This window comes from Nelumbo lutea, chromosome 2, assembly GCF_056320005.1.
Source record: "Nelumbo lutea isolate HS-2025 chromosome 2, American lotus-T2T, whole genome shotgun sequence".
NCBI classification, from domain to species: Eukaryota; Viridiplantae; Streptophyta; class Magnoliopsida; order Proteales; family Nelumbonaceae; genus Nelumbo; species Nelumbo lutea.
This window is the reverse complement of record NC_142685.1, coordinates 49,813,674-49,882,490: the sequence shown is the minus strand read 5'-3', so window position 1 is coordinate 49,882,490 and position 68,817 is coordinate 49,813,674. Positions and strand designations below refer to the sequence as shown.

The 68,817-nt window shown below is 40.7% G+C and overlaps 3 protein-coding genes and 1 non-coding gene across 6 annotated transcripts in view; 3 read left to right on the top strand and 1 right to left on the bottom strand.

Annotated features, from left to right (window-relative positions):
* Positions 1-15,725: 15,725 nt before the first annotated feature.
* On the top strand, positions 15,726-26,997 carry LOC148870559 (PGR5-like A protein). 2 transcript variants are annotated; one of them, XM_088970084.1, is made up of 8 exons: positions 15,726-16,308; positions 16,863-16,925; positions 17,031-17,117; positions 17,756-17,993; positions 24,546-24,619; positions 24,759-24,857; positions 25,986-26,071; positions 26,350-26,997. In XM_088970084.1, exons 1-8 carry the CDS (start codon positions 15,895-15,897, stop codon positions 26,351-26,353), a joined length of 1,065 nt encoding a protein of 354 aa, XP_088826210.1. In that variant the 5' UTR covers positions 15,726-15,894; the 3' UTR covers positions 26,354-26,997. The 2 variants fall into 2 exon arrangements, with proteins under 2 accessions (XP_088826210.1, XP_088826209.1); XM_088970083.1 differs by having other exon boundaries at positions 26,344-26,997.
* Positions 26,998-31,183: 4,186 nt separating this feature from the next.
* Positions 31,184-38,538, bottom strand: LOC148870558 (uncharacterized). The gene is made up of 4 exons (XM_088970082.1): positions 37,934-38,538; positions 37,232-37,335; positions 31,513-31,642; positions 31,184-31,413 (listed from the first exon to the last, which is right to left on the bottom strand). The coding sequence occupies exons 1-4, from the start codon at positions 38,048-38,050 to the stop codon at positions 31,375-31,377; spliced, it is 390 nt and encodes a 129-aa protein (XP_088826208.1). The 5' UTR covers positions 38,051-38,538; the 3' UTR covers positions 31,184-31,374.
* A 5,192-nt stretch (positions 38,539-43,730) lies between these two features.
* LOC148870557 (U1 spliceosomal RNA) lies at positions 43,731-43,890 on the top strand. Its single transcript, XR_016108498.1, has one exon. It is a non-coding gene; the product is annotated as a U1 spliceosomal RNA (small nuclear RNA).
* A 23,175-nt stretch (positions 43,891-67,065) lies between these two features.
* The window catches only part of LOC148870556 (RHOMBOID-like protein 1), a 10,160-nt gene continuing 8,408 nt past the window's right edge, over positions 67,066-68,817 (top strand). The window contains exons 1-2 of one of the 2 annotated variants that reach the window (XM_088970885.1): positions 67,066-67,469; positions 67,548-67,871. In XM_088970885.1, the coding sequence (XP_088827011.1) occupies positions 67,558-67,871 (314 nt within the window). In that variant the 5' untranslated portion in view covers positions 67,066-67,469; positions 67,548-67,557. Of the gene's footprint in view, positions 67,474-67,547; positions 67,872-68,817 lie in introns of both variants that reach the window. The other variant, XM_088970886.1, reaches the window with a different exon arrangement.

The window sequence follows — 68,817 nt, the reverse complement described above, 5'->3', positions numbered from 1 at the left end:
TCAATGTTTGTAACACCTTCCCTCCCCATTAAATCCCGCTTTTCCTTTTAAACCCTTTTTGACTCTCTCTAAAAAAAATAGGGGTGTAAATTAGATTGATTGGTTGGGTTAGGTTAAAGGCCAACCTAAATATGAACCCTACCTTAGGCCTAAACTAATGTCATAACCCAAATTTGTCCACCAATACATGGGGTGAAGCAATTTCTTCTTATATAAAAGTCTAAGGAAACCATTGCTCCTTTCCATGGGTTATTAGGTTTTTTTCCTCTATTTTTTTTATTCATTTAATGTAGATTTATTTCATGGATTGTTCTGGTTCAACAATAAAATGTAGTAATAAAAAGAAAGCACTTAATGTGAACCATTGGTTGTCTTTGTCATTCAATTTTGTATTTTTTTTTTAACTTAGTTATTTATCTCTTGCTAAGTATCTTATTTGGCTTTATAGGGCTACACAACTAGGGGTTAACCCATCCCCCAACCTTAGTGGCAATGGGATTTGACTTGAGTATCTACTACAACAAGACAAATAACCTATCAATTAAGCCGCCTTTAGTTGGTTCTCAAGCTAGGAATAAGTTTGAAATGAATAATTGAAAAAAGGAAAGAAAATTTCTACTATTTTATATGTAAAGAGCTATGAATATATAAAAACTTTCACGAATAATTGTTACCTGATTTTTTTCTCTTGGATTTTTCCTTAGAAAAGTGCATTTAAAAAAAGTTGCATGTGCATCGAATGGGTCATTGTTCCTTTCTCATACATGTGCATACTTATTTTTAAATTAAATCATTAAAATTATAACAAGTCAAAATTAAAACCCATATAGGTCTTCATTGTCTCTCATAAAATCCATATTTACTCTCTAATAAGTCAATTCTTAAATCTCTCTCTCTCTCTCTCTCTCTCTCTCTCTCTCTAATAAAGTAAAATTGTAAATTAGATAGATTGGACTAGGTTAAGGAATAACCCTACCTACAAGTCTTTAGTTATCTTTGTGAGCCTTTGGTTATCTTTGTTAGTTTAATTTTAAAATTATTTTTTCCTTCTTTTTTTTTAACTTAATTATTCATCTCATGCAAAACACATTTTTTTGGCATTATAAGGTTACACAATGGAGGGGTATCCCATCCCCGAAACCCTTAACCCCAACCCTAATAGTAGCGGGATTTTATCCCATGCCACCAGCAATTGGTTTTCATGCTAAGTAGTCATAATATATTTAAGCTATATAAAAAGAAATAAATTCGAAGCTCAAAAATGGTGATGCCGTGATTGTCTTTCATAGCACATAAATGGTGATGCCACATGGCATGCCATTGACGTGGTTATATCACATAGCATCTCTAAAAAGTAACAACTTTTTCTATGGCATATAGTTTTAGCTTGGCACTACAATAGTGGAATCAAAGCCTCTATGTATTGTGATAACCCCATTTTGATTAAAGAAAAAAAAAAGGAATATAACTGAAATAAAAAAGAAAAGTAAAATAGATAGCAATAAATTTCTTTAATTGTCTATTCTTATTCTTATTTTTGTTCTTTATTTTCTGTTATATATTTTTATTTCAATCATTATATATTTCTTGTTATTTTTTATTTTTATTTTCTCTTATTTCAAATTTCCATTTTGTTTATTTCTTTTCTTTTAATTATTTTGGCTGAACAGACATTAAGGTCAAACATCATTTTGGTCTAAATAAGTTAAAATGTCCAAAGTAAAGGGAGCATTTTATGCAAACTATAGACTAGGTCTTAGCAATCACTTAAAGGGGTGAGTGACTTAATAAATGACCCTAAAAAATATAAAACATAAGAGTCAAGTGTACCTTTTTTATTTGGGAGATACCAATCATATAATACACATGTGCTTTGCTTAAAAAAAGGGGAAATTTTCCAATTAATGCACTGTACTTTGAGACTAGTGCCACTTTGTTCCTAAACTTTCAAAATGTGTTAATCTAGTATCTACTATTAATCAATCGTTAAGTGACATACGAAAAGACAAAAATGCCCTTCAGGTGTCATCTAATTTTCTTTATCAATCATCCAAATGCCCAAACATGACAAAGGACGATGCTTGTAGAACCATGGATGGGGATTATACTCATGAGATTAATCCCATGGATGGGGATCCCCATCCTCTAATTTTCTTTATCATATCTACTCTGTTACGATTATATTCACGAGATTGAGTAGGGGTGGATTTGAGCCAAGCCGAATAGTATGAGGCTCGAGCTTGGCTCAAGTCAAAAGCTCGTAAGCTCGACTTGAGCTTGATTTGAAAAAAAAATATTTAATAAAAATAAAAAATTATATATAAAAACATTTTTATTTGATATTTAAAAATTAAGAATTATAATAATTAGTTATATTATATATAAAATAAAAATATTATATTTATAATATTTTTATTATATATATATATATTATTTTCTATAATTTTCTATTTTATTTTATATATATGTAGCTATTTGAGCTTAGCCCAATTAATAAATGAGCCTGTAAGTTGGGCTCGAGCGCGGTTGAGACCGAGCCAAGCCGAACTTTTCACAAATTGAGCTCGAGTAGCTCGTGAAGAACTTGACTCGTGACCACCCCTATGATTGAGATGATGAGAAGATTAATCCCTTCCTCTTGATTTCAAGAATTTTGATGAAAAATGGTCCAAAATCAATACTTTTATATCAACCAAACAAACACACATGCGAGGAAAGAGAGACAAAATCAAGTAACAAATAGGAAAAACCCATTACCATCGGCTTCCATTTTAGCACATTGGAGATCTTTAGGATTGGTTTTGTTTACCAAATTCTAAACACTAGCACGTCCCGAAGGAATGCTCTCCTCTTCCATTCTTTCCACCAATGACTATTACCCCAAAATCAATTGTTTTAGAATCCACCAAAGTAGCTCAACTGCTCAACTTCTACAAATCAAACAAGAATACTTCTTCATGGACAACTACACCATTCCCCTTGAACGAAAGGATAAAAAACTGCCTCTTTTAATCTCAATTATCTGTAGAACAAAATGCCTAATGCAAAGAAGAAAGTCCCAACCTTAGGCTAATTTACCGCCACTTAGACATGATTAGTGAACAAGTAAAGTAGTAGAAACATAGATTCTTCTAGCACAAAAGAAGACCGGTAATAGATGAACTCAACGTTTCAAACTCAATTCCATAATATGGGGAAAAGAGGAAGATTCAATTCTTATATGCTCAAAACTCAATTCCCCTATGCCATCGGTTTCAAGCCCTAAAACCTCACTATGATTAAATCCACATAAATGCCCTAAAAAATCAGAGATTTAATATCACCCAAATCAAATTAAAGCAATTCTGATGCAGCGCGATCTGGGCACTCCTAACTGGCGGACGTTTAGCTCCTAATTGGCGACGTACGGTACCTGAGAAGAAGAAGGTGAAGGATTCCCAGGGAGCTCGCCCGATGGGAATACTCCGATGCTTAAGTTAGAATACTTGGGAGAGGTGTAAGGGATGCAAAGAGAGCTAAGAGTGCAGATAGCGCTAGATCAGTAAGATTCGAGATTGATTCAAGATACCTTTGCCCCCTCGACACTGGGGCCTTTAAATGCAGATGTTCTTGTCAAATCGGGCATAATCGCTCCTGGCCCTTTGTCGCAGTCATTATTTGCCAGGGCTGCGTAGGTAACTGTTGCAGAGTACTTGCCAATCAAATGAGAGACACGACCTGGAAAGGACAGACACGCCACCCCCTGTCGAGGGACGTGGGAGTAGTTTGCTGGGCTGGTAGGGACTGCGCCGTTAGTCAGGAGACATGATGCAGTCTGACAGGTACGGTCTCGTCAGATAAGAAGCTTCCTGAGAATGCCGCGTCGCTTCACAGTGAGCTGCTTTGTAGCGAGCTATCCCATATCGAGTTGCCTTGTAGCGAGCTCCTGGATGTGTCTCGAGGTGATTCCGCTTGAGGTTGCCTTTGAGGCAGTCTTCTTGCTTAAGTATTGTAGCGAGCTGATTCTCTCAGCTCACGAGCTGGGATAGACTTGTCTTAGAGTATTCCCTTTCTACATACTGGGGTCCATGAGCTCGCATTGTAGCAAGCTCATTCCGTGGCGAGTTGTAATGTTGCCAGCTGTCCTGTGAGGACCCTAGCGAGCTTGTTACTCAGTTGTAGCCAGGTTGTCATGCTGAGTCATGTCCATGTGTCGCCTTCTTTGGAGGTCGGGTCAAATCACACTCCATCAATTGCCCCCCACTCCTCGAGCTAAGGATTCTACATTGGCGCGAGGAGTTCATGGAGTGCGACGGGTGGATTTGACCCAAAATTCAAACTTGATTGACCAATCGCATTAAATACACACGCAGATGTCAAGCAATTTCTGGACTTTTCGAATGCCAAAAAGTGCACCAAAACGGATCTCACCTCCGGAAGTCGTGTAGCCAACATTACCTCAATCATGGAAGACGTGTAGCCAGTCACATTTTGGTTTCAGAAGACGAGCGGTCAGCTTGACTGCGAACCATCAGATTTGCCTTAATCCAAACCGTTGGTTTGTGGGTACAGTGGGTATAAATAGGAGGGCCCCATGCCTCATTTCTTTCACGCCAACTTGCCTTGCTTTCGGATTTGAGGTCACGCCTTCACCTAGCTACTCGAGCTCTTCTCCTGTTCACACCATCTTTTCTGTTCAACTTTTCCCTAGTGATTCTTATCACTTTGTCAGCATGTCTGGGTATCTATACAACGTCTTTCCCCGGGGCGGTAACCAAGATGATGCCCCTTCGAGCTCAAGGGGAGCTTGGAGGCAGGCTCTGGAGGCTCGGGAGGCCTCCAGCGAGATGGCTTCCACCTCCCAAGGCAGGGAGCCAGATAGCTTTGGTCCTTCCTCCATGTCGATGGAGAGACTTAGGACCTTGGTCCTTCAATTCAACCTTCCCAGAAACTTCATCTATAGTCTCCCATCCGATGACTATCCCTGGGAACACGATCACGATGAGATCATGATCTTCCAAGAACAGCTCATCGCTGGCCTCCATCCTTTGATAGTGGAGGTATTATACCACTTTAACGTTACTATAGACTAGCTTTACCCCAACTCAATCCGAAATGTAGTTGGGATAATTTCTTTATTTTATGAATATTGTCTTCCCCTTGACCTTGACATCTTCTCCACCATTCTTTCTATCAAGAATGCTTCTCCCGGAGTGCCTCCAGAAAGGCGTTCCTATTATTTTTCTCCCCGTCCCAGCTTCAAGCTCCTGCACAAGCTGCCGAATAGGATCCCGGCCTGGAAGCGAGACTATTTTGTAGTTTGCAACCCCGAAGGGTGGCCCTTCCCAACTCACTTGGACCCCAAAGTTTGGGAAACGCTGCAGTCCTGGGCAGCGGTTGGCTTCCATTGGTCGGACTACTTGACCGAGTACAAGCTCGCGCAGGCCGACTTGAGCCCTGGTAGGTTGTCTTTTAGGTCGCGCAATGCCTTGTAAATTTTTTTTTGTACTGGACTAATGCCTTGTGATTTTTGAAAGCCGACATGTCTGGTGTAGACGCACGCCGCCTTCTGTTCAGCAACCAGAAGCGTAGGGCAAAGAGGTCGCGCCCTGATCGAGATTCCACCTCCGGGAGCGCTGAGCTTGAGGCTGCTGATCCAGCCTTCGTTCCACCACCACTTGAGGTCCCACCGGTCCCGTTCGAGGGAGTAGCCACGGAAGGTGGCATAGAAGAGCACGAGGTCCCGATGCAAGGGCTGTTCCCTCCGCCTGAGCAGTCCCACCCCTTCGCCTTCCCACGGTTCTCTACCGGAAAGTGGGAAAGCGTCACCGACTTCACCATAACTTCACGAAGGAGCCGAAAGGTGGTCTCCCACGAGGAGGTCGCCAGCTGGGGAGGGATGGACCCCAAGCAGCTCGCTAGGCTAGCCTCCGATCACTGCATGGTGGTAAGTGGCTGCTTTTTTCTTCTTTTCCTTTCTTCTCCTTCTTTTTTCTTTTTTAACCTCGGCCTTTTGTTGGCAGGTGAAATCCGCCATCCACGCCATGGCCCTCTAGACCAACATTCACTCCGGCGACGCTCTCGCTCAGAGGTCAACCGTGCAGAAGCTCCAGGGCGAGCTCAATCGGGCCCGAGGTGAAGTTCTTTAGGCTCAAAAGGGGAGCGAGGCCCAGGAACTGCTCGTTCGAGACCAGGAGGCACAGATTGCCTGGCTATCTGAGGAGAGCGCTCGCTACCGGGAGGAGTCATCGAGGGTGGTAGCGGAGAGGGAGCTTCTTCGCCAGCAGGTCTGGGACTTGGAGTCCACACTTCAGAATAGGACTCATAACTTCAACACCATGGTGGAGGCTAAGTGAGCTAAGGCAGTGTGGGACTTCAAGGACTCCCAAGAGTACCACGACCTCCAGGTGGAGTACGGCTCGAGCTCCTACCATTCTGGATTTAAACTCTGCCGCTGGCTGGTCTGGAAGAAGTTCTTTGGGCCCAACCTTGAGGGTATAACGATGAAGGGTCTGAATCGAAAGACGACGAACTTGGTGGAGGAGGAGGAGCCTGACTCTCTGGAGGATGACGAGGACGTGGAGGCAGTGGATCCTTGAGGCTGGTTGCTGCTCTTCTTTTTCTTTCTTCTAAATGGATTTTGGTGGTTCCCGAGTGTGAACCCGGTTTTAAATATTTCTCTCTTGTTTTTTTATGAACTATCTCGGGCGGTTGGGCCCTATTTTTTATTTGTTTTCTATTGAACTTCTCCTGGGCTGTTAGGCCCGATTTTTTGTTTATAAAAGTTAGTAATGAAATGTTTTATCTTTTTTTGCTAAGTATTGTGTGCTCTTTACTTTCTGCCAAAGCGACTTTATCACTCGAGTTGTTAGAGCTAGACACACGAAGTAGGATCTTTCGGTAGTTGTTACCCCGAGTTGTTCCTCCATACTTGGGGTAGTTTTATGGTATACCCATAGGTGGTTTTCATAGTAAGCTCGAGCTGTATGTACCTAGGTTAAGTTGACATGGGTTGTCCCTTATCGGGTTCAACTAGTATACCAAGGCGAGCTATACTTCATAGGGTTCATGCCCGAGTTGCCTATGCCTTCGGTATTAATAGTTAGCCTTTACCGATGAAACGGTTAGGTCTTACACAGTGCTGAGGTCTTGGTTAGCTCAGCGTTTTAGCCCCTAGGCTGAGGGAGTGACTTATATTCCACTCTTGGAGTTCACCCATGTCATGGAGGCGACTGGGTCTTATCGTGCTGAGGTCTTCGTTAGCTTGGCATTTTGGCCCTTAGGCTCTGGGAGTGACTCGTGGTCTACTCAGTAGTTCACCCATGCCATAGAGGCGACTGGGTCTTATCGCTCCGAGGTCATTGTTAGCTCAGTATTTTGGCCCCTAGGCTTTGGGAGTGACTTGTGGTCTACTCGGTAGTTTATAGGTAATATTGCCTTAAGTTGATAATATTCCATGCCTGAGGTACTTGCTTCCCTTCTAGGGTTTCGAGCTCGTATGTTCCTTCCCCGAGCACCCGCTTTAGTCGATAGGGTCCTTTCCAATTTGGCCCGAGCTTACCAAAACTGGGCTCAGGCACCATAACTTTACGAAGGACCAGGTCGCCGACGCGGAGGTTTCGCTTCTAGACCATGGCGTTATAGTACCGAGCTACTCTCTGCTGGTAGGTTACGGTCATAATATATGCGAGGTCCCGTGCTTCGTCAAGCAGGTCGAGGTTGGTGCATAGCTCGTCTTCATTTGCCTTGTCATCATACGCTTCTAGTCGTAGCGAGGGAACCTTGATCTCGGCTTGGATAACTGCTTCAGTACCATAGGTGAGGTTGAAGGGAGTCTCACCTATAGTGGTCTTTACTGTGGTCTGATAAGCCCATAGAACACTGGGTAGCTCGTCTGCCCATAGTCCTTTAGCTCGATCCAGGCGTACCTTCAGTTGGCGGAGGATAGCTCTGTTCATGACTTCCACTTGGCCGTTTGCTTGAGGGTGTACGACTGAGGTAAAGTTGTGTCGAATTCCCATGTCTTGGCACCAGTTTTGGAATTTAATATCCTCGAACTACTTACCGTTGTCAAAGATCAATACCCGAGGTAACCTGAAATGACACACAATATCCTTGAACTGCTGTGATTGTTACGAGAGGTTCAACTTCTACCCACTTAGTGAAATAATAAACTGCTACCACTAAGAACCTCCTCTGCCTGTCGCTGGTGGAAACGGTCCGAGTATATCGATCCCCCACTGTGCGAAAGGCCACGGGCTAGTGAGATACTTCAGGTCGGCAGCAAGTTGATGGTGGATATTGGCATGCTTCTGGCACTTGTCACACTTTTTGACAAGCTCGATCACATCTGCTTTCATTGTTGGCTAGTAGTACCCCTGTCGTAGCGCTTTTTGGGCGAGGGCCCTGCCCCCAAAGTGTTTGCCGCACAGGCCCTCATGAGTGTCACGGAGCACGAGCTCGACTTCGGAAGGTCGCAAGCAGCGCAGGTAGGGGAGCGCGTAGGATCTTCGGTACAGCCATTCGTCTATTATGAGGTATTTGTCCACTTGGCTCTCTACTCTTCTGGCGGCATTGCAGTCTGTAGGGAGTGTCCCGTGTATTAGGAAGCTCACGAGCGGATCAATCCAGCTCAGCTCTGCTTGAACGACAGGAGCGACCTCCTCTGCACCCCTGAGAATGCTAGGTCGGGGCAGGTTCTCTATGTACACGGTTCTCATTGTATTATCACTGGTGCTGTCTAACCGGGACAAGGCGTCGGCCTCAGCATTCTCCGATCTCGCGATTTGCTTGATGAAGTGTGACTGGAAATTAAGTATGGCCTCTCTTACTTTGGCTAAGTAGGCGATTATGGTTGATTCACAAGCTTCGTATTCGCCTATGACTTGATTAACCACGAGCTGGGAATCACTACAGATGACGATATGCTTAGCTTTCACTTCCTTGTCTAGAGCCAGCCCGGCTAGTAATGCCTCATACTCCGCTTCACTGTTGGATGCTGTGAAATCGAAGCGTAGTGCATACTCCAGTTTTATGCCGCTTGGGCCGTACAAAACGATTCTAGCTCCGCTGCCCTGTTGGTTCGAGGAGCCATCTACGCGAAGGATCCAGGGCTCCTCGTCCCAGTTCGCGGTTGGCCTAACTAGGAGAGATGCCGCATTGGTTACTACCTCACAGTGCTCAAACTCAACCGGCTTGGGAGCTTCGGGCTCGCCCGAGCTGGGGGCCTCGTGCTTGACCGGCCTAGGGACTTCGAAGCTGAAAGTGCATTCCGCGACGAAGTTTGCTAAGGCTTGGGCCTTGATAGCAGTTTGCGGCTTGTATTGGAAGTCATACTCGCTAGGCTCAACGGCCCACTTTGTCAGTCTACCGGAGACCTCAGACTTGAGTAGAACTTGCCTCAGAGGTTTGATGGTGAGGACGATGACAGTGTGAGCTTGGAAGTACGGACAGAGCTTCCAGGCTGCAATAACTAGTGCATAGGCCAACTTTTCTATCTCTGGATATCTCGTCTTTGCTCCCTGCAATACTTTACTAACATAGTAGATAGGTCGTTGGACCCGATCTACCTCTTTTATTAGTACCGAGCTGACCACCTCGTCACTTGCCGAGAGGTACAACTCTAAAACATCGCCCTCCTCGGGTTGGGTTAAGACCGGTATACTAGTGAGGTACCTTTTGAGCTCGCCAAATGCGAGCTGGCACTCTTCGGTCCATTCAAAACCTTTGCTTTTGATTGCCTTAAAGAAAGACAGGCAGCGATTTGTCGACTTGGACATGAAACGGCTCAGAGCAGCTATTCGGCCATTCAGCCTCTGAACCTCCTTCAGTTTTCGGGGGGGTCTCATGTCTAGGATGGCCTTTATTTTATCCGGGTTGGCCTCAATGCCGTGCCGATTAACGATGTAGCCCAGGAATTTACCCAAGGTAACACCGAAGATACACTTACTAGTTCAATTTCATGTTACATTTACGCAAAATTTCGAACACTGAATGCAAGTCTTGTATTAAATCATGCAAAAATTGGGTCTTGACGACCATGTCGTCTACATAACATTCTATTTTTCTGCCAATCAATGGCTCAAACAATTTATTCACAAGTCTCTGAAAGGTTGCCCCAACATTTTTCAACCCAAAGGGCATGACCTTGTAATAGTACAGGCCGAGCTCGGTTATGAAGGCAGTCTTTTCTTCATCAATTGGGTCCATCCTGATCTGGTTGTAGCCCGAATAGGCATCTAGGAAGTTCAGCAACTCGTGCCCTGAGGTCGCGTCCACCAGACGGTCGATCCTGGGGAGTGGGAAGCAGTTCTTTGGGCAAGCTCAATTCAGGTCAGTGTAGTCGACGCACATGCACCATTTACCGTTAACCTTTTTTACCAGAACGGGGTTTGCCACCTAGCTCAAGTAATGGACTTCCCTGATAAAGTTGGCTGTGAGGAGCTTCCCGACCTCCTCGTCGACTGCCCTCCATCGCTCTAGGGCTAAGTTGCGTTTCTTCTGCGAGGAGCTTGTGAGTTTTGATGCTGGGGTCTATGCCGGGCATCTTTGCCGTTGACCATGCAAAAACATCTAATTTTTCAAGTAAGAAGCATACCAGTTGAGATCGCAGGGGTTCCTCAATAAAAGCATCGATATGAAGTGTCTGAGTTGGATCCTCCGTCGATGCCGGGATGGAGACAGTCTCTTCTGTGAGTGTAGCTCGCTCCTCGCACTGCTCCGTAGGTCGCTCCAGTTCGAGGTCGTCGACCACCTTGGCTTTCCCTTTGAGGGCGGCGACGTAGCACTTGCGAGACTCAAGCTAGTCACCTCACGCTATCCTGATTCCGAAATCCATGGGGAATTTCATTGCCAAGTAGTAAGTGGAGACCACTGCACGTAGGGCATGGGTGATCGTCTGACCTACTATGGCGTTGTATGGGGAGGGGGTTGCAACCATTAAGAAGTTGTGGTTGAGCCTCACAATGCTAAGCTAGGTGCCGACTTCCACAGGTATTGTAATCCTTCCTAGGGGTCTGACTTCCTCTTCGCTGAAGCCTACCAGGGGAGTGTTCGTGGGCTTCAGGTCGCTTTCTTGAAGCTGGAGCTGGTTAAATGCTGCTTTGAAGAGGATATATACTGAGCTGCCAGAGTCGAGGAGGACACGCCTGACTTCAAAATCATTAATCTTTATCTTTATGACGAGCGCATCATCATGGGCGTAGTGGACCCCGCGCGCATCATCCTCTGTGAAGAAGATCGGATCTTTTGTCCTTGGCCGCTTCGGTGGGTTCTATTCTTCCTTGGCGGCCTCGCGAGCTGATGTCCGAGCCGCAGTTGTGGTACAGCCGGCGAAAATCGAACCTCCAACGATTACGTGGATGGTCCCTTGAACTGGTCTCTCTTCTGGGGGCTGCCTCTGCGGTTGCTTTGCCTGCCTACTGGATTCGGGAGCATCTCTATTCTGCTCCCCCTGTCGACCTACTTTACTATTATTATTATTGTACAAACATTTTCAAGTATCCGCGACAGATGAGCTTCTCTATCTCGTCAGGGAGGTTTTTACAATTTTTGGTACTATGACCGTGGTCTTTATGGAAACTACAATACAAATTTTTATTCCTTACACTAGGCGTCCTTGATTGCCATAAGGATCTCAGCCCGCTTTGTGTTCAGGGGCGTGTAGTCCGTTCTTTTAGCTACTGGAGCTCCGAAAGGCTGACTTGGCCTTGCCCCCCGAGCTAGGTCCTTTTTCTTTTTATCGTCCCCTTGAATGAAGGACTCACCTTCCCTTTTTCTCTTCTCGGGCGCACATGCGTTCTTCTGGTTGATTTCCTCCTTTGTCCCTATAAACTGATCTGCGAGCTTGAGGAACTCGATCACAGTTTTGGGTTGATTAACAACCACACACCACTTGAATTCTTTATGGGTGATGCCTCGATTGGCCGCGGTGAGATGAACTGCGGGGTCTAGATCGGGTATTTGCAAACAAGCATCGTTGAACCGCTTGATATAACTCTGAATGGACTCCCCTTCCTTCCGGACTATGCCAAGGAGGCTTTCTTGAGTTCTTGGGCACCTCTTGCTAGTGACAAAGTGGGAGGTGAAGACTTGCACGAACTGCGCCCAAATTCTTATCAATCCGGGTGCAAGGTTTCGGTACCATATGCGGGCCACCCCTTTGAAGATGGTGGAGAAAGCCATGCACATACAGGATTCAGTAGCCCTTGCCAGGTGCATTTGGGACTGGAAGGCGTCCACATGTTCGTTCGGATCGAAGGATCCGTCGTACTTATCCAAGGGAAGAAGCTTGAAGTCCTTTGGCATAGGGACCGCAAGAAGTTCTGATGACAGAGGGGAAGGGGCTGAAAGGAGAGGAGTAGCTTTTACTTCATTTGAGCTTATCTCCTCCTTATCCTTGAGCTTGGGCAGGACGCGGGTAGTAGTTCGGCGAGCTCGTCGGTGTCTTCGCTGCTGCTTTGTCGGCTCGGCGTTGGTGCTACTGGCTTCAGTATTATCGAGCTTGATGGGCTCAGACTACTGATGATAGCTATGAACCGAAGGGCCCTGCTTGTAATCTGCGGCTAGGACCTCGAATTGATTTTCTGCGAGCGGGAGATCGAACTGAGAGTGCTGAGGTGATGCGGGCCTGACCAGCTGGGAAGCCCCTGACTTGCCTGTAGGCTGCGAGGCAGGGGTGACTGGTCTCTCCTTCCTGTCGTGGGATGAGGCTTGGCTTTTGGAAGGATTCTGGGTTTGAGAGGCTTCTCTCCGGTGGGAAGGCTTGGCTTGCTTCACGGCCGGATGCTGAGGGGGAAGCGACTGTTAGGCCTGAGGCAGTGAAGGGTACTGCTGTTGGTACTAGTACTAAGAAACTTGATGCAACACTTGCTACTGGTAGAGTTGAAACTGCTGGAACTGTTGCATTTGAGCTTGCATAGCTCGCATGCATTGCACCAGGTCTTCAAGCTGGTTTTGGTTGGTCATTGGGGGGACAACAGAAGGTTCAGTGAAGGTTGTTCCAACCGTGGAAGGGAGCGGAGCGTTCACAGGTGCCATTGTCTGAGGCACATTCAGGCTGGGAACTCCGTCCACAGAGAGGGGGACGGTGAACTGTCCAATGCAGACAGTCGGGAGCTGAGGTCGCTCCCCAGAAGCGTTCTGGTTGGCACCTCGTCCGACATTGCTAGAGGAAGCCATGGATGCTGAAGTCTTACTAAAAGTTGCAAAGTTTGGAGGAAGGCTTTTTGAAGCGTTCCCATAGACGACACCAAATGATGCAGCGTGATCCTGGCACTCCTACCTGGCTACGGACGGTACCTGAGAAAAAGAAGGTGAAGGATTCCCGGGGAGTTCGCCTGGTGGAAATACTTCGATGCTTAAGTTAGAATATTTGGGAGAGCTGTAAGGGATGCAAAGAGAGCTAAGAGTGCAAATAGCGCTAGATCAGTAAGATTCTTGTCAAATCGGGCATAACCACCACTGGCCCTCTATCGCAGTCGTTATTTGCCAAGGCTGCGCAGGTAACTGTTGTAGAGTATTGCCCAATCGGATGAGAGAAATGACCCGGAAAGGACAGACACGCCACCACCTGTCGAGGGACGTGAGTGCAGTCTGTTGGGATGGCAGGGACTGCACCGCCAATCAGGAGACGTGATCCAGTCTGGCGGGTACGGTCTTGTCAGATAAGAAGCTTCTTGAGAACGCCGCGTCGCTTAATGGTGAGCTGCCCTGTAGCGAGTTATCCCATAGCAAGCTGCCTTGCAGCGAGCTCCTGGATGTGTTTCGAGGTGATTCCACTTGAGGTTGCCTGGGGCAATCTTCTTGCTTAAGTATTGGAGCGAGCTGATTCTCTCAGTTCAGAGCTGGGATAGACTTGACTTAGAGTATTCCCTTTCTACATACTGGGGTCCATGAGCTCGCGCTGTAGCGAGCTCATTCCGTGGCGAGCTGTCCTGCGAGGACCTTAGCGAGCTCGTTATTCAATTGTAGTCAGGCTGTCATGCTGAGCTGTTGCTTATGCTGAGTCACGTTCACGCGTCACCTTCTTCGGAGGTTGGGTCAAATCACCCTCCATCAAATTCCATTTAAGTAGATATAGAATAGTTCACATCTGCCCCCTAGAGAATGCACCCCAAAAACGCCCCACATGCACATCTCAGTGTGCATTGAGAACATCTCTCGTACTTGTCATTGGGAGATGTTCCCAATACACGATTGCGATGTGATGTGGGATTTTTTGGAGTGCATTCTGTTTGAGGCAGATTTGAATTGGATAAAGAACCCATAAAAGAGAACCAAAAAAAAAAAAAGAGAAAAAAATACATATTTTGCTTCAAGGAAAAAAGCAAAACCAATAAAAAAGAGAAAATATGAAATAGGATGCAATAAATTGGCACAAAAGAGAGAAAACAAGAGACAAGGTTCAACAAGGAAGGGAGGAAAGAGCTGGTAGTCTAGACTTTGATCCCTAACTCATTGTTTTGCAACTTTGTTTCATCTTTTTGAGGAAGATGATGAACAGTGTTTTATTTTGAAAGATAATTTTAATATTTTCAAAAATCTTAAATTGCACGTGATGCCATGTGATACACATAATTGATGATCTTTTAAGAATAAACTAGCGAAGGGGGCCCTGTGTTGCAGGGGCTCGCTCAAAAACTATCAGGTTCGAGCTCGACTCGAATTAGAGACTTGTGCTCGAGCTTGACTTGAGTCAAAAGGTAGGAAGTTTGAGCTCAGCTACCTCTGAGGTGCCAAACTGAGGTCTCCCTCTGCTACTGTAGCGTCGAGCTGAGGTTTCCTTAGAAGGCGAGGTGTCGAGCTAAGGTCTCCCTTAGTTAGGGGTGATCATGGGCCGGGCCGGGCCAATGTCTTTCATATATAAAACATTATGTATCAATAATATTTTATATTAAATGACATAACATGCATATAAACTTTTATTGTATATATTATATAATATAAAATATTACATATAATATAAATTATACATGTCATGTTATAATATTTATATATAAAATATATAATATAATGTAAAATAACATGTATACATATGTATACATTATACACAAAATGTGTAAGTTTAAATATATGCAGGTTGGGCCAGGCTTGAAGTATTAAGCCCAAGCTCGACCCTAAAATTTGTGGGCCTGATATGAGCACAGGCCCGGACTGAGCTTAAACACAAAACCCAAGCCCAAGCCTGGAATTTTTCGGGCCGTGCTGAAATAATCACCCCTACCCTTAGTTGACAAGGTGCCGAGCTGAGGTCTCCCTCAGTGGTCAAGGTATCGTCTAGCTCGAGCTCGATTCGAATTAGAGACTTGAGCTTGAGCTCAGAAGTTCAAGCTCGGCTCAGCTCGAACTCGACTACCTTCGATTATAGGTCCCCTAGTTGAAGAGAGAGTGGCATTCTTGTAATTTATAGGGAGAGAGAGATGACATTCTTATAATTTATAAGAAAAAGAGAGAATATCATTCTTGTAATTTGAAAGAAAAAACAAAAGAGAGAGAATTTATAGGAGAGAATGACATTCCTTAGGACTTAAGTACATATTTCAGCTTAATATATTTATATAGATAGATAGTATAGACACATTTTGAGAAAATTCGGATACCGAATCATTTCATTTTAAAGTTGAGGGATCAAAGTAGCATAGGCGCAAAATAAAGGGTATTAATCGAAAATTTTCCAAAAAAATACACATTTGCGAAATGCCAATGTCATCAAAATATATATAAGAAAAGATTTGCCACAAAATCCTGGATGCAGGACTCAGGACCGAGATTTTTTCTCAACAATGATTGCAATTATTCTGATCTAGTGGTTGGTACTTGATACTTGATAGTATACAACACGAACACATACAACGGGAGCTGCAGGGCCGGTCAGTCAATTCCGTCACGTCTCAAAACCAGAAGTAGAAGAGTAACATGAGATCGTCATTTATAATGATGGTTCGTTATTACACGCCAAGAGAACAAAATGAGTGGCTCAAAGTTATAAATAAACACACACCTTGTGGCTATAAGTTTAACTGTCATGATTGCCTGCTCCGCGACATCCCCACCACCACAGCTTGGTTCATGGTCGGCACAAGCACCTTCTCCCCGCCCTCGACCGGGTCGACTCTTGCTGAACTCACCAGGAACAACACTTTGCCTTCTCTGCTCCATAGAACGATTGCTCCTTTTCCACTCAAAATCTCAACCAAGAGTAATCGCGTTTCTGCCCGCAGCTTACGCAACTCCAATTCGGAACTGGCCCTCGTTGAGGGACCTTCATGTATTTTCGTTGGACCTATCGAGACGGCAAGTCAAGAAACCCTAGAGGCTCTTTATCGTCAGGTATGATTTGATTCTGTTTTCGATTACTAACTGCAATTTCGAAGCTCAATTTCTCGATGAACGATATCTTGACCCTCTACTGTTTTTTTTTTTTTAAATCTATTTTTTTTGCCCTCTTGTTCCTGTCTACTCTAGTTGATTTGGACGCAGATTTGATGTTGAGTCTGATTTGTTCATGCGTGTTAAAAAGAGGAAAATTATAAAAGAGAAGGTGTTCTCATCCTATTTGTATAATCGCGTCTTACGATAAGAACCCAAATTGGTTTAAATTTGATGACTATATACTAAGGAAATACTGAAGCTATAGATTACTAAATCTAATCAATCTTAACTTATTCAGTATGATCCATAGGTCAGATCCTTAAGCATTGATATTATTTATCTCACTCATCTTGTTACAATACTTAGCATTCCATGACATTATGAAGTTTGTTCAATCAGTTTTGTCATGCTAGTGATTTTTATATTCAATATGGCATTACTTGACCTGCAACCAATCCGTTTATGATTAATCCTTTATTATAGAAGAAGCTAACTGTTTCTTATTGTTCTAGGCACGAGATGCTTATTACAGTGGGAAACCTTTGATTGTTGACGACATGTTTGATAAAGTAGAGGTGACTTTAAATATTATCTTTATCCCATGTAACTAGATATACATAATACATGGTGTCGTGGCTTACATGTTCAAATATTTGATTTTGTGAGAATATTCTGAACAGCTTAAACTGCGGTGGTATGGTTCAAAGTCTGTTATCAAGTATCCTCGATGCAGCCTTAGGCGACAATCAACATATGCAGATGCTGAGGTGATAATATATAGAGTAATGTTTTGTTTTTGCAGAATTCTAGATGAATTCACCCTTGACATTGGTCATATATATGAGGTTGCATCTCACTGTTCCTCATAGTTAATATAGATAATGACTCTTGGTGGGGCATATCCTATAAAGAAGAACAACTTGACACGTTTTAAGGTTGTCCATGGACCTATTCTGAGTTGGTTATTTGTTTATTTATACTTCTTTGGCCACCAAAATCTTATCCTTAGATCAAAGGGTAGGGTTCTCTATTTTGATATTTGGTCTATGCCTCAACCAATAAGCCGCCAAATGCAGTTGCTGATTTAAATTGATGAACAATCACATAGAGGTCATTGCTTGATCCAATGGTAAAACCTTTTGCTGACAAGAACATGAGTTTGATTATGAGAGTGGCCAATTTGTGCAAAAAAATGCTGAAGGCTAGATCTGTATCCAGTCTACCCCTCCCAAAACCCTGGACGGCTGGGACAATCATTGGGAAAACCTTCATTGATAAGCAATCACATATATAAAAGGGGTGGATAATTCTTTTCTTTTCTTTTTTCTTTTTTATTTTTTTTGAGTTGCTGCATGGGAGTACCATTTTCTCAACCAGAAGATTTAATGACTTGTGTGTAGGGCAGGAAGACCCTTCACAGGTTTTGGCATTAGCAAGTGTATGGATCCTGTTACTTGCATTTGGCAGCTTGGCTTTTCTTCTACCGACAATCTACACCGTTGGTCTGGCTTATCATGATGCATTAAACTCGAGATTTTCCCTGATTAGAGAAGCTCCTTCATTGGAATTTCTTGCAATGCTGAATGGCATTCTATTCATGGCATTGGGGTCTTTGATTGGTTATCCAGTTGCATCAGCTTCTGGTAATAATTTTCACTTGATGTCCTCTCAGCTATTAGTATTTATCTCTGGAAAGTGCAACATGAGTTCTGTTTCATGTTTAATCCATGATGATGATCTTAGTCAAATATCAATATCAGACTATTTTTGAGAGGTGTCAGCTAAATCCTGAGAATGATAACTAGATACGCATACATGCGTAAACACAATATACTACATGAACACTTTTAGATGTATATTAGCACCTTTAAACGTTGAATGGTATGTTTAAGCAAATTATAATATAAAAAATCTATATATGTTAGAAATGCAATTAATTTTGGCAATGTATGAGTCTTGAGAAATGACATTGAGCTCAAAGTATTAGATATAAAACATGATTTTAGCATATTATATGAGATACATATACCTGTTTTTGTGTCTGGGATTTTAGTCTGTGGAGAATTTAACCCTGTATCATGTATCCTTGTCTGTGCCCATGTCAATATCTGTATTTGGGCATTGTGGTAGAAGATAAAAAAAATGATACATCATGTAATGTGTACATATGAATAATAAAAGGATGCCATGTTGTATTTGTCAAATAGTAAATGCCAAAATCCCTAGGAACTACTGTGATTCTTTTCTTTGTTATCATTATTTGAAGTACATTAGTTCTTGATATATGCACAATGTTCAAAATATTGATATTGGGTGGTTCAGGTGAGTCAAAATTACAATATGTATCGAAATTTTGAACCTTATATATATGCAATTAATCATGAACCCGTGCATTAACTTTATATATTGTATACTAGAAAAATACAGTCATGAAGTGGGAGATAATTGTAGTAGAATCTATTATGTCCTTGTCATCATTTCATTTTAAGATATCCATGAAATCATGAACTATAATTGGTTGTTTATGATATAAAGGTTTATTATTCAGTCAAGTTTTATGCTCCATGTAGGTATAAAATCAGTTGCAATTGGTTTTTAAGTTAGTCATTGAAGTGATTCTAGACAATGTTTGAATGCATATGCTGTTATGATTTTGTCAAATTTATGGCACTGTGAATAGTCTTATTGTTTTTAGCCATATAGAACATCATGAATCCATTGGGCCTCATTCTTTGTGTTTTTTTTGTATTGTTGCAAAAATTTCTGTAAATATGTGAACTCATGAAAACCAAATCAACTGGGCATGTATTCACTGGGTGATTTGGTTTATCCTTTGACTTATAGCATGTTTGGGTCTTTTAAAAGGCCACAAGCAACTGTTATGATTATGTGAACTCATTGCTCTACATGTTAGGCTACTTTCATATTTTTTGATATTCCTAGCAAGGTAGTGGTTCTTAGAGGTAGTCTCCATTTTATCCTATGATAGCAGGTAGTTCATGTATCACTTGGGGTACCAACAACAAGCATAAATTGTTAGGCTACCTTGACATTTCTTGATTGTCACAGTAAGGTAATAGATATTAGATATTAAAGTAGTCTCTATTTTTTCATATGTTAGTAGGTTATTTTTGTATGTTTGGGGTAGGAAAATGGCATGCACTCATTGGGTGATTTGATTTGTCATTTGATTATTAGCATTGTTTATGTTTTATTGTAGGGTTGCAAGAAAGTGTTGTGACCATGTGAACTCCTTTAAACCAAATTACCTACACATGCACCCATTTAGTGATTTGGTTTTTCCATTTGATTGATAGCATGCTTATATTTCATTGGAGGGTGGCATGAAAATGTTGTGGTCATGTGAACTCATCGTTCAAGCCAGTCTGGTATTTCTAAATTGTCATAGTAAAGTAGTCTACCCTAGAGGCAATTTCTAATTTTTCATATGTTAGTTGTTAGTGTGTCATTGGGGGTAGCACCAACAAGATGCACTTATCGGATAATTTGGTTCTTCATTTTGTATTTTATTAGAAGGTTGCAAGTAAGTGTTGTGACTATGTGAACACATCGAAACCAAATAACCCAGGCAAACACCCATTAGGTGATTTGGTTTTTCATTTGTTTGATAGTATGTTGTGTTTTATTGGAGGCAAGGTTCAAAATATTGTTATGTATCAGGGCCTTCCCGATACGCCCCTACAGGGGGTGTATTGGGTTAGGCCATGGTTTAGAGGGTAGCTGGGACTTAAACTGATCCCTCAAATAAGGGAGTGGACCCTAGAGACATACCTTCCAAGGCATCAAGATGAGGCTGGGTGACAAAGGGGTGCCTTATCACCTAGTTGCCTAGGCAATGGCTTTTTTGAATAAAAAACATGAGTCCTAGGACAATTACCAAGGTTCCATACCAAGCAGCAACCGTCTTTCACCACTAATTGTTTGTAATCTTCATAAAAAATGTATAAACTTCATTTAAACATAAAAATCAACATATTCATGAAAAAAGGAAAAAAGAAAAGAAAACTCAAAAAATAAAGGGGTTGAGCCTCTATTTTTGACCTAGGAAAGGAAGAAAGGAAAAGAAAGGATGAAAATGATCAATATGTGTTGATTGGACAAAATTTTGAGTTCTTCCATGCTTATCAGTTCAGGCTTTGAAGCCTTTGAGGGTTGAAGACACTATACATGTTAATTGGACCCTAACAAAAATAATAAAAAGAAACTAGTAATTTACCTCAAACTATTTTTTTTTTTTGAAAAATGATAACTATTATTGCAAAACAAAGGGGAAGGATGTACAAAAGCTTTAGCAAGGTTGTCTCCATGGTTTTGAAGTCACCAAGGTGAGGCTAGGCAATAGGGGGTGCACTATTGCCTAGTTGCCTAGATAATGTGTTGAATTATAGACAATCAACTTAATAATTATCCATATTTTTCACAAGAAAAGTATAAACTTCTTTCTAAAGTATTGGCAATCAACATATCCATGAGAAGAAAAAGAAGAAAGAAAAAAAATCCGAAAATATAGGGTCCAAAACCCCTATTTTTGTTATAGGAAAAGAAGAAAAGAAAAGGTGGAAGAAGATAATGTGTTGATTAGACAAAATTTTAAGTTCTTCCTTACTTATTGATTCAGGTTTGAAGTCTTTGAGGGTTCAATACAGCAGTCATTGATAAAAAAAGTGGTTAGCAATGTTTGTGTTGATTAAACCTTAACAAATAAGAAAATAATAAAAAGAACTTAATATATAAGCACACAAAATGAATAATTTTAGTTTAATAATGTCTATTTTATAATTACAATCTCAAAAAATTAAGAATATAAAAGTATTTTATTACACAACATACAAAACTGCATGACGATTAGGTGATGACGATTAGGTGAGGTGAGCCTCCAAGGGTGCCTTGTCACCTATGTGCCTGCATAGGCGTTGCCTTGACAACTATGGTTGTCTCATTGTCTGCATATTATTAAGCTCTCAAAATGTTCTTTGAAGATTTAACGTTTTCTTAAAATGAAATAAAAGAGATCTCAGCAAGAGTCATTTGTGGTATCATCACGAGTCAAACCGAAGAATTTAGTTTGAATAATGTTTGTTTTAATATTATAATGCCAAAAGTTAAGAATATGAAATTATGCAAGTGTGCCCTATAAAAAAATATCTTAGCGGTTAAGTAAGGCAACCCTCCATGAACGCCTTATCGCTTAGGCATTGCCTTGACAACTTTGACAAGAGGTAGTAGCAGGTTTTTCTTGTATTTTTTTTTTCAGGTAACAACAAGAGACGTGAACTCAGTGGGGGGTTTAGTTTTTTATTTGATTGGGGCATGCTTGTTTTCTATTAGTAAGTCACAGGGAAGTGTTGTGACGATGTGAAATCATCACTCTACATGTTAAGCTACCTTTTATTACCTAATTGTCATAATTATCCTTGAGATGGTCTCTATTTTTTCATAGGGCAAGTGGTTATTTTTGTAACATTCGGTGTAACAATAGTAGATATGCCTTCACTGGGTTATTTGGTTTTTCATTTGATTGATAGAAGCATGTCCGTGTTTTATTGGATGGTTGCAATAAATTGTTTGACTATGTGAGCTCATCAAAACAATCACCCACACATGCATTCACTAGGTGATGTTGGTTTATCTTTTATTTATAGGATGCCCACGGTTTTTTAGAGGCCATAAGAAAGTATTATGATTCTATGAACTTGTTGCTCCACACATTACCTTCGTATATCTTGATATTCCTAATAAGGTAGTGGACCCTAGATCTTTATTTTTTCATATAAAAGCAGTTGGTTTATATATCATCTGGGGTAGCAACAACAGGCATACCCTCATTGGGTGATTTGGTATTTCATTTGATTGATAGAATGTCTGTGACCATGTGAACTAGTTGAAACCAAATCATCCAGCCGTGCACTCACAAGGTGTTTTTTTTTTTTTTTTTTTGAAATTTGATTATTAGCATGTTACCAACTTATTGGAGGGTCACAAGGAAGTGTTGTGGTGTGTCCATGTGAACTCATCAAAATCAAATCACCCAAGCATGCATTCACTAGATGATTTGATTTTTCTTTTGATAGATAGCAGGTTAGTGTTTTATTGGAGTCACAAGAATGTATTGTGACCATATGAACACATCATAGTACATACTAGGCTACCTAGGCAATTCTTGTTTATCATAGCAAGGTGGTAGACCTTGGAGGTAGTGTCTATTTTTTCATATGTTAGCAGGTTATTTTTTGTATCATTTAGGGTAGGAAAAAGGCATACACACTCATTGAGGGATTTGATTGTTACCATTTTTGTGTTTTATTGTGGGGTTGCAAGAAAATGTTGTGACCATGTGAACTCATCAAAACCAAATCACCCAGGCATGTGCTCATTGGGTGATTTGGTTTTTCATTTTTTTTATCAATAACTGCATATTTCATTAATAAATAGAGACAAACTACAAAAGAGGAGAGATAAAATCTCTTAACCCTCCATAAAAACTAAAGTTAAGTTGAGCCCAAAAAAACTGATTTCTTCCCACCCCTTGTTTTGCTAATGCATCAAACATTTAGCAGTTCTTTCAACTCAATTTAATTTCACATGCATGCCTCGTGTCAGCCATTTAAATTTCTTTCTTTTACTGTTGTAGTTCCAAAGTCCGGTTCCTTCCTTTTGCAGCCAGACCACCACCAGCTTTGAGTCCCCTTCTATAACGAGCTTACTAATGCTCATGTCCTTTGCACACCTTCCAACATGGCCAAAATCTCAGCCCTCAAAGGTATCCCCTTCACTTATTGGCCCTGAAAATAGACCAATAATTCTGCCCTCATTCCTGAAAACACCACCATACTTGATTGATAGCAAGCATACTTGTGTTTTAAATTGTCATTAGTAAGGTGCCATGATCGTTTGAATTAACCACTCAACTTCTTAGCCTACCTTGGTATTTCTAAATTGTCACAGTAAGGTAATAAACCGTAGAAACAATCTCAATTTTTCAATATGCTAGTGGGTTGTTAGTGTATTACTTAGGGTAGCAACAATAGGATGCACTCACTAGATAGATAATTTGGTTTTTTGTTTGATTAATAGCATGTCTGTGTGCGCCTTGCTATTTTATTAGAGGGTCACAAGTAAGTGTTGTGGCCATTTGAAAAACATCAAGCCAAATCAGCTAGGCAAATACTCACTAGGTGATTTAGTTTTTCTTTTGGTTGATAGCATATCGTGTTTTATTGAAGGGTCAAAAGAAAGTGTTGTGATTATGTGAACTCATTGTTCCACATGTTAAGCTATCTTTGTATTTCTTGATTGTCAAAGACCCTAGAGGCATAGTTTTCAAGGTGTCAAGGCGAGACTAGGTTTTTTCTTTTTTTTTTTTTTTGAATAAAATCCATCTTTCACAATTAATTATCATCTAGTCACCTAGGTGATAAGCTTTTTGAATAAAACCCATGAATCCTAGGGTAATTCCTTTGGTTCCATAGCAAGCGGCATCTGCCTTTTGCAAGTAATTGTCTTTAATCTTCATGAAAAATGTATAATCCTCATTTGAAACATAGAAAATCAACATATTGATGAAAAAATGGAAGAAAGAAAAGAAATTTCATAAAATAGAGGGGGCTGAGCCTCTATTTTTGTCTTAGGAAAAGAAGAAGAAGATGATGATGATGATGATGAAACTAATGAATATGTGTTGATTGGATAAAATTTTGAGTTCCTCCATGCTTATCAGTTCAAGTTTTGAAATCTTTGTAGGGTTCAATGTAGTATACATGTTGATCGAACCCTAAGAAATGAGAAAAATAATAAAAAGAAACTAGTATTTTAACTTAAAATGAATAATTTAGTTTAATGATGTCTATTTTATTATTGCAATCTCAAAAAATTAAGAATATGAAAGTATCCAAGAACACCATGTAAAAAATATCTTTCTGATTAAGCAAGGGTACCCTCCATGAGCACCTTATTGCCTAGGCAACACCTTGACAACTATGGATACTAGTATTCTTTAATCAATACTTGGAAACTCAGCTACTCCAACTTGGTAATCTTGTAGTGAGGTGTTTTTGCTCTTACCAAGTTGAGTTAAAAACAAACAAAGGAGATTGTGAACAAAGGAGGTGATGATTGGGGCAGGGTAACATTATGATCTGAAACAATATCGTTTACTTGAGTGCAACTTGTTGCAGTTGGAGCACTTCAGGGCCTCTGGAAAAATGACTTGGTGGCTTTAAAGGGAGCATGCCCAAATTGTGGGGAGGAGGTTGGTTGTGATAAAGCATAGATTTTACTCATTTCAGAAATTTCCAAAGTTTTATGAAAATATTCTAGTCTGTCTTCTTCAACAAAAAAGTAAGTATCTCGAGCCACTCCCTTTAAACACTAACTATATTTCCTTGCAGGTCTTTGCATTTGTGAAGGAAGATCAATCCAATCGAGCTCCTCATAAGGCAGATTGTCATGTATGTGAGTCCTCTCTAGAGTTCCGCACCAAGGTTGAGGTAAATATTCCCTATGTTCTTTTCTTATAGTCAATGCACATGCTGATTATAAGAAGTATGCATAATTTACATGTAGAGCACTCTGTTTTATATAATCTATATTTTAGTTGACATTAAAAATGAAAAGGAAATATTATCTATGGATTAGGTAAGAAAGCAATGGTTTCCCAAGTTAACTTCTTCCAAGTCAGTATGTTCCTAGCAATTGGTTGTTGACAAAAGAAAAAATGTAGTTAAGTTAGTTGATTTGGGAAAACATCCCAAACAACATGCACAGGCCTAAATGGAAAAAAAATAATAACAATTATAAAAGACTTATCTCTTTCTTTTGGAAATGATCCTTGATGGAAAAGATCCATAGTCTTTTTGTTGGATGGATATATACTCTTCAGCTTGCTTATCAAAAAAAAAAAAAAAAGATCCAAAGTCTTAATACTGGCTGTAGAAGCTGTGCAATTTTCATGGTTTCTAAATGGAGTGAGATCTTTCGGCCAATATAGACATTATGCAACTGATATAAATGATTCTGATTCTTTTTTTTTTCCTGAGTGGAGGCATAAAATTCTGCACGAAATGCTTTACCATGCTATCAACCAAGAGAAGATATTCCGCACTTTCATTGTTTTATGGTGCCTATTGCCCTGGATGTAGAACTTGGTCTATTCAGTTATTCAATCACAAGTCACAACTTTGAGGAAATTATGCCCCATTATCTCCCATTGGAAGGGTCTTAAATGCAGGATACTCAAACTTACCTTTTAATGAGTAGACAAATGTGAAATTAGGGTAAGAAGTTTAAGATCAAGGAAGATGCTCCTAACGTTTTTTTTTTTTTTTGAAGATACATAAAGAAAAAAATGTATTGCTGAAGGTAAAAGCAAATACAAGTTAAATAGGTGACAAAAGGTTACTCCCATAAAAAAACTGCAACAATACAGAAGAAGTGGAGGGAATAAATATCTGTTGAAAATTTTATTTCTGCTCCATGTCATCTTAGATAATGTTGTAGGTTTTCAATAGAAATAGCTAATTTTTCCCTTGCAATTTATGGGTAAACATCGAATATCTGCTCACACGAGTACCATTCCTACATTCCTTACATGTGAATGGGATTGGGATTTTATGCAGCAATCTATTTCTAGACATGGCAGACGATGGGTTTACGGTCGCGTTTACTTGGTCCGACAAGGAGGTTCAAATCGTGGTCAAAGATGGTAAATGATTTGATGGCACAGCCATTATTCACTTGACGTGCTATTCTCAATGATCATCATGTATAGTTGCGTCATTCTTTCATCTTGGTTGCCATGAGACTGCAATCTTAACAGACAAATAAACGTTGAGTTTTAGTCATTCAGCAATTTTCCATTGGGGTTCTACAGTAGAACATTTGCTCGAGGACATGAGCCAAGTCTTTTATTTTTTGTACCAATGGAATATTGCTTTCGCTGATAGATTAATTGGTTTACTGGGTATTACTTGTTAGGAGCAGGTGAGCCAGTCATTCGTTTAGTACCGATCCAATTAACGGCTTCCATTCCAATGGACTGTTTAGAACAGGCAACATCATTATTAGCTTGGCACAAATTAAAATGCTTTAAGAGTTTTCTCGAATGCAAGGGGAAGATGTCAATTTGCAAGCTGATGAAATTTCAATGGTCGGGCCATCGGGGTGTGTATTGATGCTATAACCATGAACTTGGCATCACCCCCAAGATCGAGCATCATGGATGCATGGTTGACCTACTTGGACGTCCAAGTTTTGGTTGAACGTGACTCATGAATTCATTCAAGGTATGCTTCTTGTGCCACATGCGGGGTCTGAGGTGCCCCCCTCCCCTAATTGGTGCTTTCAAGATTAATGACAACGTCCTGGTCGGCCAAGAAAGGAGGGGGAGGGGGGTTGGTGAAATTCACTTAGTTTGGGGCATAGGAGAAAATCCATTCTCCACCCAATGAAATTTATGAGATAAAGATGAGATTCTGATTTCTAAGCAAGCAATCAAGGATAGCGGGTCATGTAGCATGTAAAGTAGTGAAGGACTGAAGGGTATTCTTTGATGTGCTTGATATGGAAAGGGAACAAAAGAGATTAGGCTATATGAATATATTCTTCCATGGGATCTCCCTTCTTCCACAACGAGAAGTTGGCAAATGGCCAGGAGCCTGTCAATGTCTTCGTGGCTTTACGCATGGATACATCAATACAAAAGCATTTTATAAGAGCCCATAAAAATACAAAAATCTCTCAAAGTTTTTGACAATCATAAAAACCTTCCCTATGGTTTATTTCACTTTAACAAAAACCTCTCCTGGATTTTTAAATAAATTAACAAAAACCTCCCTTCCATCAATTACCGAGATGGAAAACATTAAACCAAAGAATCAAAAATTTTGAAATGCCTATTTTGCCCATTTGCAAATTAGTTTGCATCAAGGTTCAAAGTATCGATACGTGTTGGCCCGTATCGTGCTGGTGGGGGGGTGTCGGGATTTTGACTGGTTCAAGGGGTGGAGGAGCCTTAAACAGGCCCCCCTTAACCGGTTTTGAAAAAAATAAAAAAAGCAAAAAAACACTATCAATATCACTCGATACAGCCCTACCGGTATATCGGGCATGTCGATATTTTGAACCTTGGTTTGCATCTATTTTTACTAAAATACCCCTATCGACCTCTTTACTTGGCCTCTTTTCTTATCCCACTTTATCCAGTCTTATAGTTTCTCTTACTATGTTTTCATTTCATTTACAAACAAAGCAAAATACGAGTTGCTTAAAGGGCCAAGTTCTTAGTAAACAAAGAGGAAGCAGTAGTAGCATCAAAGAAGATATGAAAGAAAGCAATCAAGAAAGAAAGAAACGCTTCGATTCCAGTTCCTGGTGAAATTGATGAACATAGAAGGGGGAAAGGGAATGGTTGTATGTTTTTTAGCAGGGCTACTCCGTTCGCACCACTGTTCGATTGGATCCAAGTATTTTCTTCTTTTTTGGGTAAATTACAAAGACCCCCCATACTATAGGGTTTGTGACAAAGACCCCCTTCCGTTGAAATCCGTTGTTGCAATATTTTTTAATCCCCATACTACCCTTGTAGAGAAAAACATTGTTCATCTTCCTCGACCTCGTGATACACAAACAGCGGCGGTAGCTGTTGCGGTGGCGGCAGACTTCCAAAATCCTCCCTCCCTCTCTCTCTCTCTCTCTCTCCCCTGGTCTCTCTTCTTTCCCTTCCCCTTTCTCTCCTCTCCTTTCTTCCCGATTTCCTCTATTTTCCATTCCTTGTAGATGGAGAGAGAAAAAGAGAGAGAGTTACTATTTTTCGTACCTCTCCAACATCCTATCTTTCTGCTCTTGGGTGAATTTCGTCCAAAACCTCTTCTTTGATAGAGGCAATGGTTGCGGAGACTGTGTTGCTCCCCCAGGTGCATTGGACTGGTAGGCATTGAGGTCCTCGCTTGACGACTCAGTTGCTCCGCCACCAATTCCACCACGGCCTTAGAAGGCTATCATCATGGGAGGAATTGATCCCGTTGACGGACTGGTAGGTAACCCTAGTTGGACTATAGTTGGGCATGATTGTATGTTTTTTTTTTTTTGGTATAACACTATAAAGATGTAGTTTTGTGAATTAGATATGACAAATTACGCCTTTGAATCCGGCCTATGCCCAACAAACATGTGGTGATAAAAATCTACCTCAGATTATGTGAAAACTAGCTCAAAACCCAGTTTTCTGCATACTTGGGCCGGCTCAAAACCAGGTAGCATCTATAAAATGCGCCTTCCAATCAGACCCATGTCCAATAATTCGGTTTCTTTACAGTTCAATCAGCGACTTTGGCAACCATCGCCACTCTGATTTACTAAATGGAAAGGCGACCAGCCGAAGAAAGCAAATAAGTCATCTATATTTCAGGCTTTCAACTTTTGAGACGAAATGGTACCACCGGAAAGCTCTGCAAATTCTTTCCATTAAAAAATTATGAAAGGAGACTCAGGCCGCCGATGATCTCTTGGGTGCGATTCACGTCTTTCCATTAAAAAATCACGAAAGGAGAACCTAAAGAGAAACTGTCCCCAGTTTTGTTAGATTCTCTGTTATTTCTCGTCAGCTCTCTGTAACATCATTGCCTAACGACCGAATCTATTCACAGCTCTACACTAAAATTAAATGATCCTTCCTATTAGCAAGGTCGTCGGCATGTCATGGTGTGATATAGTCAGTGACTCAGTGCCTCCGATCACGCCACCTTCCATGCCTACTACGGTCCCAGTGCCCAGTGTACCAGTGTCTTGACCAGTCAGGTGGTCTACTAGAATTGTGACCATAAACCCTTCTGGGCTCAGAAAAATTCCGTCCGCACAGGTACTCTGGGGACCTCACTGGACTCTTCTCCGGGCTCCACATTTCAAGTTCCGGGTCACCGGCAAATTCGTTTGTCTCCCAACGTAGACCAAGAGACATCAAGGGAGGCTGCACGACAAACGCATCATAATTGCTTTGGTTAGCGTGAAAAGGGGATTGATACAGAACCCTATTCACCCATTCTGAGTCATCGAGGACCTCAATACGTACCAATCCAATGCACCTGGAGGAGCAATATAGCCTCTGCAACCATTGTCTCAATCAAAGAAGAGGTTTCAGACGAAATTCACCCATGAGATGTTGGAGAGGAAGGAAAACAGTTTCTTTCTCTCTCTCTCTATTTTCAAGGAACAGAAAACAGAGGAAATCGGAAAGAAGAAGGGGGAGGAGAGAAAGGGGAAGGGGAAGATGAGAGAGGGAGGACTTCGGAAGTCCGCCACCGCTGCAACAGCTACCACCATTGCTGTTCGTGTGTCATGAAGTGGGGGAAGATGGAAGTGTTTTTCTCTACAAGGGTAATATGGGAATTAAAAAGTATTGCGACAGCGGATTTCAACATAAGGCAAAGGGGATTTTTATCTCTAGGTCATAATACAGAGGGATCTTTGTCACAAAACAAAGTACAGGGGGGGTCTTTGTCATAGACCCCATAGTACGGGGGGTCTTTGTAATTTACCCTCTTTTTTTCGTACTTTTCTTCCTGTTGTTACAAATTATGATATTTACAGGTTCCGTCTCCATCTTGAGCTTCCTTTCAACTCAACATCAGATCATGTTCAAGAAACACATTGACTCTGTTTTGGGCATCTGTTAATTCCTCAAGGGTAACCTACTAACCCCTTTTAATTCTTTTTCAAAACCAAAGTTCGAGGAAGATGTAAATCATCTTAAAATCCTACCGGGTGCATCAAAGAAGCTCCAAATCCTTGATGCCGATCTCAACAGTGGAGTCTTTCACTCCACTGGACACTGCTTAAAACATCAGTAGAGGAAACACTAGGCATTCTCAAGACGTTCTAAATTGCAAGATGGTGAAAAGAGTCATTTACACTTCCTCTGTCTCAACTGCTTTTGCCATCAACAAGGACATCCGGGAAATTGATGAAAAAGTGTGGACAGATGTGGATTTTTTCAGGGCATTTAATCTTCCGGGCACTGCATATGCCATTTCTAAGACCTTCATAGAAAGGGAAGTTCTTCAATTTGCTATGAACATGGATCAGATGTTACAGTGCATCTTTTGGGGTAAAATATGCATTTGGAAAGATTTGATTCTTTGGCTTAACGTTTTCTGTGTTGGTGATTGACGTAAAAGAGATTTTTGTTAATTTATTTAAAAATCTAGGGGAGGTTTTTATTAAAATGAAACTATAAGGAGATTTTTATGATTGTCAGAGTATTTTACCCAAAAATTTATTAGTGATATCAATATGCACCGATACCCAACTTTGGCCTTTGGGTGTTGGGCGTATGTCCTGGATTGCAAGGTTCAAAGTATCTTATATCTATACTCTCGATACCTCTAAAACAATCAATACACTTTTTTTTTCAGTTAATGGGTATATTAGGAGGGGTTCTAACATTTAAACGAATAAACACATAAATGCCCTGAATCCTACTATTTAGCCTCATCGTAACCCTATTATAAAATATAAAACTTCTGGGGAATACTGATGACTTCCTGGTTTGTATTACAAAACTATGGATCATGATACCATTTCAAGAATATAGGATCAGACATTTCAATGCGATTATTCAATAGCAAATATTGGCAAGTATGCTGACAAGATACAGGCAACATCTAAGAGAAAAATTAGATAATTCATTCTCTGCAAACACTCAACTAAATTCCCTTTTTGGTAAAAGGATATTGTGGTACATTCCTCTCACCTGTATTAGTTGAAGCATCTATGTTCATGATCCCCGTATCTGCCTAATGCACAATCAAGACAATTCTAGTTAGATGAAACCAACAAAATTTCCATTGTTTTGTGGGCCTAGCGTAACATGTATTGAAACAACAAAAGACATCAATAGAGTTGAGGATTTGATCCAACTGTTCAATAATAATGAACAAAATCTAAAAGTGAATAAAAAAGAAAAAAATCACTTGGGCCAAAATAGTTGTTGAGTCAGCATGAACCAGCTGATCAGAAATGTGCCAAGCTGTATACAAGAATCCACACAAGCTGCACAATGGAAAAACAACAAGAAGATTCTCATTTAGTTGATGAATGAGTAGTCATTTCATCCATAAGTGCATGTTCCTATACACGACCTATACATACCAAAAAAAGAGTTAAAGAAGCAAAAAGCCCCTCTTGAAGCAGTGTTCCATGGCCTCCAAAATCTTCTTCGTCAACCTTTAGTATTAATGAATAGTACCCATAAATAATCCCAGAAGATAGCACGAGGAATCTGGAAACAATTATGTCTTGTTAGATTCTCGAAAACAACATCAGAAAACACATGCACAGACACTGAAGTTGTGATGTCGAGACAGAAAATCCCAAAAAGGAGTTCTAGCATTGCATAACTGAAGGGTTTTAAGGTAAAAGAGCAGTTTCTTTTTTATGTGCGACTTATCCCAAGTTTGTCCTACCAATAAACGTCAAGACAAATAGCCGAATATGGTACATCATCGCAAAAAACGGACCAACAAAGGCATCACTGTTACAGTTAGCTTTAGGTCATGTAAGAGGATGGGCCTAACACCAACTCCTTAAAGTTGACAAGCAGAACAAGCTTTTGAAGAGAATACATCATTGCAAAAGAAAAGCCCAATAAATGACATATTACTTGGGATTGTTTCTCTATCTCTAAGACCAGTTAGCTCTTTACTGCCAATGATCTAATAAGACTTGGGGGGAAACAGAGCCTAAGAAGTATCAAAATTCAAAATGGTTAGGGGTGGCCACGAGCCAAGCTCTTCACGAGCTACTCGAGCTCAGCTCGGCTCGGTTTCAACCGAGCTCAAGCCCAGATTATAGGTTCGATTAATAAACGAGCCGAGCTTGAGCCTAATAGATCTCGGCTTGTGAGCCGGCTCGAATATATATATATATATATATATATATATATATATATAATATAATTATAGAAAATAATATATATAATAAAAATATTATAATTCTTATTTTTGTTAAATATCAAATAAAAATATTTTTTATATATAATTTTTAATTTTTATAAGATATGTTTCTTTTCAAATCGAGCTCGAGCTCAAGGTTTTAGTTCGAACCGAGCTCGAGCCTTATACTTCCTTGGCGAGCCAAGCTCGAGCCTCATACTATTCGGCTTGGCTCAGCTCGAATCCACCCCTAAAGATGGTATAGCTTAGTCTCATAGGACAAGAATCTCCAAGAACTCTGAAACAGCATAGCAATGATAGGAAGAACTTAATGAAAGAAAGTTCAAAGGCTAGGCATTTTCTTGTCATCCTTGCAAAGAAAATATTTAGGGAGTGGTGCTCATCGTTTTCTCATGGTATCTCCACACAAGCACGTTTTTTTTTTTTTTGAAAGCACATATACACACGCACACCAAACACATAGTAGTTGATTTTTCAAAGAAAATCAACAACGATACAACTACAACATGATGGACTTTCTTGCAATAAATTTGTCTCCAAGCAACAAAACAGAATATGAGACCCCTTTATAATTTATAGTAACAACTGTTTTCTGCATTATGGCAATACCATGGAAACTAAAACACAACTTATTGTCCTGAAGAGATAACCCATACACCAAGTGTGACAAATAAAGTTTCTACTCATTCCGGCTGAAATAATTGACTGGGAATCTATATTTGATCTCATGGGGTGCAATGGAACAGTAGAAACATTTGATAAGGATGACCATTCTGAAGTGCCTCAGTGTGTATAGGAGCTTGATATACAGTCACTTTTTGACTTGTGCTAATATAATCTCTAGAATTGGTGCAATCACATAGTTCAAGTAAACATATCATATTACAAAGGTATTAAGGTTGTAATGCCTGCAATATGGACCAGATAATGACCCCACACGAATACTACCTTCACCAACCACTAGATGTCATATGAAGGAGACTGCAACTTCAAGAAAAGCCCTAGTCCTTTTCCTTATAAAAAGCATATCATGTTACTCTATTTTTGAAGCTATACTTAGAATGGATTATTTTCCTCCATTCAATACGATGCCTCACCATTCTAATGCATTTTTACACAAGACCATGACTAATTCCTCCAGCCAACAAGTTCCAATTCCCTGTACTCTCTAAGCTTGCAAATGCCCTCTCTTTTGCTTCATTATATGGATTTTATGAGTCATTTCATCTTCTTCCTCGTACAGTAGTCACTCAAAGCATTACCACCATACAATTAAAAAAAAAAAAAAAAAATACACCGAGGGATAATAAATCCCATGAGAAGGTGAGGAAGTTTTCACATCTAGTGGCACTATCATCAACTATATCTCATTCATGAGGAATCAGCTACGTAAACCTTGTTCATCCACTCTTCCCTAACAAGGTATATATCTTCTTTTAACAAACAGGTTATCAATGTTCCCTAATTAACTAAATTAATGAGCTTTTCAATGCCCCTAGTCTAGAGCTTTCAACTTATCCAATTTTTTTCCTTTGTGATACGGTTATTGGCCTTTGTCCCACACAACAAAGCCATATCAGCAATCATCAAACTCCAATCTGACTAATAAGGGGGTTTATTTGGTGCAATGGATTCCAATGAGGTTAACAATGGGAACCAGCCGATGCTGAAGCAGCATGATCTTCATTTTCATTTTAAGTGATGATGTTACCTTTTTAAAACCTTCTTTGTAGTGTGTGTGGTATATTTGTCTTGGTATATAGTAAATATTTCATTCATAGCCAACAAAGCTTTCACCATGTCGATGTTTCTCTAATCTCTCATGTTTATCAAATTTCAACTGGACCATTGAAGGATTCTGAATGTGCTAAGTTAGCTGCTTTGCAATCCACAGCAGAGAGCAGACACCTTAGGCCTGTGATAGGAAACACAACAAGACAACTTTCCACAGCCTTCTAGCATTTCGCTTGTTATTATTTGGCAACAGAGAATAATATTACAAAACCCTGAACAGTCTTCCTGCCAAATTGCAGGTCAACAGGGTGGCCTTGCCTGGCTTAAAACAAGGCTGGGCAGATTTCATGGTTTCTTGAAAAATAAAATATCTTACAAAAAATTTAAAAAACTACATTTAAATATTTATTCACAGGTAAAACATATTGGCAAGCACTATTATTGCCTCTTTTTTTATCCCAAGTTCTCCCTCTTATAATTTAAAATGCCATTTTGACTGTAACACCCTTACTTTGTCAATACTCAATACAAAGACCTTATCCTTGCCAAATCTTTTTTCTTTTTTTTTTTTTTGAAAAAGATGGTTTTATTAAAAAGCAGGAGGTACATGAGTAGATGTACATGGAAATTACAACTCACAGGTTAAGTAGGAAGAAAGCTATCAGTAAACAAGAAATCCCTGTGAGCACCAGCTTTTGCAAGGCCATCAGCAGCAGAGTTTAGCTCCCTAGGGATCCAGCCCAACTGTGCATTTAAGTTAGAGAGGATATCTCTAGCTTCAGCCAAAAAATGAGCTCAAGCCCATGGACCACTGCCTGGGTCAGCTAGCCACTTGATGGTATTTGCCGAATCTCCTTTTATGAGTATGTTCTGGTAGCCCAGATCTCCTGCTATCCTGATTCCAGGTAATGCTGCCATAACTTCAGCCTTTGTTGAAGAGGCTTTCCCAATTGGTCCACTGAAAGCCCAATTAATTGTACCATCTCTTCTAAAAATTTCACCAATTCCTGCTGCACCTGGGTTTCCAAACGCACTTCCGTCAAAGTACAGGGTTATCCTCTGGTTCTGCTTCCTCTTTTTTCTACCCACTGGCAATCCATTCTGGTTTCATGGTTATGGTGGATTTGACACCCCCCCCCCCCCCAAATAAAAAAAAAAACAATTATCATTTTGATTGAGGATATTAAATGCTTCCATTTTTTTTTTTGCAATTCCTTGCTTCAGAAATTATTTTTGTGTTTTTGGGTAATAATCCATAACAATTGGATTGCTTAGTTTGGCGATAAGAGAGCTGATTAAAAATATCTTTAAGCAATATCAATTCCATTTGATGATTAACAAGCAGGCATTAGGATTTGATCAGTTTGAACCTCAAAACCCAATTTATTTTAAACTAGATTATCGAAACATAACTATATCCTAAAAGCCTATCTATTTTTTAACAGGTTGAGGTTCAAGGTTCTTCAATTCTCAAACTAGTTCCTACAGTTCACATTTGATGAAAGAACAGTCACTCCATCAAAAGAAACCTAGACATATGAGGAAAATAATTATTATACTAAGTGTCTTCGACAAATCATAAAAGAGATGGAAGCAACTAATAGTTCAAAAAGGAAGGGAAACATCAAAATATGGGCATTACAAAGGAATAACTTGACAAAGAATCAACTGGAGAAAGGTACTTTGGTCCAAATAACATCTTAAATTTTAAGTTCTTCTACCAGGTCATGCTGTAACAAAGAGAATTTTTATAAGAGAAGCAATAAGGCCTTGAAATTCCTTGACAATCCCAAAAGACATCCCACTAGGTCAGACAAAAATCAAGATGAAGGAAGGTAACTAAAAATGAGAGAATGACCCCTATTTTAACCCTAATCTAAACCTCATTAGCTGGTTTGGCAATGCTGTTCCTTCATTGGAAAGATTCACTACCAAGCCCTTTCTTCCAAAAAGCTTTCGAAGCCTTGGGAGATGAATAATCTGAAGCCTTTCAAAAGAGAAATAAACTCAACTGTTGTAGAAATAACCTCCGAAATGGGATGCCAATTAGTACCTGAATACCTGACATACCTGGCCCAATTAATAGGGTTTCTGTGCATAAATACACCTAGTTTGCCCATTTGCCTATGTTGAATTATGTATTGTTTTGATTGACTAGTAAGATGTGTGTCCTTGTATGTGTATTCAGATGCCCATAGGCATTTTCCATGTCAATCTCCAAGGCTCATGGCAAAAGGACACAACAATAAAAAAATGGATTGCATAAATCAACTATAGAAAAAGCAGGAAAACTTTGAAAGCCAAAGTTTTGAGTTCATATTGGCTATGTTCTTTCTTGTGATAGTGTTTAAGAGTCATAATGCTGACATCTCATGCGGACTTCAACTTGGAACATCATTAAGGCTCTAAAAGAAGTGTTGTGCCAAGTATTGGCATGGCCAGACTTGTTTGTTTGAAGTTGTCCTGTTAAAACTGTATAGCCTTGTCTTTTATGCATGACAAGAATTTTATTTCTGTATCTGTCAGAGCTGATCTCCATCCAACCAACCCAACAAGGAATCCAAATGTCCATAACCCTAGTACTCAGAGTTGACTTCCAATGAACTCCAAGAAAAGGCTGTAATAAAGATAAAACCAAACTTCTTTTAAACTTCACAGCTAAAGATTTTAGCTTGGAGTGGAACAAAAGTCTGGCTCATCTCCACTTAACACTACAATGATAAAGAGCTACTCTGATTTGGCATGACAAAAGAAACTTCATAAGCCTTGCCAATTAAGTTCTAGAACTCAAAAAAAAAAAAAAGTAACAATTTTTTTTTCCAAACCAACATCTAGTTCCAGCTATTCATAATCGAATAGATTCATAAAGGACAAGCAAGAATGTTCTGGCACTCAGTTAACTAAAAGTGTGCTGGTTTCCTAGGAATCTTTTCTGAGGCCAAAACACATCCAGAATGCATTGTTTTGGATCAGCATTTCGAAAAATGAATTACATCCACAGAAGTACATGCCGTTGAAAGAATGTTAACAATAGCATCTCAAATCATATATAGGACCATTGAATATGGTTCTTAAAAGAAGCAACAATAAATTGATTGCTGAAGAATACCATATTCATTAGATCATAACGCCTTTTTCTTGGATACTATAATGTGCACCATTAATTTAAATTTTAAACTTACACAACAATCCATATGGCCCCTACGAAAGGAACAGCTCCCCACAGTAACCCGCACACAAGAGCGACCGCCTGTCGAATCCAATGCAAGACATCTCCCAATTGGTCCTACAGCAAAAAGTAGCCCAATCAAAATGTTATCTCTACTTGGATTTTTAATCTGTGGGTACGATCACAACATATAGACACCAATAAGATCTCTGATTATTTTAAAGAAGTGAAAGAATTCAAAGGTAGTAATGTATACGGTTGGAAATTTTGAACTTTTCTACTGTACAAAGACTTGCGATACATTAAAAGAAGAAACATAATTTCAACTTTAGAAATCGATAAAGTAAACTTCACACCACAGAGTTGGGACTTGAGAGAAGATAACAACATTCTTCCTCAAACTCAAAGTCAATGAAGCAACCTTGAGCCAAAATATTGAAGTGGGGAAAGAAAAAAAGTGAGAATTTAGAAAGGGGGTATCTTTTAACTTTACTAATTTGCAAGAAAAGAAGGAAAAACAGCTTTACCCATCTTTCGTTCTGTCAAACAGTATGATAAATTACTAACTTTTACCCAGGAACTAAATAACAGATCAATTTGCGGACTACCTTAATTCCTAACCAAACACCTATACAACACTACATCAATTCAAAACAAATAAAATAAAGAGCACTAGAATTGCAAGAAAATTAAAAGACGATCATAAAATCAGTACCTTGTCCCAGGAAGCTTCAGGATCTAACAACTTGGCAAACTTAAAAGGAGAGATGTGACCGTTCTGCTGTTGCAGCTGGTGGTGAATATTGAATTTAGTCGATTTTCCTTCTTTCATACTGATGATTCAGGAGACAGATTATGTTCTCAAAAATTCCCTAACTTCAAACGAAACTCAGACGCCAGCAAACCACTTAATTCAACTCGGATCAATATCTCGCCCCTGTTCCTTACTCTGTTAGCAGCAGTAGTAGCAAATAACGGTGCATGTTAGGGTTCCGGTACGGCGATGGACTACACAGAAAAACCACTTGTTGTAGTTTGATCTATTGAATCGGCATTATTACTGTAGTGCAAATTTACCATTAAAATAATAATAAACTAATGCTACGCTTAGTAGATTGCTGGTGGCTGCAGGCTTCCAGGTACCACAGCCCAGCGTAAACTGTTACTTTCCCTCGTAATAATCTCGGTTGATTTGATTGCACATGGGGTTATTTTTGGTAATTAAATCCTACGCGGTCGTACACACGCTACAAAGTAGGAATACGGATCCATCACCCCTACGAACACTGAGGAAAGTCCGGCGTTTCGTGAGCTTTCCACGGACGCATCTCAATCAACGGTGATTGAAATGTGGCTCTAGTACGGAAGTTATTAAAATTAAAATCATCGAAATGGTGTTTCGATAATCTCAACCGTCCGATCAAAAGTTAAAGGTGCCAACTACCAATGGCACCATTTCGTGGTTGCCCGTTAATTGGGCCCATTGGTAGGATATATGATTAGGGATCTACTGATTGGATTGCGGCGCTACTAATCATGTATGGATTGGTTTGGGCCGAATGACATGGGCTTATAATTCCATCTTGTGGGCTCATAAGTTTTAATTTTCTTTCTACCTAATTGATCAGTGATCACTCCTCCAATTCAAAATCTTAATTTTAGTGAACCATCCACTGATTTACCTTCTCAGGTCGAAACATTTTTTTCAACTGATCTGGATTTACGTGAGCTTTCACTTAGGCCTAGTTAGTGTCAGCTTCTCATACCCCACCTTGTTTCGACTCTCTGTCGTCCTAGCAACGCCCATGATGTAAATGTTGTGCATTTTGTTAAAGGTGTGTTTGGTTTCATAGAAAATAGGAGGAAGCAAAATGTATTAAAAAATTAGGACTCCTTGCTTGGGTTCAAATTGGTAGCGTTTTAATTTATAATTGCTTAAATTATGAGCAAAAATTTAAGTAATCATGATCACCATCCTCAATTTATATTACATGAATGTGATGGTTGTGTAATGGGACGTGAACCAATGATACTGCTCCACGCCAACTATATATCTTAAGCGACAGATTGAACGATTGTGGGCTATATGCATTATTATGATTCGGTCAGACCAGAAAACTGAGAATCTAAACGGTTCCGTTTTTATTTTAAAATTGCTTTTTTTGGCCAAAAACTGTTGATTCGGTCAGTAAACTATTGATTCAGCAAGCTGATTCGTTGACCTAAACAATGATTTTTGACCATTTTTTTTGTCAGAAGGGATCTAGTGTAATAGCATGCATTATATAAATGCGTAAATAATGATATATGATTTTTGAATTTAACTTTTACAACTTACATAAAACTGCAATTATGTACTTTATAAAACATATATATAAATAAAATAGTATTCTAAAAAATAATTAGCAAAAATGCCATGTATATTACATTTTTCAATAACAAGTTTTAAAAAAGTTTATCATAAGTTTGGCGTTTGAAAGGGAGTGGATTCTATATGAGTATTGGGATCGTACAGTACTAGAGAGAGCATAGTTTTTAAAACCGGACCAAAAAAACCAGGAACTGGTCAAGTGACCGGTTTCGGTTTTCCCCAAAACCAGAAATTTGCCCAAAACCATTAATTTTGGTCAGCAAACCACTGACCTGGGCGGTTACTGTTTGAACCATTTGACCCGATAACCGGACCCCAACCCGTTTAGTCCTGGGTCGTTTTTAAAAACCATGAGAGAGAGAGAGAGAGGTGGGGTGGGGGGGGGTGGGGGGGAGATTCCGATTTGCTTTTGTTTTAACTTTCACCCTGTTTTGTCTATATGCAGTGCAAATCAACTCAAATTAGACCTGGAGCGATGTAAAGTAAAAGCTGAAGTAAAAGTGGATAAAAGTTTGCAATTTTTTTCATTGGCAATCTAATGTAATGGTACTAGTGCAAGTGAATCTGAATTTCAAATTTCAAACTAGGGAACAAATTTTCGTGTAAAACTTGGGTTTTTCCCGATCTTAAATGAGAACGGAAAAAATATTTTTCTCCCAAATTGGGGATGGGATATGCATATAATTCCCCAAACATGCCTTAGACCCATTATTAAAACATATCCAAGTCTAATATTAATTTCTAAAATATCTCTAAGTTTTCTTCAAATTCCTAAAACCCTAAGATGCCATAATTCCAAATTTATAATACCTCAAATTTCTACAATCCAATTCCTAAAATATTCCAAATTCCCAAATCCTTCTTCTAAAATACCTCTAAATTAGATGTATTTATAGGTGATTACCTTGGAGCGGGAAAAATCAGAATTTTTCATCTTTGATGGGGACTGAGTATTCTGCCCCAAACCCACCCCTCAAGATTTTGGTTGTGTTGGTGCCATTTTGAGTTGATCAATACAAAATGTTAGTGATACTCCCAATTTAACTCTATTTTTTATTATTTATATTTACTTTTTCTTAGGGGGTACACAAGAGGGGGATGGTTCCCATCCTACACACCTAAAACCCTCCAACCCTGGGGGAAATTGGATTTGATCCCAAGTCTTTGGTACAATTAGTCAAAGAATTTATCAACGGAGGAATTGGATTGGCCCCTACATAATGTACTTCACAGTACATATCAGCATGCATTGGGAGAGTCTGGATGACCTACCAACAAAACATGTTTCAACCTACCAACGTAATCTTATACTGTGCATCTCATACATGATGGGTCTCAGTCTCATGGTGAGATGTGCGGTGTTAAATCAAGTTGGCAGGGTTGGAATGTGTTTTATTGGCAGAAAATCTCAACTGGCATTGGAAATGCATGGTTGGTTGGGGTTTTTGTGGGGCATGTGTTGGATGCACTTTTGTGGGGATTGAATGCAATCACCCAACTGAGCCACATGAGTTGGTTATTAAATGGGTGAATTGTTGAAGTCTCCCTAAAGTTTCTGACTGTTGTTGAAACCTCCCCTAAAGTTTAGTAATTGCAACTGCTTCCCCTAAACTTTCTAATACAGTTGCACGTAGACCCCCTCTGATAGGATATTTTTTTAAAAAAGGCATAAAATGTCCAAAATACCCATACAGTTACCATTAAACTTGCTTTCTACATGAAAAAAACATACAAACTTTATGAACAAAAAAAGAGAATTTAAAGTTGCAGCTTTACCTTTGAGTGATTGATATGAAGGGAAATTTGGGAAAATAAATCAATTTTGGAAAAGAGATTGGAAGAGTGTCGGGTAGTGATTGAAGAGAAAAATTGGAAAATAAACATTTTTGTTAAAAGTAACCGCATGAGTATTTTGGACATTTTCATGTTTTTTTTAGAAAATTCTATTAAAAGAGGGTCTACTTGCAACTGTGAGAAAGTGTAGGGGAGGTGATTGCAATTACTAAACTTCATGGAAGGTTTAAGCAATTTATCCTATTAAAAAACATGATAGAACATGAAAATTTATGAACAAGTAGAGTAAAAAAATTGCATTGTATCTGTATATGTCATGCACTTAACCATGGATATAGTCAGCTTTTCTTGATAAATTACTTGACTATCCTTCCCATTTTTTACTTAGGTTGTGTTTGGTTGCAGTGTAAATTTATTTGCACTGATGCCAAACTGTAGTAGTGCAAACAATTTGAGTATAAATTCTGATTTATTTCTGTTTCAAAGTTTACCTTATTTTGTTAGATTGCAGTACAAAAGAATTAAAATAAGACCTGAAGCAGAATATATAAAATAAAGCCAATAATGAAAGTAATCCAGAATTTGCATTCTTTTTATTTGCACTCCAACGTGTTTAGATTAGTGAAATTTTACCAAATGCAGCCTTAGTCTAAGTTTGGAAAGAGTGCAAATACATGATTTACAAATCCGAATATGGATCATTTTGCATGAAACATATTTGTATTTGCACTCTTCCCAAACAGAGCTTTAGTATTAAAACTTAAAAAGGCTTGTAAGAGTGAAAAAAGGTAAAAAGATGAAAAAGACATTCATATTTTTAAAGATCTTTACTGCATTTTTTAAATGTTTAATTATTTGATTAGACTTAAAGATTAACAACATTTGGATAATTATCCTCATGTAAATATTAGCATTATAAAATGCTATTAAAATACCCCTATATGACTTGGAAGCATTATATAAGTAAACATTATGACCTATATGAATTACGTGGTGTTTGTTAATATTGTTAAAACAGTGGCTGACTGCCAATGGATTGGGTTTGGATCTTGGAAATATAACACTTAATCTAGTTCCAACCCAAACCCTATATGGCCTGATAATAGAACTGGACTTATGACTAATCAGGCTAATTGGGTAATGACCCTGTAAGACCCACCTTCCCCAGAATCCGTAGTACGAGAGCACTCCATGAACCATTCAACCCCACCCAAATACAAATACAAAAATTAATTGTACCCGCAGGCTGGAATGCTCAAACTTCAATTAGTACATCCTTAGCATGTTAGAAAGATCTCTTGGGGCTTGGTTCAACTAATTGAAGAAAATCAGCATAACGGCTCTCCTCTCCAAGAGTGTGTTTGAAGACCACGTTCATTGATCTCATAAGGATCTTAATTGCCCTTGACCAAGGATGTTTAATCTTTTCCTCGACAATCTCCTATTAGTAAAAATGACAATAAAACAGTAGATTATTTATATTTAATTAAGTATTTTAAATTAAATTCATCTTATATATCAAATTTGTCTTCTTATACATAAAATATAATAAAAATTATAAGAAAACTAGAAAACAATTATATATTATTAACAATATAGTTGATTCAGGTGTGAATATGTTTGGAACAAACAAAAACCAGATCCAACCCAATTATTAACTATAACCAGGACAAAATCCCAAAATCAGAACCAACATGATCGGTTCGGTTTTATCAGGTAGACTCGATCCACTGAAAGCCCCAACTGAAATGGTTCCACACTGTGTCTCCACAGAGTGGAAGCCACAGCAGCAACATTTGAAAACCAAGTTAACACTTTTTTTTTTCACGACTTTTTTCATCAATTTAATAATAAACTTGTTATTTTCGCTTCAGCAGGTCTTAGCAAATAATAACCCGTTGGCAAATTGGAGATTGACTGCCTACTGCCTACATCTAATGTCTTGTCTCAATTCTCCAGAAGTGGAGTGGCCTCCACTCAGATAGGTCTTCTACATTTTGAAGGACATTGGCGTATATGGGCAGATCTAGATCGGGAGAGTTTTTTTTTTTTTTTTGATCAATGATGGTGTCGTTGCTCAGAATCAGTGAACACTTAACTTTTAATCTTCCTTTCTTTGTTTATAGTCTCTTCTCGTTGTGTTTTTCTTTGATTCTATTTGAATGGTTGTAATCTGCCACGTTAAAGATACCTAGTTGGTGTCTGAGGCGAGATATCTTCTATTAGGAGTGAAGCGGGTTTTCTTTACTTGATGATGAGCTTTGTGTCAGAGTCCCACATCGGGTAGATAATGAAAATAGAACGGAGCGAACGGGCTATTAATAATGGTGAAAGTAAATAGCAACACATACTTACCTGGGCGGGGTCTATGGGTGATCAACAAGATCCATGGCCTAGGTTGGCAGCCTCCATTGCACTAAGGAGGGGTGCCCGCTTAACATCTCCCCAAGGGGGAGAGTGTACGTCATAATTTGTGATAGAGGGGGTACGCGTTCGCGCGGCCCCTGCCAATTCAAGTCAAACTCTCTTTTATTCTAAACTAACGGCCCGGCCGCCCAGCTCTCTTTTAGTTTAGTTACAATCTCAGCCAACGGGCTTTCTCACCAATCCATTGAAAGGCCTAAAACATGGGACTAAATATGTGCCTAGATTAAATGCCCAAACAGAGCTTTCTCTAAATTCTAAAGGGAAAATGACTAGGAGACCCTCACAAAACCAAAACCCCCTAAAGCCCCTAAACAGAGCTTTCAACATGAAAACTGAACTGGTGATGGAAAATCTTTGTTCGGTTCTTCTCTCTATTGATTTCGGCTAAAGCCCACACCAGTGTGACAACGGGTGTCTGGCTTGGACTTCCACGAAGATCGAACCTCTATACAACTGAAATGTTCGATTGACCGAGGGAAAGCGGGAAGAACGATGCAGACCTTTTGATTTCTGGCACCAACCCTGGCTTGTTTTCTCGGCCATCCCAGATTTTTCATGCATTCTTCCATCGCTTCAATAGCAACATATTCCATCTTCAGGTCAGTGAACTCACCTACACGCAATAAGACACACGGTATCATCTGGTTAAGGTTAGATTAACGTCTTCAGAACTGATCATTTTCACGTTTTCTTTCCCAATGGCTTACTATATATATTCAATTTAAATCAGCAAATATTCATCAAGTTCATTTTCTTTTCGGTTGAGATATACTAGTTAGCCTCATGTGTTCCAAGTGATTTAGTCATGTTTAAATAGGGTGTAAGCCGGTGTGAGTTAGTAGCCATGTGTCGTGAGAAAATCCTATCAAGCTAGTGAAATATTAGTCTCTGTGAGTTCGTTCATTGTTGTTGCTTGGATTGATTATCCTGATCATTATAGTTGCAAATTCACTTTCTGCATACTCTTGTCTAGCCTGGTACTCGCTTGATATGAATTCAAAACCGAAGTTGGGAATACCCATCTTAAGAACATGGGGTTTGTCTTTGTATGGGGAACCTGCTTAGGGTGTGGGGTGGGGATTAGGGACCTCTTGTTTTTCTGATCTTATGGGGAGGTGGCCTTTTGAAGGGAGAATAGAAATTTCCAGGGCGGCCCTCCTTGTGGGTTGAAGTGGCATTTTGATTTTGCAATTGAGTTTCAGCCGCTGGATTTTTATCATAAAGGCTTTAGGGGGTTTTCATTTTGTGTGTGCTCCCGGTCATCTTCCCAATTCTAAAATTCTAAAGACTAAAAAATGTATGCTCAGACTTAAAGCCCAAACAAAGCCACAAAGCCTGTGAAAAACTATGGGCTGGGTCGATCCGAGATACACACCGGCCTCTAGATGTGGCCCAAAAGTCCAAACCCACTGTGTAACTATGTGAGAGTGGCCCAACAGACTAAAATCTCTGTGCATTGCAGGTTGCAGCCGCGCCCTACTAAAATCTGTGTCCATTGCAGCCACTTGACTCTTGAGAGTTGAGACACATATAAGGCCATTGGAAGAATTGATGCTGAGCTCTAGGCCGAAGAGTTTGGCATTGTAAAAGATCCCACATCAATATTGTTGCATATATATTCTTTACACCTAATTCCCCAGGCTGTCCATTTTCCGGCACCTTTTTTTTTTTTTTTTTTCTTTTGCTATAAATCCATCCATAGTTGTAAAACTTGTATACCTCATAAAAAAGTTGATCTTTTGCGGAAATTTTGATATCCTGACAAAAATGGAAAATAAAAGATAGTAATGATTATTCCGAGTTAAACCATTGGGTTCTATGTAGACTTCAATAAGCCTGATCAATTACCTTGCTTGAATTTCCGCCCCTTCTTCTGAGAAGCTATTTACCATAATTTTGCCATAAAGTTGATTTCGGCTTTTTGAATTTTTACCTGACGGTGCTTCGTGAATTTCCAGATTTCATGGCTCTTGTAAGTTGTAATTGCCAGAAGCCGCTGTCTGAAAGCCCTTCCAAAGGGTTACTTGGCCTAATTGAGTCTCAACCCTCAACTCTGAAAGTCACCCAACTTTCTGCTATTTCTTTAATTTTATTATTTTAATAAATAATCATTTTTTTAGTAATAATGCAGAACAGATCTATCTTATCTACATTCGCAAATTGGCGACCTGACTTGTTTGTCACATCATTTGAGTATAACCGGTAACAATGAGTGATGGCATGATGGGTTGAAAACTTTACTACTAATTAAGCACATGTACACGATAAAGTTTTATTAAATGCTTATAGCAAATAATAATAATAATAATAATAATAATAATAATAATAATTATTATTATTATTATTATTATTATTATTTATCGTATTTTTATGATAAATAAAAATAATTTTATAACATCATAAATATTCTCAAATATTTTTGAAAAAATTCTGTATATTTTCATTTTTTGTGTTCTATCTTTTTTTTTAAGTATTTATTATTCAATTATGACATCATGGGTTTCTTTGAAAAGTTAGATTCACCATCTATATAAGAAAATATGTTTGATTTTTTATTAGTTTCAAATTAGGGAAAATATAGTTAGAGCCGCCTGTACATTTAAAACTAGGCTACAAGTTGGTTCATAAACCAAACAAACTCTTACAACCAGTTCTATATTTCAAATTATAAAAACCCTTACCATGTCATTGGAGGCTTATGTGGTTGTTGCCAACATAGGACTCTTTATCCATATTGGACACAATAAAAATCTTATACTCTCTCAATCCCCCTCACACTCTCTCACTCTCACAATCATCTTTATTTGCTCAATGACTATGTGATTTGAAAATAAATAAAAATGGTTTTTGGTTTTTATATTTATATTCTTTATATCAGTTTATCTCATTTTCTCTCTCTTTCTCACTCTCACTCTTTACTTATCGTTCTCCCTCAACTTCTCTCATTCTCTTTCTTAGTCGATCTCTTCTTCTTCCTTAATTTCTATCATTCTCTCTCAATTACTATCCCACTCTCTCTCTCATTCACTTTTTTTTTTCTTACACACTTATATGGTATTAATCAAATTGTATAAAAGAACATGAGACCAACTTGGTATAGTTCAAAAATCATTACACCAATTTAATAAAAATTTACAAGAAGCTCTTAGCTATGAAATTTACACTAATTGGAGAATGATAAAGATTGAGGGAGAAGGAGATACTAACTGATAGGGAGAGTGAGGGAGAAGAAAATGACAGAGAGAGAGAGAGAGAGAGAGAGAGAGGTTCTGGTTTGGCTATAGACCAAAGTTGAAAGAGTGGGAGAGATAAAGGGAGCGGGAAATCGAGAAATGACTATGAGAATGAGAGAGAAGGGAGGGAAATCAAGAGACAAATGGAGTTGGAGAGAAATCGAAAACCTATTTTCGGTATAGGCTTTTTGTTGTGTCCAACATGAACTAAGAGTCCCATGTTGGCAACAACCACATAAGCCTTCGATGACATGGTGGGGGTTTTTTATGATTTGAAATGTAGAACCCATTATCAGAGTTTTGTTGGTTTCTAGACCAACCTGCAACCTAATTTTAATTGTACAACCAACTTTGATTATAATTTACCCTTTAAATTATATATTTCATTTACAATATATAAAATATTTTTTACTTATCACACTTAATTTTCATTTGTCTGTGGTATCATTTGATTCAATACACTAACCCACCATCTAAAATGAAAAATAGTTTGATTTCTAGGTTGACATTAAATTTTGTATTACATTTCCATCATTGATAAAATAAATTCTTATGTATAAACTTATTTTTGTTCAATATAATGAATGCATAATATTAGAGATGTACCCACTATTTTATTTTTTTTATAAATATATAACATTAGATATATGCCCAAATTTTCTTTATCTTTTTTTTTTTTAATTTTTTTGATTCTTTTTATTTTCTATTATTAAAAAAATATTATTTGACTATGACATCATTTCATTTCTATTTAGATTTTAAATTTAGCATTCCATTTTCATTATTAATAAAAATAGTTCTTATATTTCATAGTTATTTATTTTAATTTTTTATTATTTAATTATGGCATTATTCATTAATCCATTGGACCCCAAATGGTTGAGTTACTTGCCCACCATCAGGAGGGAAGAAAATGGTTTTATTTTCAAATTACTTTTCAAAATATTTATTTTTATACTATTAAAATTAATATTGTGAATTTAATTACATGAATTTAATGATGAGAAAATATATCTTAGATATAGGATTTAATGAGTAGAATAAGAATATATTTTTATTTCTAATTGGTTTTTGATGAATCAATTTTTTGTGCTAAGTACCTCGTCATTCGGCCTGCTTCCAAGTGGACGATGACTTAGAGGCCGAAGTGGAGAATTTTGCTGGGTGAGGACCTGGATGTCGAGCTGACCAGGCCGAGCTGGGGGTAGGCTAGGTGCCGAGCTGACTGGTGGCGAGCTGGATTGATTGTTGAGCTTCGTAATTCTTTAGAGACCTGCAAGGAATCAATGTCAGAGGACCCGAGGTGGCTAACCTGACGAGGTCGCTCCGATGCTTAAGTCAATACTCTCATAGTAGAATGCGAGCTAAAAAATCATAAAGTATGAGAGCTAGAATATGCTTACTTGTCATTGGGGTTGGTGCCTTTATATAGGCATTGTTTGGCGTGGGCTTTACGCACCACATCCGAGATTTTCGCGAAGTCATCTAAGTGGTTCGAGATTCCCGAAGACAACCGCCATGCACGTTGACCACCCTCTAGAACGTTCGATACGTGGGCCAACTTTCAATGATCGTGGGAGTGTTGGGATATGCATGTCGAATTTGTCAGTGAGCACGTCTCGCAGGTCACCACCTGGACCTCAGTCAGGCTGACATGCCCTCGAGAGAGGTCGCTCCTTGCGTCAAGGTCACTTCGGCTAGTGACGAGGTGCTTCTAGCCGACCTGAGTTGTGGTCGAGGTCGCTAGTTCGGCATAAAGGTCGGTTGCTAGGTTGGCTTCGGTGCCAGGTCGCTAGGTTGGCGCCTGTGCTAGGTTGCCAGTTCGGCGCCTGTGCCAGGTCGCCAGGTCGGGACACCATCATCTTGGCTAAGTTGTTGCCTAAGTGGTTCCGGGTGTCACCTAGTTGTTCTGAGATGCCATGTGTCACGATGTCATTGGAGGGCCAAATCCCCCTCATCAGTTTCAAATTTTACATTCCATTTCCATCATTAATAAAGATATTTCTTATTTATCATACTTATTATTGTTTAATATGTATGTTAAAAATGTTTCCAATTTTTTTTTTAATTTCTATTTTTTTTCATTTTATTATTTAATTGTGATAGCATGGATTGACCCATTTGACCCAAAATGATTTAATTTCTTACCATCACTAGATGAAAACACTATTTTTGTTAGGTAGACTTTAAAAGTATAAGCTTTTATGTTATTGGAATTATTAATTTATTAAGTATGGATTTAATTATTAAAAGTTAATGATGATAAGAAATAGAAATGACTTAAATATATGATTCAATGAACATGAATGCAAGTTAATAACTTAAATGTTAGATTTAATGAGAGAGAATTAAATGCATTGAATATCTTAAAATTACCTCTTTTAAACTCATTTAATATTAAGAACCAATTATCCTATTTATTCTCATTTTTTATCAATAAATTTAAATATAAAAGAATAAATTTTATCCTTAAAAAATTCTATAAATATTCTTAAGGCCATTGATACTTTTAAAGTAAATTAGATATAGATTAATTATATTACTATTGTTTACAAAACTAAGTAGGTCTGACCTTCTTTGTTTGATTTCCTAGTTAGATATTGAGAAGGTAAACCCTGTGCACGTCGCCAAATTCGAGCAAGGTAAGATTGCGTTCGCTGTGGCAAACAGACCAAGTCAAAATATGGAGGGATAGGGGATTTACGCAAACAATGTGATTTCTTTCATATTTGATCATCAACCTCTGTACTAATACCAACAACTCATCACTTAACCAAACAGAGCACTCTTATATATTAGCAGATCAGATGGATCCACCTAAGGCTGTATTTGGTTCGATAGAAAATAACAACTTTCTCTGTTTCTCTTGTTTTCTATTAAGCCAATAACATAGCCAATCAGATTATCTACTATATAGGTAGACGAACCAGTCCGCCACCTAAATGCTCTAATTCTGGTAGCTTATATGATTAAATCTAAAAAACCCTCAACGGTTCTGTTGAAAGGTCGTTTTTTATGATATATCCACAACCAACCCTTTGGCTTTGCCGTAGTGGAACAAACACTTGCAATTTCATGACTCCTTATGTTGCGTATAAAGATCCACAAGCACAACAATATGGTTTTGTTTGGTGTGTGTGTGCGTGCTTTTTTTTTTTTTTAATGGTAGGAAAAGGTCTTAATCGATCAAGTGTTAGATTATTAACTCATTGCTTGGGCTGCAATGATACCTTCCTCACCTTTCTCCGAAAGCAACAAAACAAAACAAAGTCGGATGGAGTCTCCGACTGGTGCAGCTACTTTGCCATTTCCCATTTCCTAATCCAGCTGATGACCATGAAACCTTGAATTTTTATTAACTTTATCACAGGTAATTAAATTTCAGTATTATCAGACCCAGCTTTATGAATTAATATATGGTAGCTTCTATTTGACCTTCTCTCATTAGACTCCAGGATCTTTTATAGAGGAAGATAAGTGGGTTTTGACTTTTGACTCAAGTAATTAAGCTGTTAGGATGGAGAGAGCCCTCAAACAGGTTGTTGCCTTGTGAAGTTAAAAAGCCAACCAAGTAAACTAAACGACGGCCAAGCCTGAATTAATTCGTACTATCATTGAAATCAAAGTCATGAAACCATTAATTTGTTGCTTCTTCTCTGCTATCATTTCTTTCATGGGTAAGGTCCATTGCTTAATGGAAGGATGAGAAGAAGAATAATTATCCTTCCTATCTGTGCACATGGGATTTATGTAGAGGAATATGAACTAATATTATGGGACCTGCAGGGTGGAAAAATCTCCATTTCGTGGTCAAACTCTTGTTGGATATATGATACAGCTACAATTTGGTTGGTACACGGCTATTAGCTTCTCTTACCAGAAAAAGGGAAAATATGGTGGTCATATTCTAATGGGATGGATGCACCAGGCAGGCGTAATTCATGGATCCAACCCGACTCACCAGTCCATCAAACTTGAGCAATATTTTCAGTTTAATTGGGTACAAACAAGTTCATCTTATGCCAAGGATCTGGGAATGTTGTATATTCTGACAGATGAGGAGTCTCAATCACTTTCTCAAATCCGGACCTGACTTGATCTCCCAGGGGACGGGCACCCATGACCCACCCGATCCACCTCTATAAGCGCCAATTTAGTACTGAATGCGGTGGATTAGACTGAAACAAAGGGAAATGACCAGAGGGAGACACCTCAACCTCAACCGGTGCGAATAACTTAATTAGGTAGAAAGCTTGGTCTTTGTTTCACGTATTTAAACCAGAAGCAAAGAATACCATTATTCATTTGGGCCTTGTCATGGTCGGGTTGGGTCGGAATTATTGGGGTTTTCCCAACCGATCCGACCTGGTTGGGTTACTTGAGTGGAAATCGAAACCGACCCATTGATAGGCCAAACCGACGTAGTCGGTTTGATTTGGGTTGGGTCGGTTTCGGTCGGTTTCGGTTTTGTTCCTGTACAAGAGGACTCCTAATTGAATTCTAATTGTAATTGCCTAATGTGTTGCCTACTTGGTGTAAAAGATTATACAAATTTAGAAACTAGGATAGATTGTCTATTCTAATTGTAATTGCCTAATAGGCCTTCTAGTTCTAGTAGAAAACTAATTATAGTAAAGTAGGAAACTATTCAAACTAGGAACTACCGAACTAGTAGAATACTAGTTCGGTTCGGGTTGGGTTGGTTTCGGTTTTCACACAAGAAAATCGAAACCGACCCGATATATTGATTTATATATTTACCCAACCCGAAACCAACCGGTACTGATGAAAACCAGCCCGACTCGGGTTGGGTCGGTCTGGGTTGGTCGGTTTAGTCGGGTTGGGCATTCTTATGAACAGCCCTAATGATATCTCACCTTATCCTTATTCAATAGAAATTAGATATTACTAGCTAAATGGATGCATATATCTTGCAAAAAAAATGGGAGAATGACGGTTCAGGCCAACGGTAGAATTTGTAGGCCCAAATTACTCTTGGGGTAGGTGCCAATTCACGGACAGGCATTGGTGCATAGAGTGTGGGTTGTTGACATTTGGAATGTTTAGAGTTTTGTAGTAGAAATCAGAAATCTGTATTGGGTCTGTTCGTACTTTTTCGGAAAAAAGAAAGAATGAATGAGTGCATATAATGTTAAAAAGTTATGGATACTATATCTATCTATATATATAGCAAAACGCTTCACGTCACCATGCATCTCCTTGCTCTATTACCCCAGCCCTGTGTTCTCCTTGACTCTCTATCCTCTCATCTTTCCACCACTCCCATTAAGTCATGTCACCATCTCCATTCTCCAACCCAACTACCTAAAAATATTTATACAATTTCTCTCCTAACATATCTCATCTAAGCCATTTGGAAGCACTGTTTTCAAAACCGGACCGGACCGGACGGTCGGACCAGAAAAACAAGGAATTGGTTCCGTTTTCCTCAAAAACCGCCTTTTCCCCCAAAACCGTTGATTTTTGTCAGCAAACCGCTGAACCAGCCGGTTAACCGTTCGAATGGTTTTGACCGTTTTCTAATTTTTTAATTCTTTAATTTTTTAATTTTTTTTAATTCTTTTTAATATTTTTAATTTTTTTGTCAGAACAGGCTGGTTGTTTGGGTCGAACAGTCAGACCGATCGAACCAATAACCGGACCCCTGATCGATTTGGTCACCGGTTCATTTTTCAAGACCATCTTACCCCACTCCTCAATCAATTCCTAAAATCTCTCCTCCCAATCTATATCCACTATCTCTCATTTAAAATATTTATATTAATTAACAAATAGTTAAATACGGTTAATATTTAATCCAACCTGATGGAGGGTGATTTGGCCTGACCTCGCAACACGAGTACACGTGGGTGTGACCTTGCTCAAACAGTGACTCAGCACGACAACGCAACGAGCGTGAGCACAAATCGGCAAGTAAACTACTCACCGGAAGCCGCCTTACCCGCACCTCCTCCCCGGGGTTAAGGCACTTTGGGGCATCCCGAGTTCGGGCGCCCTGACCTCTCTTAAGGCCCGAGCTCCTCCCAATGGACCTCGGGCCATTCCCAGGCAAGAACGCACCGATCCATCTCTGGACACCTTGAGACATAGACACCTCGGGTCAACTAGCTCGGCATAACTGGTTACAGGTAGACCGTCGCTCAAAGGATAGCCCGGCTCAGGGTAATTCGTGGGAGGGTAGTTCGGTATACCACAGGAAGGCTTTCTGCTTGACCACCATACCCGACAAATCTGTGGACAGCAGATATGTCCCTCGTCAAATAGCGCCGCGTTTGCCACCTTCAGAAAGGTGTCTCGCACCTGACAGGCACGTACCCTACAACGACGGCCCCGCACGTGCCACCTTAGCCTTGCTTATAACGGTTGTGACAGACTAACAGTGGCGGTTATACCTGCCCTGTTAGAAGTCAGAGGGCCTGAAGCAACGGAATTCAGTTATAAGGGACTTATTCTCAAGGAACAAGGTATCTTCGAATCATCTGCGCAACCGACACTCTTAGCCTTCATTTTCCTTTTGCTTCTTGCACACAATACTGACTTAAGCATCGGAGCGTTCCCGCCGGGAAAACCCCCGGGAGTTCTTCCTCTTTCCTCTCGTCTCAGGTACCTCTCAAGAGCCATGCGAGTGCCAGCTAGGAGTGACCGGATTGTGCTACATCATTTGGCACCATCTGTGGGAAATGCTTCAAAAGGCCTTTCTCTCTAAACTTTCTCAGTTCTTTTCTTCCTTGAAACAATCCAATGCTCATGGCTTCCTCTAGTAACGTCGGACGAAGCACGGAAATGGATAACTCCAGGGAACAACCCCAGCTTCCTATTGTCAGTATCGAACAGTTCACCGTCCCCCTCTTAGCGGACGGAATCCCTAGCTTGAATGTGCCTCTCACAGTGGCACTTGTCATCACCCCACTCCCTGCTACAATCAAAGCGACGTTCACCGAACCTTCGGTCGTGCCCCCAGCGGCCAACCCAAACCAATTGGAGGACTTGATGCAGTGCATGCGGGCCATGCAGGCCCAAATGCAACAGTTCCAGCAGCTTCAACTCAATCAACAACACGTACTGCACCAGGTCCCAGTATCAGTATCATCAGCAGTTCCCCCAGCTGCCTCAACCTCAACTTCAGCAGCCACAGTTCCTGCCTCGGCACCCAGCCTCGCAACAAGCTAAGTCTCGCTGCCAGGACGAGCACCCCTCTGGCCAAGGAGAGGCCCCCCAAAACCTCCCAAAAAACCAGGCCTCCCCCCGCGGCAGACGAGAGAGACCGGCTACCCCAATCTCACCGCGGGTGGACAGGTCAGGAGGACCCCAACTCACCAGGTCTACATCACCTCGGTAGTCGAAGTTTGAAACACCGCTCCTTGAGAACCGGTTCGAGGTCCTGGCAACAGACTCCAAGCAGGATCCCTCTATCTACAGCCATCACCAGTAGATCGGGCTACTTCCTGCACAAACCATCCCGGACAGCGCAGAGGTGAGTAGCACGAACGCCGAGCCCACCAAGAAACAGAGGCGCCACCGCCGAGCTCGCCGATCTGTCACCTGCGATTTTCCCGAGCTCATGGGCAAAGAAGACGTAAGCTCGGCCGAAGTCAAAGCTCCCCTCCTCTCGGTTCCATCCCCCTGTCTTCCGAACTTCTGGTAGTCCCAATGCCCAAAGACTTCAAGCTCCCCCCTCTTGACAAGTACGATGGGTCGTTTGACCCAAATGATCACGTAGATGCCTTTCAGTCACAGATGCACCTGGCAAGAGCTAGTGAGTCGTGCATGTGCATGGCTTTCTCCACTACTTTTAGGGGAGCAGCCCGCACGTGGTATCGGAACTTGGCACCTGGGTCGATAAGAAGTTGGGCACAGTTCACACAAGCCTTCACGTCCCACTTCGTCACCAGCAAACGGTGCCCGCGAACTGAAGAAAGCCTCCTCAGCATAGTGCAAAGAGAGGGAGAGTTCATCCGGGGCTATATTAGGCGGTTCAATGATTCTTGTATGTAGATACCGCACCTGGACCCCGTCGTACGCCTTGCAGCAACCAAGAAAGGCATGACACAAAGAGTTCAAATGGCACATGGTCGTCAACCAACCAGCGACCATAACCGAGTTTCTGAAGGAGAGGCCAGTTCGGGGGACCATCCACATGATAGTGGGAGGTTCGACCGTTGTGGGTTGCACTTCAGCAGCAGCTCGGACGTCGGTTCGTGAGGCCACCCGGGAGGAGCAGAACCCCTTAAAGCGGCCAAGGACAGAAGAGCCAATTTTCTTCACAGAAGATGATGCGTGAGGGGTCCACTATCCCCATGATGACGCGCTTGTAATAAAGCTAAGAATCAATGACTTCGAGGTCAGGCGCGTACTCGTTGACTCAGGCAGCTCAGTCGACATCCTCTTCAAAGCTGCGTTTGACCAGCTTCAACTGTAGAGAGGCGACCTGAGGCCTACAAACACTCCTTTGGTAGGCTTCAGCGGAGAAGAAGTCCGACCCCTTGGGAAAATAACAGTACTTGTGGAAGTCGGCACATGGCCTTGTGTGGTCAAATTCAAACACGACTTCCTGGTGGTCGCGACCCCCTCCCCCTACAATGCCATAATAGGTCGAACTGATCACCCATTTCCTGTGAGCGGTGGTCTCCACCTACCATCTAGCTATGAAGTTCCCTACAGACTTCAGTGTGGGGGTAGTGTGGGGCGACTAGCTCGAGTCTCGTAAGTGCTATGTCGCCACCCTGAAGGGAAAAACCAAGGTAGTCGACGACCTCGAACTGGAGCGACCTACGGAACAAGGCGAAGAATGAGCCGCGCCCACAGAAGAAAATGTCGCATTCCCGACCTCAGCGACAGACCCAGCTCGGACACTTCAAATTGGCGCTCCTGTCCAGGAACCTTTACGATCTGAACTGGTAAGCTTCTTACTTCAAAATTTAGATATTTTTGCGTGGTCCGCGATAGAGATGCCCGGTATAGACCCCAAACTCATAACTCACAAGCTAAATACTGATCCTATAGTTAGGCCCGTTAGACAGAAGAAACACAACCTAGCCCCGGAGCGGTGAAAAGCGGTCGATGAGGAGGTCGAGAAGCTCATCGCAACTGACTTCATAAGAGAAGTCCATTACCCGAGCTGGGTAGCCAAACCTCGTTCTGGTAAAGAAGGCTAACGACAAGTGGCGCATGTGCGTCAACTACACCGACCTAAACCGAGCCTGCTCGAAAGATTGCTTCCTGTTCCTCAGAATTGACTGTTTGGTGGATGTGACCTCAGGGCACGAGTTGCTGAGTTTCTTAGATGCCTATTCGGGCTATAACCAAATCAAGATGGACCCGGCGAACGAAGAAAAGACTGCCTTCATCACAGAGTTTGGTCTATATTGTTACAAGGTTATGCCTTTCGGGTTGAAAAACGCAGGGGCAACCTTTCAAAGACTTGTAAATAAGTTGTTTGTGCCATTAATTGGCAGGAAAGTAGAATGCTATGTAGACGACATGGTCGTCAAAACTCAATTCTCACATGAATTAATACAAGATTTGCATTCTATTTTTGAAAATTTGCGTAAGTTTAATATGAGACTGAACCCAAACAAGTGTGTGTTCGGTGTGACCTTAGGCAAGTTCCTAGGATACATTGTTAACTGGCACGGCATCGAGGCCAACCCGGATAAGATTAAGGCAATTTTAGATATGAGACCACCCCGGAAGTTGAAGGAGATTCAGAGGTTGAATGGATGCACCTGCCATTCTTTAAGGCAATTAAGAGCAAAGGGTTCGAATGGACCCAAGACTGGTAGCTCGCGTTCAACGAGCTCAAGAAATACCTCGCTAGTGTGCCAACCTTAACCCGACCCGAGGAGGGCAATGTTTTACAACTGTACCTCTTGGCAAGCGACGAAGTGGTCAGTTTGGTGCTAATGAAGGAAGTAGATCGGGTCCAACGTCCCATCTATTATGTTAGTAAAGTATTACAGGGAGCAGAGACGAGATACCCAGAGATTGAAAAGCTAGCATACGCGTTGGTAATTGCAGCTCGGAAGCTCTGCCCGTACTTCCAAGCTCATACTGTTGTTGTCCTCACCGAAAAACCTTTGAGACAAGTATTACTTAAGCCTGAGGTCTCTAGTCGATTGACGAAGTGGGCCGTTGAGCTCAGCGAGTACAACCTCCAGTACAAGCCGCGAACTGCCATCAAGGCCCAAGCCTTGGTAGATTTCATAGCCAAATGCACATTCAGCTCCGAAGTCCCTAGGCCGGTTGAGCACAAGGCTCCCAGCTCGGGCGAGCCCGAAGCTCCCAGGCCGGTCAAATCCGAACCGCATGATGTAGCAGCCAGTATGGCATCCCTCATAGCTTGGCCAACTGCGAGTTGGAATGAGGAGCCCTATATCCTTCACGTAGATGGCTCCCCGAACCAACAGGGCAGCGGAGTCGGAATAGTTCTACACGGCCCAAGCGGCACGAAACTGGAGTACGCGTTACGCTTCGAGTTCGCGATGTCTAACAATGAAGCAGAGTATGAGGCATTGATAGCTAGACTAGCCCTAGCCAGAGAAGTAAAAGCAAAGCACATTGTTATCTGCAGCAACTCACAGCTCGTGGTCAACCAGGTCACCGGTGAGTACGAAGCTAGCGAGCCAACCATGATTGCCTACTTGACCAAAGTCAGAGAGGCCCTGCTCAACTTCCAGTCACACTTCATCAGGTAGATACCAAGGTCAGAGAATGATGAGACCGACGCCCTATCCAGACTTGCTAGCGGCAGCGACATCACCATGAAGACTGTGTACATAGAGGACTTGCTCCGGCCTAGCATTCTCAGGGGGGGGCAGAGGAGGTCGCTCCCGTCGTTCAAGCAGAGCCGAGCTGGATTGACCCACTCACGAGTTTCTTGCTGCACGGGACCCTCCCTATAGATCGCAATGCAGCCAGAAGGGTGCAGCTGACGGGTTTGTCGAAGCCCTCAAAATTAGTACTAGTCCCACAATAAAATGTTTGCAGTAAAAGTGGTTCTAGGTCGAATCCCACAGAGAGCAAATCAATAATCTCTTAGCCGAATGGGTAAAGTAATTGTGTGGGAAAATTAAATAACTAAAATTAAAAGAATAACAAACTAAACAAACAAGAGAAAATCAGTCTTACCGAATTCTGGTTCAAGGGTTTGGGTTGAATCGATTGGCCATCGATCCTAGGTACAATTCAACATTCTTGCAATTCAAGCATTTAACCTTAGATTTATTAGGATAGCCATAATAAACCTTGTGTTTTCCTAATTCAGTTGACCAAACCTAGCATTCGATCAACACTTATCACCACTCAACTAGGTACGATAGCGTTCCATGTTAAACAATAATAGCATTAAGATTTGTGAAAACAGTTAAACCAAAATAACAATAATTGAGATAGCTGCAATTACTGAATTTTGTTCCATCGATTCTTTTAGGTTGAACCATGTTAAAACATTGGTCAAAGGCTGTCATGAACAATTGACCCAAAAAGATATCAACCTAATTGCTACTTGTACCATTATTCGTGACAATTACGGATCACCGAAATCATGGATAACAGTAGGAAAATCAACATTAATTCAGTTTGTCAGAATAATTAACATTAACATCCAATAAAAATGTGCACAAGAACCAATGAATACTTGAATTAAAAAGAAAGAAAATAAAGTAACTACAAAACCTCACAATGGCACAATCGAACCTCCCCCCTTGAACCAGAAAAAGAAGCTTAGCTGCTCATGATCTGCGCAATCTCCATGCTTTGTTTCTCCATGGCCGAACTGATCTTCTTGAGTTGCTTGATGCTTGATTGCTGAATGATTGAGTGATTGTAGAGCTGGTTCGCCCCCCTCTTTATATAGCCAAAGGAGAGGGTTGTTTTCCAATTCCTTCCAGGAGATCATCTTATCTTTAAGGAGTCTTGATCTTCTTTGAACTAATCCTATCCTATCTCTTATCTAATGCTCTAATCTCAATCTTCTTATCTCTTTAGGATTATATTCAAGACTTTAGATCTGATAAAACTCTCTCATTGGAGATTACATTCGAAATTCGGAATCTTAACTCTTGAATTCGAGTTGGGCTGCTTCAAGGTACTTCTGCGAGTTGGGCTTAAGTTGTGAAATGGGCCTGATTGCGAACTTGCTCCGACTTTGGGTTCATTTTCGTACTCGATGCAGGCCGAATCTGTCAAAACTCAAAACATAAAAGTTGTGGGCCTTCCTTTCATCTTTCTAATGCTTCTTGAATTGTCCAATTCGGTGTCCGAAATTGAGAGTTAAGCCTAGATTACTAAGTATCACCGAAACTGTGCAAAATCACCCGATTTGCCCTGTTTTCTTCCAATTGCCTTTTTTATTGCCCTAGATCGAAAGACAAGAGTAATGAGTTCATTTAAGTGATAAATAAATATAAAAGAGTGAATATTAGAGGATAAAAATAGGGTTCTTTTTGGTCTCATCAGCAGCGCCAGGCAACCAAATACGTCATGATAGACGAACGACTGTATAGGAGATCCTACACGCTCCCCTATCTGTGTTGCTTGCGACCTACCAAAGCCGAGCTCATACTCCATGACACTCATGAGGGATTATGCGGTGGACACTTGGGGGGCAGGGCCCTCGCCCAGAAGGCACTTCAATAGGGGTATTATTGGCCAACAATGAAAGCAGACGCTATTGAGTTCATCAGAAAATGTGACAAATGCCAGGGACATGCCAATATTCACCATCAACCCGCTGCCAACCTCAAGTATCTCACTAGCCAGTGGCTCTTTGCACAATGGGGCATCGATCTACTCGGGCCATTCCCACTAGCAACGGGTGGAAGGAAGTTCTTAGTAGTGGCAGGGACTACTTTACCAAGTGGGTAGAGGTCGAACCCCTTGTAACGATCACAGCCCCGAAATGTCCAAAACTTCTTTTGGAAGAACATCGTGTGCCACTTTGGATTACCTCGGGTATTGATTTCTGACAATGGCAGGCAGTTTGAAGATATCAAATTCCAAGACTGGTGCCAGGACATGGGAATCCGACAGAATTTTACTTCAGTCGCACACCCTCAAGCAAATGGCAGGCAGAAGTTACGAACAGAGCCATCCTCTGTGGACTAAAAGCACGACTAGACTGAGCTAAAGGATTATGGGCAGATGAACTACCCAGTGTTCTATGGGCCTACCAGACCACGAAGAAGACCGCCACGGGAGAAACGCCCTTCAATCTCACCTACGACATCGAAGCGGTGATCCCTTCAGAGATCAAAGTACCTACGCTATGATTAGAATCATATAGTGATCAGTCAAACGAAGATGAGCTACGTACCAACCTCGATCTACTCGACGAAGTAAGGGACCTTGCGTACATCAGGACTGTAGCCTTCCAGCAAAGAGTAGCTCGGTACTATAATGCTTGGGTCAGGAGGTGGAACCTCTGCGTTGGCGACCTGGTCCTTTGTAAAGTTATGGTACTTGAGCCCAGCGCTGGCAAGCTCGGGTCCAACTAGGAAGGTCCCTACTGAGTGAAGCGAGTGCTCGGGGAAGGAACTTACGAGCTTGAGACCCTCGAAGGGAAACAGGTACCTCGGGCATGGAATATTGTCAACCTAAGACAATACTATCTGTAAGAATTGAGTAGGCCGCGAGCCACTCTCAAAGCCTAAGGGCCAGAATACCGAGCTAATATGACCTCGGCACAACAGGACCTAGTCACCTCTATGGCATGGACAGACTCTGAGAGTGGGCCACGAGCCACTCTTCCAGCCTAAGGGTTGAAACACTGAGCTAATGAAGGAACCTCGACAGCATACAAAGCTAAGTTGCCCCATCAGCACGAACTAAGCACCTACAACGCTTGAGGTGCAGGCGGCTCGGGCATGAACCTTACGACAAATAGCCTGCCCTGGCATGCGAAGAGTTAAACCCGTAAAGACAACTGACAGCAAACTACCTCGGGTGCAGACATGTCGGGCATGAGCCCTACTATGCCCCTCACCCGGGCATACACAAGGCTACCCCTACTAAACAGTTTGGGGCCGCAATGGCCGTTAAGGAACTCCCACCTCGGAAGTTCAATTTGATAAATTAACAACTTGGGGTGAATGACCACTCCGACAAGATAGAATGCATTCTTGGCAAAAAGAAAAAAAATCTCTTCATTACGGGAAGTTTGGCACACAAATTTCATTAAGAACGTCTTGATTACAAGGGAGATTAGGTTTACAAATACAGGGAGCAAACTACTTCGGAAGCTCGTTGCCCCTGTTAGGGACCTCCTCGGGGGCAGTAACTGGGCCAGCATCCTCTGCTTCATCCTTGGCACCCTCGTCTTCAGAATCTGGATCATCTTTTGACTGATGCACGATGTCATCAGTGATCCGTGAAGTGGTGGTGGCGCTCGTATCCAGGTTGGGGTAGAGGTGCCTGATCAGCCACCGGCTAAGCTTGAAGCCCTTACGGTAGGCCTCCATCATCACGTCGTCGAACCTTGAAGAGTTGACGTAGTCAATGATGGCCTGAGTCTTGGCCTCCTCGAGAGCACCCTCGAAGATTGCAGTCTTCTCTCTTATGTCTTCTTAGAGTTACCCCACTTCATGCTCCAGCTTCCCCTTCGCCTCCTTGAGGCCTTGCACCTCGAGCTTCAAGGCATCCCGCTCGGCCTTGAGGCTGTTCACCTCGAGCCCTAAGGCCTCCTGACCGACCTTGAGGCCATTCACCTCGGCCCTCAGCTTGTCTTTGTCTTGGGCTAGCTCCCCCTTTTCTACCATTAACACCTCGTTGAAGCTCTTTTGAGCCGAGGTGTCACTCTCCAGGCGGTGGACCTGGCAGCGAGCTGCCCTCAACTCAGTATGGGCTGCGTGAGACGACTTCTCAGCCTCTAGAGCCCACTTCAGGTGCCGATCTGATTAAAGGGTCAAGGCGTGAATGGCGGTGTTCACCTGCAAAAGGGAAACCGATCAAGAAGGAAATCAAAAAAAAAAAAAAGAGAAAAGGGAAGGAGAGGAAAGACTCACCACCATAGTATGAGTAGCAGCTCGGGCACCGAGTTGACCAGGAGTGAGTTCAGCCCAATCGCTGACCTCCCCCAGGTATGCAGCCAGCTTGCTCTTCTTCAGGCTGCACTAGGGGTTCAGGATGGTTTGGCTCCCCTGACCCTCTGAGTTGGAAGCCGTCATCTCCACATCACGAGTGGAACTCTCAGAGGCCTTGGCGGTAGCTTCGGCAGGATGAGCCCCGGTAGCAGCAACAACATTGGCCTCGGCAACACTCCCACCAGTAGGTCTGGTGGGCTTGGCACCAAGCTCGGTGAGCCTAATGGCAGGTTCCGCCATCACCTCGGGCCCCTTAGGCACGACCCCTTCTTCTAAGCTGACGACCGGCGCGGCTACCAATTCGGGCCCCAAGGCAGAAGTCTGCGGAGGTTGGGGCTCTGCTGAAGCTCGTGGGGACTCAACACGCGCCTTCTTGGCTACACGTTTCTTTCTCTTCATCTGGCGGAAAAGTTTCTGGTTGTCTATTCTCTCCACCTCCATGGAACCTGTAGTGAAACACAACATCAGGAACCTGAAGTAAACATATGAATAGAAAGCCGAAGTGGAGGAAAACCTACCCGAGCTCAAGCTCGCCTGGACGAGCTTCTCCTCAGAAGTGAAATCTTTATAATTCAACCCAAGTTGAGCCAGTGACTGGAGCACCTTCTTGGTCTTCCCGTCTAGGATGACACTAGGGTCTTGAACGTCTATCCTCCAATCGGTGGGGAAGGGCCACCCCGTACTACTCCAGACTATGAAGTTGTCCCACTTCCAAGCTGGGACTTTGCTCGGGAGCTTGTGCATGAGTTTGAAACCCAGGTGGGGGGACAGGTAGTAGGATCACCTGTGCCCGAGGAGAGTGCCCAAAGCACTCTTCTTTATAGCCAAAATTGTACTAAGAACATCTAAATCTATGGAGAGGGAACGATCAAAGCAAAGAGAGATGGACCCCACCACATTCCGTATGGAGTTTGGGTGGAGTTGGTCCAGGGTGATGTTAAAGTGCACCAACACCTCAACAATCAGAGGGTGAAGAGGAAGTCGGAGCCCGACTATCAGTTGCTCCCTGAAGATCACGATCTCATTAGGACCGTGCTCCCATGGGAAGTTGCCGGTGGGTAGGTTATACGAGTATTCCTTAGGGAGGCGGAACCTCTGTATGAGGTTCTAAAGCCTCTCCAAAGTCATTATGGAGGGCCCGAACTGATTTGGTTCCCGACCTCGGTGGGAGGTGGACGCCAGATGACCCGAAGCCACTCGTACTTCGGATGGCTGGACAGTAGAGGGGTCACCTCGAGCCGAGGTAGCCACCTCGGGCTCGTCGATAAGGCTGCCTACACTAGACGACATAACAAACTAAAAGGAAGAAACATATTGAAAAGGGGAAGGAAGCTCAGGGAGACTCACCAAAAGAAACGCGACCGGATTGGGAGAACTGGATGAACCGAAAGACCCAAGCTAAGAGACCTCTAACGGGATCTCAAACGATAATGACGAGAGCTTTGTGGCGAAGAAAATGGCCAAGGGTCCCCCTCTTTATAGCCAAAGCTGCGGGTTCCTCAAGGCGAAAATGGTTGAGCGCGTTTTTGACGTTCGTGAAGTCCAAATCGCATGAGATCCGTGCGTAATCCAGATGCAACTTGAGTCTTTTTGGTTAAACCGGGCACGAGACCGGCCCAACTGGACGAAGCGCATGACAAAGCTTTATGAATACCAATGCCAAATCCACCCGGCGCGTCATGACCTCCCCGCGTTGGGTCATCACCGCCAGCGCAGGGAGTGGGGGGCAATTGATGGAGGGTGATTTGACCCGACCTCGCAGCACGGGTACACGTGGGCGTGACCTTGCTCAAATAGTGACTTAGCATGACAGTTCAACAAGCGTGAGCACAACTCGGAGGGAAAGTCCCATCGAGTTTAGCTCGGCAACTCGACAGGTAAACTACTCGCCGGAAGCTGCCTTACCCGCACCTCCTCCCCGAGGTTAAGGCACTTCGGAGCATCCCGAGTTCGGGGCGCCCTGACCTCTCTTAAGGCCCGAGCTCCTCCCAATGGACCTCGAGCCATTCCCAGGCAAGAACGCACTGATCCATCTTTGGACACCCCGAGGCATAGACACCTCGGGTCAGCTAGCTTGGCATAAATGGTTACAGGCAGCCCGTCGCTCAAAGGACAGCTCGGCTCAGGGTAATTCACAGGAGGGTAGTTCGGTATACCATAGGAGGGCTTCCTTTTCTCATCCCAACATAACTCATCCCATCATTTCTTAGTCCAATTTTCTCAGCAATCAAACAGACCATAATGGCGCACTAAATCCGGAGTCCTTTAATAACAAATGAAATCCAATATCATTTCCTAATTTAGTTGTTCATCATGAATTTAAAGATCTATCTCATTCATCTTAGGGTCGATTAATATTGGTCAATAACTGAGTAGGATTTTGAAACCTATAGAACTTAGGTGAGAATCAAAAACAAAAGTCAAAATATTTTGGACCGTACAAAGATTAGATTCACCAACACTCGAATCCAATTTGGTTAATGAATACTGAATTCCAATTCGAGTTCGATCTGAAATCCGATTAAATTTGAAGACCTTTGATTGAATTTAATCTGATTCCGGTTCAACATTTTAAAATAAAAAAAAAATAAAAAAGTTAATTACTTCCTAGCTTATATAAATATAAATAAATATGTATATATATGTATTAATATAAAAATAAAATATTGAATTTGTTATATATAAATTGATATATGATATAATAAATTAAATGATATTTTACATATAATTATGTGAATTCATCCGATAGAGTTAAATAGAACATTAGTAGAATACAGGTGTGTGTGTGAGAGAGAGAGAGAGTCAAAATAGATAATTTAAGTATATATTAATTGAAAAGGGCATTTTTGAGAAATAAAATTATTTGATGACTGACGAAATAGGGAGCGTTATATATAGGTTATAGATTAATGAAAATATCATGTTAGATGATCGTAAACCGCAATAATTGTATTAATTTGGGTAATCTAACGGTCTATATAAGGCATGATATAATAAAGTAGTTGAGCAGAGTACTCCTAAGTTATGAAAACAAAACAATCTGGTCCTCTGAATTGCCCATGTGGACGCTTACTTTGTCAATGCCGATTTTGCCAATTGCCAGCTTGAAGACTTGATATGGTCTTACACCCTTAATATCTCTTTTATCTATTAATTAGTAAAGTTGGTTTGAATAATATTATATGCTTATAATTATCTTCTACAAGGCGTATGATCTTTCAAGTATTGTGCCGAAACTCTTTACTCACTGGCAGCAAGATGGTGATAATTGGTGTACAAAATACCTTTCTCAAAATTGTTGTACTACTCTCTAGGGTACAGAATTATTAAGATATGCCCACTTTAATTGCGAATTCAATTTAAATATGGATGAATAAGATTTGATGAAGTAAATTTTTTGATTTCTTTCATTTTATAAATTTTTATTGATTTGTACAATTAAAAATAGTGATATGTGAGAGAATATATCAAAATATAAGGGCGATACTATATCATAGTTGAGGATTTTGATAAATAAAAAAAATTCAATAAAAGCTTCTGATATTGAACGAAATGAAGATTTATCTAACATAAACAAATTGAATTTGGATTCAAGAATATCCCATTTGATTTCAATCCATTTGGAGTACTAATTTTGCCAATGTAGAGAATATAAAGTATATGCATGGACGTCTTCATATATCATTATATTTATGTAATCAGCTGCATAGAATTTTTTTGGTAATGGTATATAATTCACCTAGCCAATGTAGAGAATATAAAGTAGTTTTTATGTGGGTTACAACCCACTGGGTGGGGTTTTAAGTGGGCAATTATGGATTGGGTGATGGGTGCCCATTAGGTACATAATACAGTGTTAAATTCTCCAATCTTCCCAATGACCCTATTGACAAGATGGTCATTTAGCACCCCTACTACCCACAACCACCACCATGCATTGGAAACATGAATTCATTTCCCCATAAATGATAAGGGAAATATTCCCAATGCACAGTTGTCATGATGTCTCATAGATAGTATATGGAAGCTCCCAAGTGGGAGGCTCATGATCAAATCCATGAAATTATAAGTTCTCCATGGTATCCTTAGTGAGCCTCACATTCACCCTACTCTCTGCTCCATCCAGATTTTCATGTCATGTAATGTGTAGTATACAATACCAAACTCCTATAATATGAGATAGTTCCTTCAAATTCAAACTTGACGTGCAAAGGCAGTTGATGAAATGGTAAAATTTGTAAACGGCTTTGGCCCTGAAAATATGTGAAAGGACTATTTGCCTTGAAGGGAAATACTAAATAATAGTGGGAGAAAGCCTTTTGTGACTTTTGTGAGAGTTTAAAGTTTCCATACACATAGGCCATAGCTAACACAATCATGTGATCTCATGTTTTCAATTCTGTAGTTTCTTTGGCCGGCATATACATTATATATATATGACACGTGTATTGTGGAAAGAGAAAGAAACAGAAACTGGAAATAATGTGTAGAAAATTGAGAGAAAGAGGGGCCGGACGAAAATAACTATACAGAGTGAACTAAAATTTTTTGATATTATATATTTTCATTAAAAAAACAATTCGAATATAATACCAAAAAGATATTATATTTAAAAAATTTAGGGATAAATAGACTGTACAGGCGGATTTTAAGATTGATCAAAATTTACAGTGTGAGCCGGCGCCCCCATAGCGATAGACAGTCGTGGTCATATGCGAGAATCTATAGTTCAGCGGGTTTGATCCTGCACCACCTATTTTGGAGGGGTGTCGACTGATCCAAGTCGTCGGTGAGGTTTTACGGTGGCTGGACGTGAAGCCAAGCTAAGTGTCGGTATCGTCTGAACTGAAAAGAATGAAAAAGATAAAGAAAAAATCGTAAAAATCATGAAGAAGTAAAAGGGGCCCAACACGTCCGAAATTTTAGTGAAGAGAGAGAGACACCGAGAGAATATGTTGATAACAGCAATTAGGCAAGTATATTTACCAAAAAAAGAAAAAAGGCAATTAGGCAAGTAATAGGAAGCAGACGCGGAGTAGGTTTTATTAGTTTAGTATAGCTCTCTTTCTTACTTCTACTTCTAACAACGGAAAAAAATAAAAAAGTAACCAACAACTCTCTCTCAGCTTCAGCTCTGATCTTTTCAGACTTTCTTTCCTTTATTTGACTTTTTTTTTTTTTTTTTTTAAATTTCCTGCTCCTCTCGCGCGGCATTTTCCATCCAAAAACTCACATTAGCAACTAAGCCTCAATACATCGCATCTGAATCTCGATTTTTATTTTTCCTTCTTTCATTTGGAGAGGAAATCTTCGAGCTCTCATTTTCTGGTTTGTAAGTTGTAACACAAGTTCTCTGCTAAATCTGTTTGTCTTTGACCTCTGCTTGAATCGATTTTCTTTCGTCAGTTTGGCCGTGATGGGAAGGGATCCTCCATCGGACATTGAAAGTAAGGTACAGCCAGAGCCAAGGCGGGTTGATAACGTGATCCATCCGGTTGGGCCGGAGGCGTCCTCGATGCCTGCGTACTTTTTCAGAGAGTTTCGGCCTTTTAAGAAATGGTTCCCTTGGTTGATACCGTCGTTTGTTGTTGCAAATGTTGTTCTGTTTGTGATCACCATGTACATCAACAATTGCCCCGAGAACTCTGTTTCTTGCGTAGCTCCTTCTCTCGGGAGGTTCTCGTTTCAGCCCTTCAAGGAGAATCCACTCCTGGGTCCTTCCTCATCCACGTGAGTTCTCCTTCATCTTTCCCCCCTTTATTTTCTCTGTGAATTTGATCTTGTTTATCTGGTGTCATGTAGTAGATTGTGATCCGCTTGTAATTGGTTAACTTTTTTAAGGTATTAGAACAGCTTCTGTAACCTGAATTATTTGATCTTTTTGAACCTATAAATTGGCTCTATGTGGAGCAATGGCTGGAATATTCTTGTGCTCTAGGACTTGAAATTTATTCTTTTATTTTATTCTTTGTTTTCAGAAACCAGAATAAGCGTCCTTAGTAGGTCAAAAAGAAAAAAAACAAGGATTTCTCTCCGAAGTTTGAATAAAGTGTACTTTGTTTTTCATTTTGATTTCTTGTCTGACTTGCATCTTTATGCTAGCTCGTTTCTTTGCCAACCTTGATATTAGAAATTGTGATCTTCATTTCTTATTTTTCATTTCTCGTATGAGACTGGGACGATGAGATGATGCCTGAATCTTTCTGCAGATTCACGGTAGCTTAATTAGAGCAGTTGTTGTCCAGTGAGAACTTCTGCAGATATATGTGCTTATTCTAATTTTGTTCTATCTTAAGAAATTTAAAAACCAGGGATACTTCAAGATCTTTCTTGTGATGGAAAGAGACCCTCTAGAAGGAGACCGGGATTTCTCATGCTTCCTACTCTAACCAATCTCCGCGTGATATTATCTAGGGCGTGTGTAAAATTCAGTAACTCTCCATGTGCAGGTAACTAAACATAAACTTCTACAACTGTCACACTAATGATCGGTTAGTGTAGGGAATCCGAACTCCTCTAGAAGAGGTCAACAAATTGTTTTCCCGTATGATTATTGTTGTCTGCTAGGGACCTTTAACTTTTGGTAGACAGTAGACACGAATACAGGGTTATCTTGATTCTCTTAGAGGAGACCAACGGGTTTCTTTCACCAGACAAAGACAAGCTATTTTTTGTC

Coding starts and splice junctions, on each gene's coding strand:
- LOC148870559 (XM_088970083.1), top strand. CDS start 15,895: ATGAGATCGTCATTTATAATGATGGTTCGTTATTACACGCCAAGAGAA. Junction 17,994..24,545: donor TCCAGTTGCATCAGCTTCTG/GTAATAATTTTC, acceptor AACTTGTTGCAG/TTGGAGCACTTCAGGGCCTC. Junction 24,620..24,758: donor GCCCAAATTGTGGGGAGGAG/GTTGGTTGTGAT, acceptor ATTTCCTTGCAG/GTCTTTGCATTTGTGAAGGA.
- LOC148870558 (XM_088970082.1), bottom strand. CDS start 38,050: ATGAAAGAAGGAAAATCGACTAAATTCAATATTCACCACCAGCTGCAA. Junction 31,643..37,231: donor GGGGCCATATGGATTGTTGT/GTAAGTTTAAAA, acceptor AATTGTTTCCAG/ATTCCTCGTGCTATCTTCTG. Junction 31,414..31,512: donor CTTCTTTAACTCTTTTTTTG/GTATGTATAGGT, acceptor TCCATTGTGCAG/CTTGTGTGGATTCTTGTATA.